Source organism: Melampsora larici-populina (assembly GCF_000204055.1).
Source record: "Melampsora larici-populina 98AG31 unplaced genomic scaffold MELLAscaffold_8, whole genome shotgun sequence".
NCBI lineage: Eukaryota > Fungi > Basidiomycota > Pucciniomycetes > Pucciniales > Melampsoraceae > Melampsora > Melampsora laricis-populina.
The window spans coordinates 41,619-111,989 of record NW_006768772.1 but is presented as its reverse complement, the minus strand read 5'-3'; the positions used below and the strand labels follow the sequence as shown (position 1 = coordinate 111,989).

General features: G+C 41.2%; 14 protein-coding genes across 14 annotated transcripts in view; 4 read left to right on the top strand and 10 right to left on the bottom strand.

Moving 5' to 3' along the window:
- MELLADRAFT_71204 (uncharacterized protein) overlaps window positions 1–514 on the bottom strand; it is a gene marked incomplete at both ends in the record, with an annotated part of 1,409 nt that extends 895 nt beyond the window's left edge. Inside the window, 2 exons of the mRNA XM_007407023.1 lie at window positions 1–25; window positions 421–514. The exon at window positions 1–25 is cut by the window's left edge and continues 62 nt beyond it. Coding sequence (XP_007407085.1) covers window positions 1–25; window positions 421–423 — 28 coding nt within the window. The remainder of the gene's footprint in view (window positions 26–420) is intronic.
- Window positions 515–6,093: 5,579 nt separating this feature from the next.
- On the bottom strand, window positions 6,094–7,118 carry MELLADRAFT_104002 (uncharacterized protein; the record flags this gene model as incomplete). The annotated part of the gene is made up of 7 exons (XM_007407022.1): window positions 6,094–6,182; window positions 6,236–6,365; window positions 6,610–6,690; window positions 6,789–6,802; window positions 6,871–6,888; window positions 6,966–6,995; window positions 7,070–7,118. The coding sequence occupies 7 exons, from the start codon at window positions 7,116–7,118 to the stop codon at window positions 6,094–6,096; spliced, it is 411 nt and encodes a 136-aa protein (XP_007407084.1).
- A 3,624-nt stretch (window positions 7,119–10,742) lies between these two features.
- Window positions 10,743–11,638, top strand: MELLADRAFT_104001 (uncharacterized protein; the record flags this gene model as incomplete). Its single annotated transcript, XM_007407318.1, has 4 exons — window positions 10,743–10,813; window positions 11,069–11,140; window positions 11,211–11,289; window positions 11,435–11,638. 4 exons carry the CDS (start codon window positions 10,743–10,745, stop codon window positions 11,636–11,638), a joined length of 426 nt encoding a protein of 141 aa, XP_007407380.1.
- A 1,285-nt stretch (window positions 11,639–12,923) lies between these two features.
- Window positions 12,924–13,865, bottom strand: MELLADRAFT_104000 (uncharacterized protein; the record flags this gene model as incomplete). Its single annotated transcript, XM_007407021.1, has 5 exons — window positions 12,924–13,049; window positions 13,129–13,249; window positions 13,328–13,374; window positions 13,446–13,509; window positions 13,630–13,865. The coding sequence occupies 5 exons, from the start codon at window positions 13,863–13,865 to the stop codon at window positions 12,924–12,926; spliced, it is 594 nt and encodes a 197-aa protein (XP_007407083.1).
- Window positions 13,866–18,113: 4,248 nt separating this feature from the next.
- On the bottom strand, window positions 18,114–18,815 carry MELLADRAFT_61005 (uncharacterized protein; the record flags this gene model as incomplete). Its single annotated transcript, XM_007407020.1, has 3 exons — window positions 18,114–18,457; window positions 18,519–18,683; window positions 18,743–18,815. The coding sequence occupies 3 exons, from the start codon at window positions 18,813–18,815 to the stop codon at window positions 18,114–18,116; spliced, it is 582 nt and encodes a 193-aa protein (XP_007407082.1).
- An 81-nt stretch (window positions 18,816–18,896) lies between these two features.
- On the bottom strand, window positions 18,897–19,500 carry MELLADRAFT_55321 (uncharacterized protein; the record flags this gene model as incomplete). The annotated part of the gene is made up of 1 exon (XM_007407019.1): window positions 18,897–19,500. A coding segment is annotated over one exon (268 nt), but the record flags the coding sequence as incomplete, so codon positions are not given.
- Window positions 19,501–20,401: 901 nt separating this feature from the next.
- MELLADRAFT_95785 (uncharacterized protein) lies at window positions 20,402–20,807 on the bottom strand (the record flags this gene model as incomplete). The annotated part of the gene is made up of 4 exons (XM_007407018.1): window positions 20,402–20,434; window positions 20,504–20,605; window positions 20,668–20,733; window positions 20,805–20,807. 4 exons carry the CDS (start codon window positions 20,805–20,807, stop codon window positions 20,402–20,404), a joined length of 204 nt encoding a protein of 67 aa, XP_007407080.1.
- Window positions 20,808–32,216: 11,409 nt separating this feature from the next.
- Window positions 32,217–32,749, bottom strand: MELLADRAFT_55319 (uncharacterized protein; the record flags this gene model as incomplete). Its single annotated transcript, XM_007407017.1, has 1 exon — window positions 32,217–32,749. The coding sequence occupies one exon, from the start codon at window positions 32,743–32,745 to the stop codon at window positions 32,308–32,310; it is 438 nt and encodes a 145-aa protein (XP_007407079.1).
- A 2,335-nt stretch (window positions 32,750–35,084) lies between these two features.
- On the bottom strand, window positions 35,085–37,486 carry MELLADRAFT_42536 (uncharacterized protein; the record flags this gene model as incomplete). The annotated part of the gene is made up of 6 exons (XM_007407016.1): window positions 35,085–36,000; window positions 36,075–36,292; window positions 36,390–36,727; window positions 36,807–36,890; window positions 36,967–37,222; window positions 37,317–37,486. The coding sequence occupies 5 exons, from the start codon at window positions 37,349–37,351 to the stop codon at window positions 36,091–36,093; spliced, it is 915 nt and encodes a 304-aa protein (XP_007407078.1).
- A 2,016-nt stretch (window positions 37,487–39,502) lies between these two features.
- On the bottom strand, window positions 39,503–41,406 carry MELLADRAFT_103996 (uncharacterized protein; the record flags this gene model as incomplete). The annotated part of the gene is made up of 6 exons (XM_007407015.1): window positions 39,503–39,575; window positions 39,651–39,762; window positions 39,890–40,001; window positions 40,098–40,233; window positions 40,314–40,391; window positions 40,466–41,406. The coding sequence occupies 6 exons, from the start codon at window positions 41,404–41,406 to the stop codon at window positions 39,503–39,505; spliced, it is 1,452 nt and encodes a 483-aa protein (XP_007407077.1).
- An 8,394-nt stretch (window positions 41,407–49,800) lies between these two features.
- MELLADRAFT_74358 (uncharacterized protein) lies at window positions 49,801–51,473 on the top strand (the record flags this gene model as incomplete). The annotated part of the gene is made up of 5 exons (XM_007407319.1): window positions 49,801–50,012; window positions 50,087–50,323; window positions 50,431–50,523; window positions 50,602–50,841; window positions 50,940–51,473. The coding sequence occupies 5 exons, from the start codon at window positions 49,837–49,839 to the stop codon at window positions 51,349–51,351; spliced, it is 1,158 nt and encodes a 385-aa protein (XP_007407381.1).
- A 3,404-nt stretch (window positions 51,474–54,877) lies between these two features.
- Window positions 54,878–55,748, top strand: MELLADRAFT_29188 (uncharacterized protein; the record flags this gene model as incomplete). The annotated part of the gene is made up of 5 exons (XM_007407320.1): window positions 54,878–54,929; window positions 55,072–55,123; window positions 55,233–55,318; window positions 55,409–55,507; window positions 55,588–55,748. Coding segments are annotated over 5 exons (450 nt in total), but the record flags the coding sequence as incomplete, so codon positions are not given.
- Window positions 55,749–61,966: 6,218 nt separating this feature from the next.
- MELLADRAFT_77095 (uncharacterized protein) lies at window positions 61,967–65,329 on the top strand (the record flags this gene model as incomplete). Its single annotated transcript, XM_007407321.1, has 4 exons — window positions 61,967–62,136; window positions 62,200–62,713; window positions 62,804–64,475; window positions 64,567–65,329. The coding sequence occupies 4 exons, from the start codon at window positions 61,967–61,969 to the stop codon at window positions 64,671–64,673; spliced, it is 2,463 nt and encodes an 820-aa protein (XP_007407383.1).
- Window positions 65,330–69,288: 3,959 nt separating this feature from the next.
- MELLADRAFT_103992 (uncharacterized protein) overlaps window positions 69,289–70,371 on the bottom strand; it is a gene marked incomplete at both ends in the record, with an annotated part of 1,722 nt that continues 639 nt past the window's right edge. Inside the window, 3 exons of the mRNA XM_007407014.1 lie at window positions 69,289–69,321; window positions 69,934–70,000; window positions 70,077–70,371. The exon at window positions 70,077–70,371 is cut by the window's right edge and continues 35 nt beyond it. Of these exons, the coding sequence (XP_007407076.1) occupies window positions 69,289–69,321; window positions 69,934–70,000; window positions 70,077–70,371 (395 nt within the window). The remainder of the gene's footprint in view (window positions 69,322–69,933; window positions 70,001–70,076) is intronic.

Below are 70,371 nucleotides of genomic sequence, written 5' to 3'. Positions count from 1 at the left end.
CATGGTGGTGTGCGATGTCGATACCCTGTGGATTCGTCGAAAAGATAACGGTTAGAATACCATAATGTGATGGCCGACAACACCGTAGCGTGCAAAACAGGGGCCGCAGGCTGATGAGAGCTGAGCGAAGAATAGGCCACCGAGCCGCTTCGTTGATCATGAGTCAGGCATCACGGATTGGTCGCTGAAGAATCCGAGCGCAAGCAGCATGTCCAATGAAGCAGGTTCAAGGTTGAGGCCGACAAGGCAAGCCTTGAGACATAGTAGGCGACTGAGCACTACTAGTGGATGGCTTTGTTGGGTACCCTGAAAGGAATACCAACAACAGCACGCCTATCTCCATCGCAGCTCTCTGGGCAGGCCCCGTTTCTTTGCTACGCAAGAACGTTCGAAAAAGAGAGTTGAGGGGAGAAGACTCGCCATCTCGGAGACTGTGTCGGGGTCGCTTGAGGTGAGTTAGTCGGAAGTTGAGTCTTGAGGTAGTCGTGCAGCACGCGCAGAGCCAGTTCAGTCCGACGTATACTTTGCAATACCCCACCTGGAGCGGTAGTTAGGTTTAAACAACCATCACCAAGCTGAACCTAACATAACTCAAACCTGTCTAACAACATGAAAATGTACCCATACATGCCTCAATTTCAAAGACACGATAACACCACCCACCGACCTGAACTCTGCATCTCGAATCGGAAGCTCATCAAGGTAGAGAGACTTTGTGGTGTCTGTCCTTGTGCCACCCACTTTGTATCTGCGCTCTCATCCTCAAAATCTATCCTCAATCCTGATATTGCCTTACACAATGTACTTAAGGTTAAACGATCGATACCATACCTCTACTGTAAAACATGTCCTTGTGATACGGTATGAAGGGATACACACATGAATGTATACGCACGATTACTCATTTGAAATAAGTGAAGCTAGATACAGTCATTTAAGAAAAGCTTGCCCCAAATTCCCCGCCAATTCGCTCGAGTTTTGCGGGCAATTTAGGGCAAGCTTTTCTTAAATGACTGTATGTAAGATTCAGACATCTCATTCAAATATTCGGCGCAATGACGATGTCAAAGGTCTTGATCCAGAATTGCGACCTTTCTGTTACAAAGGCGTAGCCTGTAGGGTGATCCCTGTGTAAGGCACACAAGCGAGATCCTGAAGCTATCATCCTTGTTCCAAGCCATGTATGTGATTGATGCATTACAAGCAGACAACTGCCTCGAGCTCTTCCCTGTCTGTATAATTTATGTAAGTTGTAAACTTCAACAGAATCTTTGTAGATTGGGTTAAATGTTGCATAGATTACTGATCAGTGGGTTCCACAAAATGCCATGCAGCCGTGGAGACCTGAACCCACTCAACAGCCTTTCTTGGGGTAAGAAGGCGCCAAGAATGCAAGAGAATTGAGTATTAAGCACACATTATTCAGAGGGAAAGATGTTCAAAAAGGTGATCCTTTGGTTCAAATTGACTTTACTTGATGAGGAAAACCAAAGATGATATGTCCAGCAAAGGACTCATGATATCATTTTGGTAATGATTCTCAATTTTCTGCATATCTTTTTTGCTTCATGCAGCATCATTCAGAGCATCAACTTCAAGTCTCACCCCACCAGTGTCATTTGTTCAGCTTTTATTAAAGAGTCTCCCGTATGATTCCAACAATTTGATTACTTTAGATGAGATGACATAAATTAAATTGTAACCCCCCCTTTGAAATTTTGATTCATGACTTACTAAGGGAATTTTCTCTGTGCCAGCCAAAATAGAAGGAATTTGTGCTATTTTGGCTCACTTCCTAAATTAATCTGTACCTTGCTTCTCTCATAAACTCCCACTTGTATGACCAGACTCTGTGCAAACCATCTTCCTTGATGATCAACTTACCCATAACAAACCTCCCCATTTATGCTACATGCCATACTGTAGGGAAACATTGCTGTACATTGTTCAAATTTCATACTGCAATCACTTCCCTAAACAATCCATGCAACCCACCATATGATACAAATTTATGGCATGGCTGTGGATGCTCTTAGCAAGAACTTTCCTAAAAGAACAGAATTGAAACCATATGAGTCACTTGATTCTTGATATTCTCACAAACTCAACAACGGGAAATCTAGTTCATATTTGGCCAATGAGGTGTGAGGCATGCAACAGGATTTTGTGGGGTCACCTGAAACGGCTGAGAATAGTTCACAATGGAGCTTAGGTTATGGTCAGTTCCAAAGTGAGAGGCTCTAGATTGGGGTGTAGCATGCAAATCAATATGATATGTGCAACATTCCTCTTTGGGTCAGCCCCAAGTAGTGTATGGTGGCCCAAGATGAGGTTATCACAATCAGTGTGCATGTAAGTTTTTTTAAATTACTTTCCTTCATTATAATTAGGGGGAATTGTTAAATTTATTGTCCGGTTGTTGCTTCAAAAGTCTAGTATTTCTTTAGGGTGATCAACGTAAAGTGAGTTGCTTCTTAATTTATATTGATATTGTCTCTTTTTGTATTTCTCATCTATCAACATCACATTACGTAGCTCAATAGAGATTGTTATGTCATTGATCATATGACATCATTTTGTGTCAATCCATGTTGTTTTTCTATTTATAACCTGATCTTAAACATCAGTTGAACTGGTTTGTATCTTTACAAAATCTTATTATAAGATTTGTTGCTTTAGTTTCATTTTACCTATACTAAATTGTATGTTTTTTTTTGGATTCAGGTAATGAATAATCTTTGATCTGACTGTATCTGTACAAAATCTTATTACAAGATTTGTTGCTTGATTTTCTTTCACCTATACTAAGATTCACGCTTTTTTGTTTGGATTCAGTCCAACAGGAATCAAAATTTCAGCAATTTGGCAGGGTAAGGAGACATGAAGTATAATATACCAGGACCCCGGAATGCCCCTATAAAGGGTAGTGATCTGAAAAAGTCCCTTTTTGACTTCCGCGGATCCCCACCTCTGCCAAATGGCTAAGTCTGTTCCTGGCTTCACCCATACCTTTAAGAGGGTCTTAAGTTTTCCTTGGACTTCCTTGAGACTGTCAAAGACTGGCATGGATCACAAAAACCAATGATAACAGAAGGCAGAAATGGGCAGAATCCAAGCGAGCTGTGTATAATCCCATAAATTTTAACTCCGCAGAAGTCAAAAAGGGACTTATTTAGATCACTACCCTTTATAGGGGCATTCCGGGGTCCTAACATACCCCACATTCAGGCACCAGTGCATTCAGGTCACCAGAGATCACTGACCTACAGGTGCACCCACATATAAAAGTATGAGCTTTGTAAAGCATGAGAGTACTCAGTACTAGACATGAGGACACAAGTGATGAGCAAAGAAAGTGCCTGATGGTACAAGAAACACCCACAGATAAGAATGGATGAAGAAAAGAAACTCTAGTGAAGAGATAAATTCTTATATAGTGGGGATCTTGTAAAACCATGGTGCACTTAAGGAAATAAATAGATTAAAATAAGTCAAAAGACAACATCACATCATACTGATAATTAACACTTATGTCTAAGAGAAATGAAAGAAATGAAAGAAGATAATTATATCAATACCACAGGGTATGCTGGCAGTTGGGCATTGATACCCCACACATCAATATTCAAAACCCCTCCTTTTATAGACCCAACAAAATCCTTTGCTCCACAGAAGACATTGAGCAAGGGACTTAAAGCTATTTGTTGATTTTTGGTGTGAGTACTCAAAGTCTTTTGTCTCATGAGGTGTTTTTTTGCCATTTATTGCTTTCCTCACTGATCACCACAACCTGGCCACTCTATAATTTCCAGTATGTTCTACACATACCCCCCCTATCTGGGATATTCTGGGTGGTTATTCCTTCCTGCTCATTTGCAGCTTGCTACTACCACAGCCTGTATGGGGAGCTTTGAACAGGCCTGTTTTGGAATTCAAAACCCAAACTCCAAATTTTATCTCTGCCTACCAAAGGTACCTGGTGTGAGATTGATATTTGTATCAAGTACAAGCAACACTGCCACAAATACGATACTGGTATTGTATCGACAATACTCAGTAAAGTAACGGGTCTACGATACTCAGGAATCCAAGCCTCAGTAACGTACATGTACCCACAATACGATACTCAGTAAAGTATTGCAATGGCGATACTGTGCCGCCCATTACCTAGTAGCGTATCTTGTCATGATACCGATCAGATACTGATACTGTATCGTAGTATCGCACTCCCAGACACAAAAACACCAGAGATTGTATACTCAATACTTCCCTGGGCCCATTGCGGTATCGTACTTGGGGTACAATACAATACTCAGTAAAGTAACACCATACACAATACTGCCAGGAGGATCGGGCAGTAACGTATTGTGGCTGCGATACTGATACTGACAATACAATACTAAAAAAAAACTAAGATACCGTTACGATACCGATACTGGTAAAGTAATTGTGGCAGCGTTGGTACAAGCATTTGATAATGTGTTGGACATTGAGAAAAATCAAAATTAACACTCAAAACAACCCTCACACTGGGGTGATTGCTATTACATGCATGCATGCATCCAATAATCTTGGATTTGATCAAAGGGTTTAAGATATCTGTGTCAAATAAGCCTCCATTGAAGTGGCTGTGTCCACAAGAATGTGACTGCTACTCTTCCTCCTCTTCCAGCGCAACCAGCCATATGCAAAAACTCATTTGAAGTGGCTTTGCCTATCAAAATCACATGCCATACTCAAGACCAATCTTGAACCATCCCAAGTGTCAAGTCATGCCAGGAATATGGTCTCTCTGTAAACTTTTTTGCTTGTGTACTTTTTCCTTGAGTTCCAGTGTTGTATTGGTAGTAACGTAAAAAAGTGATCATGCAATTACCACTATCATCCAGATTACCACATGCCTTTTTGATGTCATCTAGAGCCAAGAAAGTTCCGTATTGAGTGTGACAGTAGACCAATATGGGAGATACCTCAGAGTTGGGTACATCCTGGTACATCAGCTTTCCTTGGGAAGAACTTTGAGAGGTCTTTCCCAGAGTTCTTTCTGTGAGAAAAGGTCAATCAAATGAATCATATCTCAGGTCTAGTGATCTCTCCATGATCAATGTCATCTTTGTTTGTCTTGAGGCTGGAGAGAATATGATGAAAAGCTTTTGGTGTGCAAGTTACTGACATGAGAAGAGTGGCAACCGGATCTGTATCAAGGAATTGGTTTATTAAGTTGCCATAGGATGATTGAAATGTAGCTTGGTCCCGAGATTTGGTCAGAGCCCCCTGGTATTTGTGGTTTCCACTCATTGCAAGTCCCCATGTGTAAATCAAATGAGCTTTGTCAACAACTTTGGGGATGAGACAGTCATAAAATTTTCTTGAAAAGTAAATACTTTCAAAGAGATCACTGTTCATGATGATTTCAGGAGACTACGATAGGGTGTTTCAAGTTTGCATTTTTTTGCATATTTTTTATAAGTCCGGGCAAGTTTTTTGTAAGAAAAATCTCTGTGAATCCCACATATTTTTGATTTGGGACACCTTGCAGGTAGAAAGGTGTCCCTCTAGAAAATTTACGCATGTTTACAACAATGGGCAAGTTATTGTAGCATAAAAATATGTGAAAACCTTCAACTGGAAACCCCCTAATGATTTTGAGACCCTTACAACTTCACAGCGGCCATTTTACTATGGCACATTGACATGCACACACAGGGTGGTTTGTTTAAAAAATGAAAAAAATCCAGTTTCTTTGTTAGACTTTGGTGAAATGCCAGCACCCCCTTAGTCTCAGAAAGGGATATCAGACTTCCTATGCCTAACAGTATCACCGCCTGGGGGAGAGACTCAAGAAAGGACTGTCTGTGCGTGGTGCTTTTTGTATTACAGAGATTCACTCGGCACCCATTTGTGGGAACTAGATGATGAACCAGAAACAATCAGAAAAAGTGAAGTACAATCCACAAAGTGGTTACCATTCTTGATCTCTCTCTACGTAACGTTGGTCTCAAGCTCTTGTATCCTTGAAGATTGATCAGAAAGGATTCAATTTCATATCGTATAATTGTAATCCATTGGATCGCAAGAGAAACAAGTGATAGTTTATGCTTTGACGTTGGGCGCATTGGCACCTCGAATGTTTAAGACCAGCGGTTCCCCTTTGTTGTCAAAGCACTTTTCGCTCTTCAGTGCTGATAAGATATACAAGATTGTGTTTCCGGGTGCAACATAGCCTCATCTCGACTAGGTGGTGCATGTCCATCGTAGATGCCTGACAAATCATCGAGACACTTCTTTCTTATCTTATTGTGAGGCTCATGATCACCTCCGATAGGCTTGCGATTTATCGGGCTTTGAAGCGCAGAGTCAAGGCTCTGTAATCGAGTATGTCAACTATCAGATGCTATATTTTGATAATATTCGATTTGACACAAGGTGTCAAGAAACCGAAGTTGAAAACAGTCGTATATATCGTTGTAAAACCTACCGCTAACTATTTTCCAAGATCAGTCCGTCGAATAATTGTATCATTCTCTGCGGCTGCCTTAAATATTTTTCCAACGAGACCGAGCCGTGGTCAACAAGAATCCAGTCAAGCAACACCCAGATTTCACATACCTGAAGTTTTGAGAGTCGTTCTCTATCAACATTCTGTGCTCTTCGTTCATCGACTTTGCGTTTCAAGTCAGGCGCGAGAGCCTATCATAAAACACCACACCACACGTAAAATAGCATAAATGTTGTGAGATGTTGCCTGATTCGCGGGATCGCTTCCAAAAGACTGATAGATTCCTTACATTGTAAAATTCCTCTAGTATGGCAGAAACGATTGCGTCAGTTTGGATCTTCAAAGGCAAGACATCCGATAACGATCCTCACCATCCGAAGGAGTCACGGCTACACCCATAAATCATGGACATCAACAATTGTTCCTTTTCAACCTCCATTGAATCAGTCTTGTTTCAAGAGCTTACCCCTCATCACGCCGTATCCCAGTGCACTAACTTTATTCAATCGTCGCTCATGTCAGGCTCCACAAAAACGTGACAGGATCAGGTTTTTAAGGAGTTAAACCTACAGACAGCGAGGGCAGCCACTGCTCTTCCCACAGGTAAGCGTCCTGACATTCACCAATATAGCCACGTATTAAATCGAGAAAATCCTTAGGAGATAGTTTTGATTGAAGTTGCTGAAGAATGATGTCAGAGAAAGTTTGCGATGGTTTTCAAGAGGATTCGGTGAGACGCGGCGAACAGCCCCGAGTAGATTGAAGCCACAGATAAGATCCGCACGGGAGCGGCGAACGGGTCGGATCTTGCTGAGCCTTTCCTGGAGCACCCCACCACAGAAAAGTCCTTCAAAATTCATCACATTCTTCTATTGCTCTCCAGATAGTGATCCACCTATTAGGTTCTCCCAAAACTCTGATTAAATCTCTATGAATTCTGTATCCTTACCCCTACCCCTCAGTGTCAAATGAAACTTGAGAAAAATCAACAAATGTTTTTTACCAAGCCAGGCCTGATTTGATGAATACCTTAGCACAAAGGTTTTTCAGTTCCTGCCTCATTGAAATTTTTCCTGGATTCATCGACACGTGATACACCAAAAATATAAACTTCATGTGTACCAACTCAAAAGTGAGTGAGTTTAAAAAAGAATGAAAAACACTTTCAATTTCCGGAAGAACTCACTGAGTCATAAGTCCAAGAAATCTCACAACCCAATTGGTCAGCCCTCAGTTTTATTCTTTGGAATATATTTGAACGAGTCCACAGCAGTTGTGAGAAGTTAGAACCCGAGATTCGGTCTTCAGGTCAAATAATATCTGAAAACAATCCAAACCTTAACTGTGTCACTACCTGATGGCCACAAGCTGGAATACTATTCCTGCGTGAAGATACAATTCGATCAAAATCTACCACGTTGCCCAGATGCTGTGATTTGAGCTTACTTCATCACCTTAGAAAAAGAATACCGATTTACCAAGAATGCAGAATCGACAAGGGTTCCCGCATCACAATATAACAGAAATATCACTAAAATTGAATTTAGCTTCATATGAAAATCCAAAATAAAACAAAAAAACAAGTTTACAAAATGCGTTCGGAGAGTATAAGAAACATCTAAAAACAGATGTAACAACTCCTCACATACAAGACCCCATTGAAAATAACTTTCCAATAATCCCAAGATCTCAATCAAACTAATCGTTCAAATCAATACCAAAAAAACGTTTTCAGAACCAAAACACTCAGGAACGAGCAACGTAACTCTGAAATCATTCCCCTAAGGGACTTCATCCTCCTGTCATTTTGTTTTCATCAACATTTATCTAGTATTGATTTTCACTTTCGTCGTCATGATGATCATCAGTTTCTTGTAGTTTTGATTTCCCATAATCAGTTGATGGCTTATGCGCATAACTTCTTTGGTGATCCCAGCGAGTTTTTCGTCATGATGCGTGAATGAGAAAGATGAGAAATATTCCAATGATAGGATCTAAATCCGAATATAAACTTCAAATGATTTATCAAGGAACCTGAAAGAACCAGGGAAAAAGACATTTATTAATCCGGGTTTACATGCGTAAATGTAACAGAATCGCCAGAAAGAAAAAGAACGACCTTACGATTGTAATCATCATATCAGCGAGCCCCAAGACCAACAAACCAAACCGTATCCTCCCTTCGATCGTAGCACCGCACATGCATAGAGACAGAGACACACATCCTTCAAAGAAGAAACGGGTTCTAAATCCACTTTTATGATCTTTATGATCAAGAAAGACAAAAAGTGGACACAAAAAACAAAAAAAAGGCTGGTAGAAAGCCTTCATAGCAGTTTTGCATAGATTCATCCGATTGATTCCCAAACAGGAAGAAGAAGGAAAAAGTATGGGCTAGTGACCTTTATCTCATGCTCTCTTTCACCTTCTTTGACTTAGTCACCTGTCGTAGTAATCCCACAGAGTTTCAATCATATACATATGATCAATGGCATCGACAGCGTCTCCTTAGAAACGGACTCATCATTCCGACTCCGCGCAAGGTTATAAGATAATGACAACTGAGGGTCTGATGTTCGGATCAACCAACATCTCTAACACCTCAAACATGCCACCTGTGAGCACGCGTGTTCCATGTGCTTGAGCCGAGATCATCGATAGTCTCATGAAGTAGATGTGAACCATGAATAAACAGATCAAGCAAAGGATGTAGAAAGAAGACACACAGTCTTATTCCCAGAAAGCGAGCTTATTGGAATCTGTTTCACATCAGCACTTATGTTGCCACTATCTACTCGGGACTCTTGAAATATCGAATGAACACTGATAGATGATGAAAGCACATTGTCGAGCGAGGATATATATCAAGACCAGCCCAGCGTGAAAACAATTTAGCAAGAGTCGGTCCTAGTCTTAAGCTAGCCATAGCGGGATATAGACCCTTTGATCAATCATATGATTCAAAATCACTGGTTTCCCACAGCAAATCACAATCAAAAGAAGGATAATCGAAAGCATAGAGATGTCAGGCATGACCAAGCAATGAACCTTTGTTCGTCTTCCTGTACCAGATGAATCCATGAAAATGCCGATGCAAGAAACCGACAAAGCCTCATTCAAGCTTACAGGTCCAAGAAAAGAGGTGAAGAAAGAACTGAATCATTCAACACGATCGATTTGGCCAACAACTGAAATCAGATTCGGGTCGCAAGAACTTAGGGTTAGATGCAGAATTTTGCAGTCATCGAACCAGTTCGAAGCGTCAGGAGCTGATCAGTTTCAGATTGACCAATTCCGTCATCCACTATACGACATGCAGCCAAATCAGCGAAACTCTGGGAATGGAACCGTTCTTTAGTCCGGATGTGTGCTCGAGCAATGTGTGGGTGTGGCGTGCGTCTCAGTTCGGATAGAGCTCTCGTTCTAGGCTGTCGTTTTCAAGGACCAGGCAGTTGATCGAGTGGAGAGTAGAGGCGTTGAATCAGACAAGTTATAATTGATCAGGATTCAATGGACATTCGAAACGCGTACCTCGAAGCAAAATCGGGGATGGTGCGATGTGCATCGATCACCCTCTCAGGCACCATGATAAGACTGCTTGAAAAAGATAAAAACAATTCAAGACAACATAGATCGAACAAAGGAGAAACAAGGGTCATCATCAAGGGTCGTTGTATCTTTTTGAGGTCGAAACACTCTACTTACCATGTAGCCGAACGGGGATCTCGAGGGATCAAAATGACTTCAGAAGGTGAAGTGAGTAGAGATATGGTCGAAGTGGTTTATAGTCATAGAAGTGATGATGACCGATGTTGATTGGTAAACTGGTAAAGTGGTAAACTGCTCGAATCTAAATTCAGATTTAAATTGGGTCGCGTTGGCTGAGGGATCACGTGATGGCTGATCAGGCTACATACAAATCACAGTAACACAAAGCCATAGCCTAGAAGTAGAGACAGGCTGATACATAGCATGGGATGAGGAAGGTTTGTTCGTTAACATCAAGGTTAACAATGAAAGTCTCTTTTACCTTGAACCACAAATCTGTGGAAACGTGCAAGAATTAATAAATTATTAAAAGGTTAACAATGGACTTGAAAGCCTACCTCGCTTCCGCATATATGTCAGGTCCGAAAGCCGAAGCTAATCATCTGTTCCATCAGAAAGCTCAACACAAAAGAGCCGTGGAAAATCAAGATACGAGTAATTTAACGAGTCAAACTTCATCTGGGCTTATATGAACATGAATGATGTTGTGGAAGAAGAGAATGGACCAGATGAGGATCATCTTCCAAAAGATCATCAAATTATAACGTGAGACCGAACTGACGCATTTTTTTTTTGAAGTTACAACTGGAGTCACAGGAGGGTTACAAACTGTTGATTGAATTAAAGCTCATCTTAAATCACAGCAAATGAAACAAAAAGTAAAAGAAAGTCAAAGAGAAGAAACGGGTTATCGTGGTTCATCAGGTTGAAAGATTGATACAAAACAACTTCGAGCTGAGGAAAAAAGAAGGCAAGCCAAATATCTAGAAACGGCTATGATAAAGATGGAATGGGGAAAAGGTCAGTACAAAGGGACGATAAGAAAGCTGGTGCTGATAAATTGAGCAAAATGGCTGCTCAAACTTTTGCAAGGTAAGAAGTTCATGAGCCCTTCCTTTGGTTCTCGAGTCATACATCAATTATTTTTCGGGATATCCCATAGAACGATCAATGGTCAAGAGATGAATCAAGAGATGGAGGGTGTTCAACGCTGGAATGGTCCTGCAGCTGGTTTCTTAACTGTGAGTGATCTGGAATTTCAGTCATTTCTATGATTCTTGAACTCCGAGGAGATTTTAAACCTCGATGTGAGCATAGAAACCATCCGAATCGACCTCTGAGCAAACCCGACCTAAATAATCTGATCCACCACCACCGCCTTGAAAGAAAACTGGTCAAGGTGGAAAAATAGGTTCATTATTCTTGACTACAGTCGAGGTTACATCGTGGTCAGGCTACGTAGACGCGTATGAAAGACACAACAGCAATCACATGATGGAACTTCAAATTTTCAACCTCCATTTGCGAAGAGATCATGGATACGGGATGCAGAAGAAGTATCCAAAGTGGAAAGGGTTATCATATCTGTAATTTTGAATATGTCTGAAGATTAGTTGAACTTGAGCATTATGATCGAGTTAAATCGGAAATATCACACACACAACCAGTTAGGAAAGTGTAGGGCACCTGCTATAGCCCTGTGTAAACGTGGCTGACAAACGATCTTGATCAGTAATGATCACTTTGGAATAAGAACGCCGAAAACCATCAAGTTTCTAGCTTCACAGAGACTAACTTAAAGCAGTGACTCGTCTTGCCTTCGTGTCTTTGATACTTCATGCTGATATTACAGACCACAGTTTGCTCTTTGGGTATATCAGCCGTAAGATCTGAGTTCTCCGCTGTAGTATGTAAGTGTGTTGCACCTATCTCTTCAACCCCTCTTCTGTTAGGAACATCCGAATGGTGGGCTTTTTCAATCCTTGAGGCCGGGTCGATGAACTGCCATGCGTGTTCCCTCTACCACAGATAAAGAAGAACTGAGATAATATGATGAGTGAGAATATATTATTCATGTCTTGTGAATGGATATATCATATCCAAAGATTTCTAGCGGGGTACATTATCATAGGTAGCAAAGTTCAGACACATTTTGAACGCGGCCAAGATCTAGTTGGCGAAAGCTTCCAAATTATTAGACCTCCCAATACTTTTAACTTTTTGGACGTTTTTTTTTTGAATCTTGCAACTGTGATCTTGAGGATTTCGATGTTCAAGATACGCAATCAACACAAATCTATACATACCGCATGAGCCCTCAAGGTTTTCTAAATCTGGGCAAAATCACGGACATTCAAAAACCTCAAAAAGTATATGCAGATAGTTCAAAATATCAATAAGCCAAGTCCCACTAGTTTTTTACACCCAAACAGGATCCACTTTCATTCTTGAAAATTCCCCACCTAATTCCTTCAAACTTTGTAGTCTTCTGTTATCAATCTCACCTATTTGATGGCAAATATGATCCCAATCCTGTTCATGTTCTTGTCATAACCAGAAATAATTCACCTAGCTCTTCTGGTAATTGTTCCCATGCCAGATAAAACGAAACAGTCAATACAAGATCAAGAGTCAACAAATTCTAAGCTGAATGAATCTCTCTTTGGATTTCAAAAATCATTGCGAGAAAAGAAAATTAACATAATTCGAGTCTTTCTTTCAATGACTCAGCAAATGGTAGCCAGACAAAACTTCGGAGAAAGGAAAAGTTTGACCCTGGTTGCAGGAAACCATTGAGGACGTTTCCGTTGGAGTAAGACTACGCAGCGATAGATGATGAAACATAGCAGTGATCAGAAGATAGAGGCTGAGGTTCTCAACCTCCATTCACACGGACATCCTCAGTGAGATCTGAGCTACAAGCTTTACAGCCGACACCCTGATCGTCATTCATTCCCAGAAGATAGTTTGCAAACATGGGACCGGGGAGGTTTCCAATTGTCTGGTAATAGATGACAATCCAAGATCAGCCAAGGATTAATGTTACACCGTTATCAAATCAAATCTGAATCCTGACATACCACACCGGTTGGAAGTTCGTATTTTGGACATTGCTTCTTTCCTGTTGAAACCAACACGCTATTGCTGAACATATTGTTGTATGCTGCATTCATGTCGTCTTGCGGGTATGTAGGTGGTAGCCTGTGAAGTATATGCATTTGTTAAGAATGCTAAATCGATATAACATCAAGCAAACTGGCTACGGATGCGTGTACATACCCATTGATACCCGCTAAGGGGTCCATTTCGCGAGTGATTGGCATGACCTGTTGAGATAACATTCATTTGAGCAAGTTGAACCCATGATTTTTTCAGATGTCTGTTTCATTCAACTTACCGCACAGGTGTCACAAATGGCACAGGGTGGGGAAGGCTGGATAATATACAGTTGAGCAATAGCCCTGTGTGAACGCGGTTGACAAATGATATCTATCAGTAGCGATCAATACAAAGAAGTCTATCGGTTTGAAAAGAACATGAACGACTAGAAATTTCTTAGCCTGCCAGAAATAATGACTGACTGAAAGCAGTTTCGCGCCTTGCCTGTTTGTTTTGGATACTTGTCGCTGACTCGGCAGGTCATAGCACGATCTTGTTCTGAGAGGTCTTGACCATTACCCTGCCTTTTTTCAATAACGGTAGGGTGGTGAGCTTCCTCAAACACGAAGGATCGCACCGCTGATCTATGATTTGTGTTGACTTGAGCAAAAATGAAGCAGAACTGAGAGAAAGCCAAAAGTGCTAAGATATAGTTCATGTTGGTGATAAAGACTATTCGATGAGGCTAGTAAGGGCTAGTGGGGGTATCTAGACGGGAGGTAATACCAGCTGGTGGTCCATGGAGGGACACTGCTTTATACTTCTGCTGAACTCATCATAGTCCCACGCCGTGTCTCGCAGGACTCGGGGTGAGAAGCACGTACAATAAAGGACCCAATACATATCTATAAAAAGAATTGTTGATTGACACCTAAACTCAACTGAGTGACAAAACAGGACAAAACTTGACCATGCTGAGAGCATCTCCAACGGCACCTTGTAAACGTAACGATACGTAAGCTGTATGTTACGTTTACAGGGTCAGGTCAAAAAACCTAAGAGCATCTCCAACGCGGTCGGTATCTGTAAAACTCATACACATCCGAATTGGGCCTGCTGAAGAAGTACAGCAGGCTGTATTCGTTTTTGAGAATTGACTTCCTCCAACGCGCACCTGAGGTGCCCCCACCCAAGGTCATGCGGCTGCCGTAAATGCCAGATATCTTCCGAATTGATAATAAGTTGACATCAATCACAATCAATGATTGTGATCATCAATTGTGATCGATTGTGATCGAGGTGATACGAGATCACATCACAGCGCAACTGCTGGTACAATAGAGGCGTAGTTAGTGACAAATCCCTTTCCAATATTTCCCGTCCATTTTGATTTACCTGTTTCCTCTGTCTCATATTCTTTTATCTCAACATACTATTATCTTTCAATTTGTTATTATAATTCATTTTCCAGCTGAAATGAACCGCGAAGGAATTATTGCTCCATCTTTCATAGCTCAATTCGTCATATGCGCCGGCCTGCAAAGGCAATTTATCGCCGCTATTGCATCCTATAGCCCAGAAGTCCAGGCCTACCTCAAGGTATCACATATACCTCGGGGACCTGGCGGCTCTCATCCTGGAAGGTCGCCTAATCTGCCTCGAGACTCGGTGATGGGACACCTCGGATTAATGAGGGACTACTTTGACGTCACTCCGGTCTATAGTGAGCTGATGTTTCAAAGGCGATTCCGAATGAGTCGTCGCCTCTTCGTACACATTGCGAAAACGTTGGGCAGTATTGATCCTTACTTCACTCAGAGAACGGATGCTTTAGGTACGTTTTGTTAAATACTTTCATTCTATTCTTAACTTTGATGTTTATATCAGCTCTCTGTGATCATTTGAAGGAAAACCTGGCCTCTCGCCTTTCCAGAAATGTGCGGCTGCTCTCCAACAACTCGCTTACGGCACCTCGGCCGATGCTCAAGATGAATATTTACGTATTGGGGAATCAACCGCTATTGAGTCCCTCAAGAGATTCTGCATGGGTGTCATTGTCGCCTTCAAGTCCCAATTTCAACGAAAACCGAACGCTGAGGATGTTGAAAGAATTCTTGAAGATAATGCGAGTCGTGGGTTCCCTGGAATGCTCGGCTCCCTGGACTGTATGCACTGGGAGTGGAAAAACTGCCCGAAGGCCTTGAAAGGCCACTATAGTGGAAAAGAAGGAGTGCCGACTTTAGTGCTCGAAGTGGTGGCTACACGCAATCTCCACATTTGGCACTCCTTCTTTGGACTACCCGGAAGTCTGAATGACATTAATGTTTTGGAACGGTCTCACTTGTTCCAAGACTTGGCCTTAGGAAATGCTCCGCCCTGTGAGTATACTGTGAATGGAAACGTTTACAAAACTCCTTATTATCTTGCGGATGGAATCTACCCAAACTGGGCAACTCTCATCCAGACCATCAGCAGCCCTCAAGATCCTAGACCTAGTGTAAGATCTCCTTGAATGTTCATATCTATGTATATTCCATTAACTGATCTTGAGTTTGTTACAGCTCTTTTCGCAACTTCAGGAAGCGGTCCGGAAAGACGTTGAACGTACCTTCGGAGTGTCGCAAGCTCGCTTTGAAATTATAAAGGGCCCTTGTAGAATGTGGCAGCCAGCAGTTCTTGAACTAATCATGAACTGTTGTATTATATTACACAACATGATCGTAGCAGATCAGGCTGGCGAACCTCGAGGGGCAGATGATGTCCACATATTCGACCCTCCTCCGCCTCCTCCCCCTGCTCGACTTCCTCGTCCTGAAGGCGCCTTTGCGCGCTTCATGGAAGGTCGTAACTTCCGTGATCCCCAAGCTCAGCGAAAATTACGTGATGATCTTGTGGATCACATATGGGAAATGTTTGGCCCTCACGATTAGTAGATAGATGGTGGACGGTGTGGATTTGTTACGTGTTTGTTAATCGACCTAGTTATACAAACTATTTGTGGTTATTTTAATGTTCCTTACCACTCCCAATCCCTCTCATTCATTTGATTGTTTCTCTCGTTGGTTTCAAGTTTGTCTCAGTTTGTGTCTTGGTTTGTATCCTTTTTCGTATCCGTATCCGTTGTGGTGATCTATTTATGATATTAATCAAAAAAATTAATCATCTTTACTTTACCAGTTTATTAGCAAACTTCAATATAGCAGAGAATTCGAAATTCAGGTTTTCAGATCAATTGAAGCTCTTAGAGGCTTATGTATACTTATTAGCTCATTATTATGTCATCTTATTTCAAAATTATTATTAAGATCAACATAGTTTACTTACAAAGTTATTACAAAAAGACAGAAAAAGAAAAGATAAGAAAAATTCGAAAATATAGGTGTAAAAGTTGGAAAATGGTTTTTAGCTTATTTATAATTAAGTTATGGGTTTTATAAGGTTAGAATATGAAAGAAAAACAGTTTATTATACAGGAACAATTTTAATATTCAAGGTTGATAAGGGGAAACAGAGGTTATTAGCAGAAAGGTACTTTTTCGAAGTTGGTAAACAAGGGTTAGGCGTGTAGTTTACATATGTAATGGTGGTAGTGATGGAATTTAAGGTTTCCAAGAGGATTTTCCGGGATTTTTAAGGTTATAGAAGATGATGTCATATTACATGAGCAAGGAAAAGGGAGTAGCAGCTGTGAAAAGTGAAGAAAATAGGTGAAAATCGTCGAAAATGGAGGTTTTCAGCTAATTACATATGTCAAATGACGTCAGAATAAGTTGGTAGATGGCTCATTCAACGCAGAAGAGTGGATTACATAATGTACAACCTTTGAATCATTAGTAACGGAGGTGTATGTAAAAAATTATAAGGGAAATAAGAAATTGGTGTGAATCTCGAATTTACAGTCACAAGACACATGTAACACCAAAAACCTTAACTTCACAACTCAATATCTTACTCATCACTCATCAGAAGTAGGTCTTATAGGTGTCAGAAATGATTAGTAACACGTGGGCTACAAGATGCACTTTAGTAATCAAAAATTGGAGCACATCTGAAAAAATTCGTAATCTCAAAAATTGGGTTTCAGCTAGTTTACAAGGAAAAAATCACCTGTATTCATCTTAAGAAGTGCTGTACATTACATCATTGCGTCATTGATCAATTTTGGCTGTGAAAATTACATCATACATTAGTAACAAGATCATTACATTGCGTCATTACATGGTTTTTAGGGTTATTTAGGCGGATTTGATTGGTTTTTGAGGCTGTTGACTGTTGTAAAGATTGTTACATGTGGATATAAGTACTCCTTGATGATTTTGGGATTGTAGCGCCCTTTTCTGCATCTTATACCTTTTGTTGTAGTGTTATAAATCATCATTTATTTACTATATTTGTACTAAGATCACTTAAATCCGCCCCTTCAAAAGCAAGGAGAAATTTATTTACGTGTGTTAAAGACTACAAGTCTAATTGGGAATAATACTTACAACAGTATTGCTAGTAATAAACATAGTGTGTGACTTTTTTGCGCTTAAAATCTGGGAATAATACTTAACAACAGTATTGCTTTATTTCTCTGGTGCCTTTTATCCTTTTCTCTGTTATCACAAAGTGGTCAGCAAGTGCCCTTGTGCTGGTTTCTTTGAAGAAGGCAGTCTTTAGGCAACTTCTACTATATTACACGTAGTAGATTATCCCTTCTTAGGTGTTGTAAAGCTCTTGTTGAGCTTTAAATACTACACCGTTTGATGTTTTCTTGGTTCAAATTTTTTGTGCATATTGAAACAGAAATATATTTCTTTGTACAAAGTGACAACTCGCGTGGCAGCCATTCTTTGACTTACTGAGGCATGAAAAAAATGATATGTACACATTGGATGAATATGATCATATGTAGTACATGTGATTAAACACTCGCAGGACAAGAGAAAGAAAGAAAGAATCAACACAAAGTTCGCAATGGCGACTAAATAGCATCTACTCTCATTTGAAGATATTCCCATTTTGCTTGGTCATCAAAAACATTGACAAATTCCGAAGCTAGTCCTCCAGTACGTATCAATCGACCAGCCGCCGCTTTCTCACCGGGTTTCTTGAGGAAGGGTCCGTCGTAATGGTAGATTTGGTAGAGAGCCTGCCGAAGTACGCGAAATTCCTCACGGCGCTTATCTTGAACTGTCTTGATGATACGGCGAAGGGCCTCTCGAGACTTGCGAGTGCGATTGTATTCTTCCTGTCTCTCAATTTCCCTCTGCGCTCGAGGACTTATGTTGACTTCTCGAGCTGGACTGGGGGATCTTTCGCCTATACCTAGTATGGTTGTATGTTAGATAGTTAGATGTAGGTTTAAATGATATTTATGCTTGCTCACCGTGGTTTTCAGGCGTGCCATTGGTTCGGAGTCGTGGATCCACATGATTCACGGCTTCGGGCGTTGGCAAAGCAGGTGGTAGGCCCAGGATGTCGAAAAAAGACTGACGGAGGCGGAAACCATGAGGCGATAAACCAGAACCAAAGGTCGTGCCGAGCCACATGACTGCTTGATTCTGCATTAGTAAGACTCAAGTGACTGGCAAATCAACGCATATCACATACCATCAGGTGAACTACGGTCCGACCCAGAGCCGTCTAAGCCAGTGCTAATATTGGAGGAACCTGAGGAAGTCATGATAGCTCTGTGTAGGTGAGAGTACGAGGTTATGTGAACAACAATATACATAGATTGCAATATACGCAACAAACAACTATGAACAATTGTATTGAAATATGTACTAGGTAACTATAATGAGGAGATAAACGAATGACTATGAATTTAAACACGAGCTATAAAGGAAAACAAGAGATAAACGCAGCACACACAAAAAATGAACACGCTTGCAAAGATCTTCGCAGCAAGATCTTTCATAACAACAACGACCAAAGAAGGATATGGAAATAAAGAAACAAGAGTACACATAACTACTGTGACGGATCTAAATCAAACACCGCGTTGAGCTTCGTTCTTGCTATTGATCATCTCTTTTGCAGCCTCTAGACCTGCTCGGGTTCTTTCATCAACCTTAGAGGTATCTGACATGAGTACAGCCAGCTCAAGCATCTTCTCGAGAGCTGTAGTTTGCCTCTCGCCTTGTTCAGCAATTCTTTCAGTGATACGAATGCCCGCGGTTTGATTAGCAATAAATTGAGGCTCCACGTCATCTGCCTTAGAGTTTCGGTTTCGCTTAGCCTTTTTGTTACCTTCGGGGCGATCCATTGAAGGTAATCTACTAACGTCTGTAGCTGAAGTTGAAGAAGATGAACCCGCAGTCGTATTGCCCAAGGCTGCCATCACGTGAGGTACGGCAAAGTCGTCATCCACTCCCCCTGTTCCACAATGGTCGAGAACGGTCGAATTAGTCTTCCACTTAGGTGAGTTCTTGACTATGTTATAACATGCCATGTCCTTGAACTCGGTTCCGACATCCGAATGGTACATCACTAAAGCATCCTCCACCTGATCCAAAGCGCTTTTCCCGCTTTCCCGTAACATCTTGACTTGTTGAAAGCAGCCAGCGTACTTCGCCATAGCTGCATTGAGACTGGCCCAACGGGAAGTGAGGGATTTGAGGGTGCGCGCGTTCGCAGGAGGCATTCGGCTGTTGAAATCTTCGGTAATTTTGACCCAAAACGTAGTCCCCTTCTGATCCGTCCCGACAACTGCATCTTCAGAGACGTTGATCCAAGATTTACATAGCTGTTCAAGCGAGGCCTTGTTGAAGCTAGGGCCCCGCCCTGCAGATTGGCTTTTGGAACTTTGAGTCGAAGAAATGACAGAAGAAGACTCTCGATCATTATAAGATCGTTTGGACAGGACAGAGCTGAAGTTAGAAGATTGAGAATTGGAATAGGTTGACACCGGATGACTCGAACTCGGAGTTGAAGAAACCACAGAGGACTCTCGATCGTGAAAAGAGCGATTGGAGAGGACAGAGCTTAAGTTAGAAGATTGAGAATTCGAAAAGGTTGACACCGGATTACTGGAATTAATCGACGGGTCACGGTTGAAATGTTGATTGCTGAATTGAAGACCCAACGAATCTCTTCGTAAAGGAGATAAAGAGTCCCCACTGTCATAGTTTTTGACATGGCGATGAGGAGAAGCAGATTGGTCGACACGAAATAAGGTGCTAGAGCCACCACGGTTGTTGTAATTATTACTTTGCTGAGTAAGGGGACCAACAGATGCATCACGAGATTCTGAACCAAAGTGAAGGGCTAATAAACTGCCAGGGAGATCACCTTCCGAGACTACCATTTTGGACAAGAATCAGTTCCTAAGGTCCTCTGTTGACCTTGACAAGGTACAAAGAGACTCACCATTCCCGGCTGAACCGCGCCTGCCTTCATTAACGTTGTGACCGGCGTGATATGCAGGCCATCGGCCACCATGAGCATCCTTATGAGGGCTGCGGTAATCACCTGTGGAAGATGGATTATTTAATATATGTTATATCTTCATACTCGAAACGAAAGAAACTCACCATTCCTAAAGTTGTGGTACGGATGACCGGCGTTTTGATTATCAATTGGAGGGCTACGAGTTGAATCTAGAAAGGCGATTGTAGTAGATTTAGAATATAATTATAGCATTATGTACGTCAGAGTATCAATCACTAACCATATCTAGAAGGACTCGACTGGGTTATGGGATGCTGCATGACCACTAGGACTTAAATGAGAAGGCAAAAGAAATAAAGACGTTTGTAGCAGAAGGGAGTAGCAGATAAGATCAGAACTACAAAAGAAATGATGAAGGGCTTGTAGCGCTGTAGCGCCTAATAAGACAAAGGAAGAAAGGAATACTAGATAACAACTACAATATGGACAAGGTTAACAAAGTTGTATTTGGGTTAAGGATGGTGCGTCAAAGTAAGAAGATTGGGATCTAGGAATAGAATACATTCAGATCAGAAGGCGGCCAGAGGGTTTGTTAAGTAGCCAAACACCTTGCTGAAGAAAGTTATATGTGTTAACTTTGTCTTAATGAGTCGCCATGGTCCTATCAAGATTGCATTGCTCATAGTAATTAATTGTTAGACTCAAAAATATATTTATTTCCTACAATCAACCACCAATTGATCGAGTATTTGATTGATCAGTGGTGGCCTTTGCCCTTCACATGGTGATTGAAGGATGAAGCGTGATTATCAGAGCTTGAATGTGGGGATAAGTTTACCACATGCGTCCTATACGCGGCAACTCTGTCATTTATCTGTCATTCTGCAAACGTCAAATTTTTCCTAACGATTTGGCGAAATTGACACGAGAGAACCGCGAAGCTGAAAACAAGGGATCACACACATGGCAAGTTGTGACAAATCATGTGCGCGCTGGAGGTTGGTTTTTGTGGCAAAACCGCTAAACGTAAATTACAGCTTACGTTTATGTCTAAATGGCTACGTTAAACTTACGTTTACAGAAGCGCGTTGGAGATGCTCTAACTTAACTAAGTCCCTCGATGCTGAGACAGCTGTCAATCAACAAGTTGAATCAGCATGTCTCAGCATGAGGGACTTACATCTAATGTCCGGTTTTTGGCCTGAGAGGTAAGGATTTCCTTACAGAGGAAATCTTTCTTTGTCCTTTTCCGTGAGCTCACCGGGGATCTTTTTACCGCGCTTCATGGGGTTATGCGCCGACCTCCTCTTCAAAATGTACAAGTGAAATCATTGAGATTCCTCGGTTGCTTGCTGAGCTACATAAGTTACTATTTTGTGATTTTCACCTGTAGCTCACATGTAGCTCTGCTAAGTTGAGGACTTATTTCGATGAAACACCAAGCTACAAGTGAGCTACAAGTGAGCTACATACAAAAATGACAAAATCAAAAGATATGTAGCTCGGTGAACAACCGAGGAATTTCAATCAATCAAGTTGTACATTATGCAGCGAGAGCCAGCGCATATGCCCATGAAGCGCGGTAAAATGTTCCTCAGTGAGCTCACGGAAATGAGAAAAACAAGATTTCCTCTGCAAAGGATTTCTTACCCCTCAGGCCAAAAAGCTGAGTTTAGATGTAAGTCCCTCATGCTGAGACATGCTGATTCAACTCGTTGATTGACAGCTGTCTCAGCATCGAGGGACTTAGTTAAGTTAGTCAAAAAACGACCATCCAACGGTGGCCAGCTTTCTCACATCTGGCCATGTGTGTGAATTTTGTTTTGAGGAATACCGGTGTAGTACTTATAGCACAACAAGGGCTATACAGTGCTTTGAAAGAGGATAATCTGAAGATATAATAGATCTAAAGAAGGTGTCTGAGACTGCTCTTTCTGAGAATCTTTAACAAACTGGACTTTGTTGTTAAAGTCTCCTGATAACAGAGAAATATAACCAGGTCTTTGATAATAAGAGAAAAGTATCTTGATAAAAAGCACCAGAGAAATAAGCTCAACACATTTAAAGTGTTATTCCAGTCGAGTCAAAATGTTGAAAAATAAGCTCAATATCTTTTTGATATTATTCCAGAATGACAGTGTCATATAAAGCACATAAAACAAATTTCTCTTCTGATGAAGGGCTGATTTGAGTGACCTAGTACTGCTCTAATAAGTTTATAATGATAAAAATGATTAATGCTATGTAAGAGATGAAGAAGAAAGGAAACATAATTTCGCACAAAAGACACAAGTTTATGAACACATCAATACAAATTGTTAAAGTGGTAAACAGCTCTTAAAAAATCCTCTTTACCATCTAAAAAACCAAAAGATGACTAAAATGCTGGTAAACAGCTTTGATCCAATGATTCAACCACTCTCTACATTCCTAAATTTCGCCATCAGTACCTCATCAACCCATTATGATCATTATTATGATGTAATGTGATCTTCTATTCATCATCTGATAAGATTTATTACTAATTTGACCAGTAAAACATGACTAATCTCTATTCTTATGATCAAATGCTGTGTATATGCTGTGTATATGCTGTGTTCTGAATGTTCTAGAATGAATATTGATTTGATCTTATGATGATTCAGCATTTCAATGATGTAATTGCTTGTTATTAATGATTTGTGATCTTGTTGATGTGTAATCAAATCCTTTGATTCCTTATAACTTTTGTCATACACCTCTGTTACTAATGATTTAAAGATTGTACATTATGAATTTGATGATTCTGCGTCGAATGAGCTATTACTTATCATGTTCTGACGTCATTTGACACATGTAATCAGCTGAAAACCTTCATTTTCGACTATTTTCACCTATTTTCTTCACTTTTCACACCTTTTACTAAGCCTTTCTTGCCTTCTGTAACATTACACAGTAATCTCCAACCGTGAAAATCCCTAAAAACACCCTTGGCAACTTTATTCATTACTAATACTACTGTTACATATGTAAAACTACCTGTAAACCCTTGTTTACCAATTTCGACTTTTTCCCATTTCCTTAATAACTTCTATTTTCTCTTATCAACCACCAAGATTAAAGTTGTTGCTGACTAAAACAATGCTCCTCTTTCGTATTCCAACCCTACTAAACCTATAAACCTAATATTACTACCCTAAAAACCATTTCCAACCTGTATACCTCTATTTTCGAGTTTTTCTTATGTTTTTTTCTTTCTTTCTTTTTGTAATCTGTTTGTTAATAGTTTATACTTATCTTGATAAGTTTGTTTGAATGATAAAATGATGTAAATATTAAACTATATGTAATATAATTGATGTAATTCAAAATTCGATTTTTTTTTATTTTTTGATTGGTCTCATATTTTGATTACCACACCGGGTATCACATGTCAGCACCTTCATATATGAAGGGCTCTCGCAAAAGATGCAGGAAGCAGTATTGGCGACGTTTAGGACATAATAATACCACATGCGTCCAAAGATAGATATGATAATCGAAAGAAATTACATATCAAGTATATAGTCAATGAGATATCAGTCAACTTTTAAAAGGAATATTGTGCGCTTTTGGCGTTTTTGGCAGGAGCACGACCTTGGAAGTCCCTGCATCATGTGCGCGGTGGAGGGAAATCATTTTAAAGAAAAAATACAGCTTACTGTATGTTTTCAGACGAGCCTGTACGCCTTTTGGCGATTCAGGACCGTTGGAGATGCTCTGAACTCAACAAAGTTTCATACCGCGTCTTGCACGCCGAACAAGCTGCTTGCGGGTGACTTGGTTCAGTCACGTACATACAAGTTTCATACAACATAAACTTATGAAATACCTAAACTCATCAGAGTCCCACGCTCGAGTACTCGCGAGACGTCGAGTGTAAGAGCATCAGCACCGGGACCTTGTAAAATGGTAAATACATGCCATTTTACAAACCCGTGAGACTAAACACAAGGCACCGGACCTTGTAAATGACCTGTATGATTTACGCGTCGTGTAAAATCATCCCTCTGCTGTCCATTAATGGACTGCAGCGTATATTCCAAAAGTCGACCAAACGGGACCAAACGTCGAAAATTTATACCAATCTTCTCTATCCGACACCTTACAACCTCACACGAGTCTTCTTGATTAGACCCAAAGCCCCAACCCGGTTATTGGTATGATCTGTACATTCATACATTTACACAGCAACGATTTCTCCAAATTTTTACATTTTGGAGAGAAAGTTGCAATACACCTGCTCTCCTGTCACAAATGTCAGATACAGGGACCTCTTTTACAAGGTCCCGGTGCTGATGCTCTAAGAGCATCTCCAACGCGCCTGAATCTGAATGACTAAACCTTATGTTTATGTCAAAAACGTGACGTGTACAGGAGTTATTCAGAAAATCGTCCTCCAGCGCCGAGGGCGATTTCTCACACCTGGCCCATGGTGCGACTTTGTTTTTTGAGTATTGGAATTTGGCACAATCCCAGGCCCAGGTGAGCAAATTTGCTGACCTGGCTGAATCGCTGAAAAACCAGTATCCCATCGGTATAAAATCAATTACATACTACATACTGAATATAAACTGTATGTAACATGTAATACAATGTACCAAAACCTTTATTACATATACATGAACCTGTAAAACAACATGTAATATGTAATAAATCACCATTTACACCTCATAACTCAGTGTCAAGAGTTAAATGCTTATATTACATATCACACATAACATGTATATGTAACTAAGCATCACTAGTAACAATCATTACTATATGTTAATGACTAACCCTGAACCAATGTAGTGATAATAACAAATATCACTACAGTTAGGTTTAGAGAGGAGAGTATATAAACCCCTCCTCTCTCAGCCTTCAGAAAAAAACCCCCAAGCAATTATTACACTACACTTTTAAAGAACAATATTAAAGTTCTACAGAAGTAAAAATCAAGAGTCTTACAAGATAAGACTAGTGATAAACTTCTTACAAACTTTAATCAGGAAACTGATTAAAAGTAAGTAATACATTTCTTCACATCCCTCTGGATCCTCTACTTCACCCAAGTAGAAATCAAACTAGGTTGGTGACCTCTAACAGCCCCAGGTTAGTGACCTTAACAAGAACTTTCAGGTTGGTGACCATAAGAATAACCCAAGGTTAGTGACCATCAGAACAACTAGTTTGGTGATCTTTATCTCACCCTTTAAATCAGTTAACAAAAGATTAAAGGAGGGTCTTGGATCCAACCCTCATCCCTTATTAATAATACTAATTATTATTATTTATAATCTCCTCTTAAGGAGTCAATCAACTGTAGTCTGTCAGGGTTTATCCTTTCAGACCAGTATATTCCTTTCCTCCTCCCCTTTCCTTGTTTATAATTTCTTGTAATTACATTATATTTGAAATATAATTATAATCGCTAAAATTATCAGACCCACCTTGCCCAATTAGTGAGCCTTGAGTACTCATCAGAGCACCCAACCCTCACACTTAACATATACATATATATACTATCTAACAATTTTATATGAAATTAACTTCTAACTACATTATGTTTAACTACTTTTCGATTTCTAATCTTTTTCAACATATTTGATATACATAACTGATTTGATATACACATCTTTATAACATTCTTATAAACATTTGATTACATATTTGATAATATCTATGTAATATTTGATAAATCATTACATCAAGCGAGGGACTCAGGACAAGTTTGCTAGTTCTGGGCTGTGAGGGTCAAGACTTTTTGGTGGAGAGCCTCGCCTCCCTTATAAAACTTTTGCGCCTGTTTGTGGAATTTCTTGGAGCAAAGAAATCATTTGGGCGCCTTTCTTAGACGCACAAAACTGTCAAAAAAACGCCGAGGAACTCGAGCCCCTCCCTTACATTTCCGCGCCCAAAGTTGGGGACTTTTGAAGAATTTTGAATGTGACTGTGTACTCACATCAATTACAAGTGGGTGTTACATACAAATACAGGAAGAGTAGGGGCCGAAATCTCCAACATCGAGGGCAAAAAAAGATGAGAGGGGATCTACTTCCTTGGGTTTTTTTCGATATAAATGTGCGTCTCACAAAGGCGAACACAAAGTTTCTTTGGCGTAAAAAATTTCACAAATAGCTGAAAAAGTTTTATAAGGACAGCAAATCTCTCCACCAAAAACGCTTGACCCTCACAGGCCAGAACAAGCAAACTTGTCCTGAGTCCCTTGCTCGACCTCTCGCGAGTACTCGAGCGTGGGACTCTGATGAGTTTAGAAATACCCTTGCAAGTGCCCTCTTACCAGCTTGTGTACCTCCCAGCCAAATATCACCCCTTCCAAGTCTATGCTCAATTATCCATTCTTTATCACAAAGCATAAATAATTTCTTAGTACTCATAGTTCTTTCCCAGTTCTTCATCTCTGGTCAAGCAAACACAGATGGCCGAGTATCAGTGTGATCCTTTGTATCTGAGGAGGCCGGCCAACCTACTATTCTTGAAAAAGGACAGACGGGGAATATGACCTGCCATATCAGCAAGACATATACAGCAGAAGTAGGCAAAGCTTCAGATTGCTTTGCGTCAGTTTTCCTTTCTCTACTTTGTTCATTGTCTCTAGAAATAGACCTTAAATTAGCGTAGCAAAGCTTCCTCCTTTTTTAAGGAGTCTAAAGTAGCCTTCAGGATCTTTGGTTTACCAAAGTGTAAAGCCTGCCCCTTGCAGTCTCACAAGGCTAGAGCACACTAGCTCTTGGTTGCCCTTAGTCTTCTCTTCTCTTTTCTTCTTAGAGGTCAACTAGCTGTAGACTTCACTTGGGTGTACCACATGGAGACCACACTTTCCCTTCCCTACTCCATAATCAGGGTAGAGTAAGCCCAACAGATGCGCACTCCTCACATACATCTCAAAAAAAGGAATGTAAGTGTAAATTTTCAGCAGCTACATGTATATTGAGGTGTTGGATGACACCTACACGTGTGCAGGTGCAAGTTTGTTCAAACTTCTCAACTATTTTGATTGATAGAGAGGACACTTGGGATGTAAAAAGTGGTTTGGAGTCAAAAGGGGGGTATTGGAGGACGTAACAAGGGTTTTGAGTCAGAATGAGGGTATTGGAGGATGTAAAAAGGGTTTTGAGTCAAAATGAGGGTATTGGAGAATGTAACTGTCAATCTGTCAGAGCAGGGATGGTTACGATTCAGAACGTGAACCTTGAATCTAAGAACACCAATCCCACGAGTGATAACTCACCTGTCAGAGCAGGGATGGTTACGATTCAGAACGTGAACCTTGAATCTAAGAACACCAATCCCACGAGTGATAACTCACCTTCATCCAAGAATAATTGAGAATAACTTGGATCAGTTTTGATTTCTTTAACAACAACAATTGATAAAACTCTAAATAGAAAGTTATGAAAAACAACAACATTGATTGAATGACTTACCTGTCAGAGCAGGGATGGTTACGATTCAGAACGTGAACCTTGAATCTAAGAACACCAATCCCACGAGTGATAACTCACCTTCATCCAAGAATAATTGAGAATAACTTGGATGAGGAGAGAATCTTACTCGCTGCTCTTCCAGGTATTAAATGAAATACAGTTTGAACTAGTTAGGTTTGAAATGAGTACACACCGTATGAATAAAACACATGACATGAACGTGAAACATGAAAACATAAATGTAATGAAATAATCTTAAGTAAAGTTTCATATCTGTGACATCTATAACGTAAGCTTTACTTCAACAGTAATGGACGTTCAAAGTACATTGATCTTTACAAGGCAAGTGTCATTTGGCAGAGTACCTGAGCTGATGTACACTTTGATTATGCCAACTGAAATCAAAGAGGTCATTGTCATATGAAGTCCTCATCACATTGATCCTCTTGGGAGTTTTTTATTGTGATATTGTGAATGTTGAGAATCTTGTGAAAGAAAGGATACAATTTGGAACAGCTATGTATATGATGTTTGAAGCTTGAGATTAATATCAAGACTTACATCTTGATTTTAAGATTTGATAATCCCAGACCTTTTTCTGTCAGATTACAGATTGTTTTTTGTTTTCTCAAGCAAAGAACATATCCTCATTTACATTGATTACTGTACAATCTTGAATTGGTCATTATACAATCAATTCTTTATAAACCTGGTCCACAAAAATCAACTACATCTCTCAAGTAACTTCTTGGCAAAAAAAAGAAGACACCCCTAGGAACATTCTTTATCACCCTATTTAATATTTGTAACCCATCCTTTAGCATCACCATTTATACCCAGATAACACTTGTAATACTTCAAACATCCAGCACATGTGATTTTCCCCACAGAGCTTTGTACCAGAGTGGAGCACACATAGTCACAGTGCCTGATAGCCTTTGGCTCAAGCGCCACTTTAAGAAATGCATTGAAAATATATATAGACTTGCATGGCCTCAAGGTTGGCCCCACATGCTTATTTTCTCACAGGTTTAGAACCACTTGGACCTTTGAGGTATGCATAGTGGTGGAGTATGGATGGCCTGCACATCTTTCTGTTATCAACTCATCACAAGTTGATATGCAGGTATTGCAAGTAAGGGGAATGAGAGTTTGTGGGAAAATTTTTGGGCCAGTCTCATGCCTGAATTTTAAGATATTGTGTGAGTATCTTACTGGCACAAGGAGGCAAGAGGTACCTGTATGTCCAGGACCTCACAAGTACAACTTAGATGAATTTGTACAATGATATACCATGTAAAATCACCTCCAAGTAGTTTACCTAATCACTCAGTTCCTGAAGCAGCACCTGGGAAAATCCTATAGGCCAGAATTTTTCACATTACTGTGAGCTATTCTGATGCAACCTATCAACTCATGAGGACATGGACAGCCAAAAATAAATAATCTTACTCAAAAGAAAAAAAGTTGATCAGGGCAATTTAAAGATATTTGTTAGGATTAGCTTGACATGAAGTCTATGGCAAAAGGAGTGTGGAACCAAGTCTTGGTACCAATTTAACCCTGTGACTATGCATCCTAGAAAGGTGCAGGGACGTGCATAGATGAAATTCTGATCATCAAAATCCAGGAATCAACCATTGAAATTTCTCTAACACACCAAACACCCACATTAGCTAAAGGCTACTGTGTGCCACCTCTCACCACCAGGTTTGGGGCTGTTCCTAATTGTTGAGACTTTTTTCAACAAACAAACAACTACCAGATGGATTAGTAACACCATAGACTAGGTACCTGAGTCATCTGGCTGAGTACCTAAGGCCCTAAGTTAGATTATCTAGCATCACTGCCAACATAGATGCCTCGGGTTGCGGAATCCGAGGCATCATCGGAGGTAAAACCTTGGACAAGGTCTGTCCGAGGTTTTTGTCCGAGGTAATCTTCTGCGCTGGGAGTTGCCTCGGATCAAAACCTCGGACAGCTTCTGTCGGAGGTTGGTAATCCGATAATACCTCGGATTTTCCAATCCAAGGTAAATATGTTGGCGGTGCATCCTAGATACTCAAAACAGAAGTCACTGAGGTGCCTCAGTAGCAGTTTTAGGTACCTAGCCTATGTTGGGTCTCAAATGTGAACCATCAAGAGAGCAATGGTTAGGGGTCAGAGAAAAAATACAAATAACCTCGAGAAGATATAGAAAGATAAATCTCCCTCATCTGCTTCTACACATCAGCTAGTTACCTCTTTGAAAGATTGGTATTGAAGTTTCTATTCTTCAGCTGGAAAACAAAATTTTGTTTGGAAGGGAGGGTGTAGTACATAGTAGCCTTTATAAGCTATTACTGTATTCCTCTTTTCTATTCATTCCTATTTCTTTTTCTATGTATGTATAACCAATTAGAAATATTTTAAATGTTCAATTGCATAATAAAACCTAAACCATGCATGATCATTATCAAAAGGAGAGACTTTCTATCTTCACCAATTGTGCTGTAAAAGATAAGAAGAGAATCAGTGGTCATCTAATTGAGTACAATCTAAAGTTCAATTTCTTGAATCCTCAAAAACTTGAATTCTACACAAGAAATTTTCAATGTATTTTTGACTCTTTAATGGTATAAACATTATAGATAGAGGTAAAAGACACTTTGGGCAAGAATGGTCTTTGATCAAAGAGTACACCTGATCACACACCTGAAGCTTTCTTCTCTTACTATACCTTTGTTTATTTCTCAGCCAATATCTAGAGTGTCCATCTTTGAAATCTTGATTTCTCTTGGCAATCAGATTGTTCCAGCAAGTCATTTACACTTCAGGTACATAGCATCAGGGATGCAGCACTGAGTCTACTCTGACTCAGTCCCCAGTGTTCCAAAGTCGGTACTCCTTTTGAGTACCAAAACCTGTGAGTTACAGACAGAGTGCCAGACTCCAATTTTGATCGATTAAGAGTCTTGCATGAGTTTCATACTCAGCATGGCCCCGTATGTAAGTACTAGGCATGGTACAGGACTCACCAATGAGTAGACTCACTGTACAGTCTACTCATCATGAGTACACTCATTCTTCCACAGACCAAGTGCACTCATGAGTAATGAGTACCCTCGGTCGGAACGGTGTAGTGGAAACAGCTGATTAGCGGTGTAATGGGTGAACGGGCAGGTGATGGACAAAGAAGCATGTATTTCAGTACTTCAGTTGTATAAGAGTGGGGATATAGATATGTATTCAGATAGATAACAACCTTTCATAGCAAGCAAAATCAAATGAAAACAGGTGGGGACACGTTCTGGGTACACAACAGCTCAGATCAAATGAACATAATGATGTTGATTAAGCAACATCCTCCACGTTCAAAGTAGCGTCCCAATTGGTAAGCCAGTGTCGGACAAGAACCAGGTGGCAAATGGTTTCAGGGTCAAGTCGACCTCGGGACGGAACGGCAATGTTCCCAGAGATAAAGAACACTCTCTCGACCAAGGCCCCAGCTGCCGCAATCGTGAGATGTTGAAGAGCTATCTGGGCTAAGACTGGTAATCCACTTGGTTGGGACATGCGCTGGTGAACAGGGATTTGGTCAGCTTCTATTGGCCACATCAATTCTGGAATCAACTTACTACCCAAAACTCCCCAATACTTTCATTGGGGAGTACAGGATCCAATCGTTGCAGGTACCAAGTGACTTTGTCGTTTTCTTGAATGGAATTGCTCGAATGATGAATCGATGAGGTACCCAAGAGAGAATAAATTTCTTCCAGTTTCTTGTGGGTTTTTCGTTTGGGACCCACAGGAAATGGAGGAGGTGAATTGCTGTCGCTTTTGGTGGGGCTGGGCTTCCAAAGCTCGTATTCATCTTGGAGGGAGCGTTTTGCATGCACTTCCATGTCGACATGATTTCGAAATATGGTGTCTCTCTGGACAGGGTCAAGAATGGTGCAAACAAGGGTCTGGTGGTTGGCCTCCTCACGGTCGAGATATTTGATGAGCTTGTCCTCAGCGCGTTTGCAAGCTCGACCCCAGGCCCCAGGCACCTGCTGGTGTTTCTTCAATACTGTTTGAAGGGTCCATAGCACAGGCAAGACTAAATGCTTAGTCGCGTTGTTTGATTGAAATATCTGGGTCTCCGTCTCAAACATTTCGAGGACGGGCTGCATATATTCAATAGTTGCCCAGTCCAACTTGGAGATGGCAAGGTGAGCACGTTTGGAATCAGCGGTGTACAGTTCAAGGGAGTTCCTGAGGTTGAGAGTTCGTTGCACCTGGTGCAACCAAAATGCAATTCAAAAAATAAGTCAGCATGATTGAAAAATAATCAAATGGATTTATTTTCCTTGATTAATGGAAGCTCGCCTCGAGTTCTTGAGGGCTTTTTCGGATGTGGGTGTCCAATGCGCGGATACGAGTCACAATTGTTGACTTCTTCTTGCGTGCGGTAAGAGCGGTCGTCTTGCTGTTGGCGAGTTGAGTTTCATCTGGGCCAAGAATGTCTTCATAAGTGATTTGAGACAAGTCCACGTTGTCGTCTTGAGTTTGAGTCGGCCTGTGGACTTCAAGTGAGGCCTGAGATGTTGAATTGCATTGTTGAGGAGTATGTTGAGGCAATGAATCAGGGACCGGTACACTGTAATCACCTGTGCAAGGGAGTTCATCTGGCTCAAATGATGCAAGGGTTTTGGCCATTCCTGAAGTTTCAAATGTGGCGATGTCTTCGTCGGTGAGCTGGCCCATGCCGTCCAAAAAGTCTTTGGCCACCAAGTTGATGACGTGGCACATGCAGCCGTGGAACCTCGACTCAAATGGTCAGTGGATGCCGAGGGTCGCGTAACAATCACCCAAAACCTTCGCCATCGAACAATTGGATGATGCATTGTCCCCGGTGATTGAGTAATGACTGCGAAGGGCCCCTACGTGTTCCAGCGCTTTCCAGTAAACCTTGGCAAGGTTTTCACCAGTGTGCTTTCCTTCAAGTTTCTGGTGAAATGAAAATAATCACAAAGGTTAGATAATGTTGGACCTTGAGAATATGAACAAAAGAGACTTGCCTTGAATGCTAACAATTGCCGACAGAACTTGCCTTCGGAATTGAAAAAAAAAACCGTTTATGGCCATGTACGTATGGCTGAAGTCGGCGCTCGTCCAACAGTCCGTCGCGGTTGAGATTGAACCAGAGACCGACACGACCTTGTCAAGAAGCTTGCGTTCCAAGTCGATGAAGAGCGCTTCGGAGTCTGACTTCACCGCCATCCTCGCAGGCCAATAAAAAGATGGTGCTATTGCCCGCAGAGCTTTCTGCATGAGAACCCCTTCGAATATCAAGAAGGGCAAGTTCTTGCTGATAACCGCTCCGACAAGAAGCGTGCGCAGCTCTTTCTTGCGGTCCGCGGCCACGATGGGGTCGCTTTTGGGTTTGATGCTTCCTGGGTCATGGTTGTACCATGCCAGAGCAAGACCCGGGCACTTTTGTCAATGCTTGTGCAAGTTGGAGTTGGGACGCCCGGTGATCGAAAGGACCACACTGTGAATTGGTTCGTTTCATGAGCTTGGTAATATGCTAGACAGTTGAACACAATCAACTTACGGGCAATGAAGACATGGGTACGCTCGGGGACCTTTGTCTTTGGTCTCGTCGTTCGAGGCCAGCGGGTCCTAAATTGACACGAAATCTGAGATCAGCTTGGGCCGAGGAGAACACTGTAGATATTGTAACTGTAGGGCTTGGAAACTCACGTCAAAATAAAGGTACACGTCGGATTGGTGTTGATGGGATCGAATTGTGTTGTCCTCTCCGTCGTGTTCGGTAGTGTCTTGCACCACGACAGACCAAGGACGAGATGGAGGGGTGGCATCCGCACGAGTGGAGGAAGCCGTGGAAATCCGAGGAGCTAAGCTAACACAGGATGACACCGGAGTAATACGAGACGCTGAAATCAATCGTGATTGAGAAGAAGCTGGGGTCCCACGTCTGGCGTAGGGTGAGCCTTTCGAAGGGGGAGGGGACTTGTGGAGATTTTGAGGCATGCTGGCGAGGTATTCGGCTGGTCTATTGGGATCAAAGTGCGATGGATTATAGACGCGATCAAATGAAGGAGAAATCGAAGGGAGCAAACAAAAAGGTCTCAGAACGAGGGCAGCAAGAAGGAAAAGGGGAGGTCATGTAGGTAAGAGACGAGAAAGACAAATGATTAAAAGAAGGCAGCCGGAAGGACTGACCTTTGGTCTTCAAACCAATTCAACAATCCAAGGGCCCCAACATGACCATTAACCCAAGCCAACGCCGGCCACAATATCTTGATCTGCCCACCGGGTTCTAATGAAATCTCTGCCACAATGATTCCGTATACAATGGAAAGATAAATGAATTGTTGATAATCGAAGTCTACAAGGCCAAGCCACTCATCTAGAGTGAGTACATGTGGGAACAAGTTGAAACAGGTTATGGCGTGAACGATGAGATGGGCCTGGTAGCTGAATTGGGAAGGAGGATGGTAGGAATTGGGGTGGACGAGGGGGAGGGTGGTAGGAAGCAGGGTGGACTAGGATGGGTTGTTTGTGAAATTCGACCAGGTGGCGGTATCTTCAGAGGCGGTGTGGGTGGGAAACTTGTTGCCCTGGGTCGATATCAATCGTGGATAAGCAAGATATTGATGTTTGTGGATCCGGTGGAGGCTTTGATTAAGATATTGATATTTGAGGTTTGTGATTCCGATTCCGATGGAGGCCTTGTTTGGATGAGTATATGGTGAGTATATACTCATCCAAACAAGGATCGCGGTGAAAGAGGGTTAGTGAGTGTTTGGGCCGGATACGCCACAAACATTGAGTATGTGTAATCAACTTACACATACAAGTGAGCTCTCCAGAATGGAGTGTAACTAATACAGGCCGGCAGAGGAGTACATGTACTCCTCTGCGGGGCCCATACCCGTGCTTCGTGAGTATGAGTTGGGTATACTCATACTCAGTGCTGCATCCCTGCATAGCATGGCTGGCTAAACTGTTCATTGAGGTTTATTTCAACTTCAACTTCAACTTTCTTAACTTTCTTTTTTCTTCCCATCCAAGGATATCTCCTTCTTTGTATACCTAAGCAAATTCTCAAGTGTATCAAAGATACTGAGGTATGTCATCAAGTTAAGAATCACATTATGAGACCTTCACTTTCTAGTACTTTTTTCAATCAAAACAAGGTAAGCAAACAACAATTCCAAAGATTCAGCATTTCACATGAACCCATCTAAGTCATAGGAGAAGAGCCTCAATTAATAATAATTAATGGAATATGAATAAATAAGGAGTGATAGGGAAAAAAATGTAACAAAAAATGAAAAAAGAGAGGGGAAAAATCAACCTAAATCAACTTGACTCGAACGTTAGACTTCTAGAGAGTTTCGCTTGTTCTTTCATCTTCACCTTTTCATTGTAGGGGGGTTGAACCTAGTTGAATGCAAGAGGCAGTTATTGGGGACTTTCATTCTCATCGAAAATAAAGAGATTCATTCATTCATTCATTCATTCTTTTTTTTGTGGAAAACTTGCGTTTATCTTCATTTCTTCATATGTTCAGGCATTTCCTAGTGTGAGATTGAGATTTTCTCTGTTCTTTTTTTGCTCGAATGACCTTCTCTCTTGAAAGAAAGTGGGAAGTAGGACAGCCCGATTGTAACAAAAAAAGCCCCAAGAAAAAAAGAATGATAAAAACTCAAAATAAGACTGTCTCTTATGGGTCAAGTAGCCGAATCACCGGAGCCTAAGGGTAACAGTTACGAAAGAACGTAAATGAAAATAATTGGGAAGACTAAACTAAGGTTTTTCGTACTATGGGAGATTGGATGGATGTTTTGATCTTGGTGCGGATGAAGTTGTATGTTGCAGACGGGACGTGTTGCTTCCCCATTGCTTTCTCGCTTTTGACTTGTGAAAAAAGCAAGATGTCCACCAACAAAGCAAGAGACACAGTCAACACTACCTAGAAGAGGTACAATGGGGATGATATTACCTTTCCAAACAGAGCTGAATCATCTCATCGACCTGTTAAATGAGAGGCATAGAACTCATTACGCCGTGAAGCAATGTTGGTGAGAACGAGCAGACGAGTTACCTACGTCTGATGAGCATGATTTACCACCGGGCAGTTTCAGCCGGTGGAGGGGGAGGGGGAGGCGCAGAGGCGCTCAACCCATTTCCATTCGTGATGGCAGCTTCACCATTCACGTCATCATAATCGCGAGGCAGAGATGCACGCCTGGCTGACCCGCGGGGAGCCGGGGAGCGCGATCGACTGACGGATCGGCGACGTCTGCGCGGCGGAGATTCATCGTGTCTATATTTCAGGCAGAAAGTGAGGATAGGAACACGAGATCTCAGTGACTTGTGATAGGGGGCCACAATGTTGACCAGAACCGCGCGATTCGACGTACCTTGAACGACGGGGAGAGCCTCGTCTATCACTCTCGCGGTAGCGAGAATAACCAGGATCATCTCGGCTGCGTCCGTATCCGTAGCCTTCATCACCGCGACTGCGCCAATCATCCCGACGAAAGCCACCACCATAACCATAGCTACTGTGGTAGCCACCACCACCATATCCACGACTCTGGTAGCCTCCATGACCGTAGCCTCCGCCACTGCTACCGAATCGATCATAGGCTGCACGCTCTTCCTCTTCTCGCTTGGTACCCATATATTGACCAGGAGTAGGCTGATGAGGTTTGGTGGTAACTGAGTAATCAACTCGAATTGGGCGGCCGTGCAAATCCTTGCGAATCAAAAGTGGTATGAGTTGAGCAAAGCGAGGCGAATCAATCAATCAAGTGTTGCTATGCGCAAAAACTCACCAGCCCATTCAGCTCGGATATACACGTTGAGGCATCTTGAACATCACGCATGGTAACAAAGCCAAAACCACGCGATCGATCACTCTGTTGAAACTCAAAGAAATTGTCAGAAAAGAAGTACCGTGAACGATGAGCAAATGAAAAGAAAAATGAACTCAACTCGTTGATCATAGACAATCACGACTTTTTCCACTTTGCCGTATCGACTGAATTCTGCCTCCAGATCCGATTCTCGTGTACGAATGCTAAGACCGAAGACTCCAAGAACGTTGGTGGGTTGAACGTCTTGAGGGGCATGACGAGGACGGACAGGTGGGCCAGATACGATAGGCCTATCGCGATGATTGACTGACTCCTCGCCAGGACGGGAGGGAGAGACTGAGCGACGAGAACTACCACCGTATGCACCTGGCGAGCTGAGTAGAGAAGATGATACAAACAAGAATAAAGGTGACAAAGTGGACAAAGGGTAACCAGAAGAAAAGAAGTCAGGAAGAAAGGAAAACCTACCGACTTGGTTGACGATCAGAATCAGGACCAGGCATGATGATATTGGATTGATAGAGATTGAGATGGAATAGACGAAGGTAATTAGGAAAAAGGTGGTAAGATTGAACAACCAAAGGATAAACCAGGAAGTTGATCAAGTTCAAAGGGCAAGGTCGATCAAAAAAATTAAACACTGAAGCCTCAAACGGTCAAGAAGCGGTTCGGGATAAGAGATCAGGGTAGCTTAAACTGGTCAATTTAAACACTTAACCTGAAACTTAACTGTTAAATTCGCAGCTTAACTACACCAAAGACAGTCATCAAAACACTTTGTAAACAGCAGTCTTGACAAACTTTGATCTCACCAATCTTTAACTTGTCTCATTCAGTTGCCCAATCCTGATCGGCTGCGATCAAAATGACATCAGATCGGGCTGAGCTCTTCATCATCAAACATCATCGCCTCCAAACACTTCGCAGTCGATCATTCAAACATGCGGTTCAACATCGATCAACTTAACGCTTGATCACTTCAACTGCTTCTCTTATGATCTCATTTCGGCCTCTACGTATAGATCTAAAACCTTGAGGACCTTACTACGCCCCACTTGCGCCTCAGTCTATCATTCAGATCTGACACGAAACAGTCAACCGGGGAATTTGGTCTTCCGGACTACGTAACTTGAGCCTTCGAAAAGGTTGGCTTGTCGACCTCTTCAGTATACCTCATGAGGGCTCGACCTACGTTGCCATACTTCAGTATCAGGTGTTTATACATTTTGCAATGAGAATGTATCATAATCCATGAAATGGTGGGGTGTGATCATACCTTGGGAGTCCACCGAAACATTGCCTTGGCAATCCTTACACTTTACGTTTGGATACCCTTGAAGACGTATCCCTATCCAGATTCAAAAGAAGCTTGCTTTGAAGTTAATCTGAAGTGCATGATCGATATCTGACATAGAGCCTGTCACGCTTACCAGAAAGTTGCTCAAATTATGCGGAAGAGCGATTAGTATGATGGAGTCATGATTTTGAAAGAGATACGCAGATAAGTTAGATGTTGAAAAATAGTGGTGTTAGCTTTAGCAATTATTGACGGTTTCGAATTCCTTTTGTAGGCCATTGAGGGATATTCTTAATTGATTCCAATGGTTTTGTGACATATTGTTTTTTGGGGTGTTTCAATTCAACATTCCAATTTATACACCAAGATAAACTTAAAGTGGAGATTACCTGTAATCATCAGGTAATCAGCTTAATGAAAGCTGATCACTTGATCGAACTGAGATGAGAACAGTCTGAGGTAAAGAAGATTGTACGAAGAAAATTGTTAGAGTTTGATAAGAGAAAAAGTGGTAAACAGCACACAAGAGCTGTATATAACAAAGTCACACGTTGACGTCATATCATTGTACAGTCACAAGTGTATGAATGTCAAATGATGTAACAAAGAAACCACTAGACGCATTCATAAGCCAACTGATTGTTAATATCACAATTGGTATTTCGTAGCCATGATGAATTCTGAGGCAAATGCTGATCGCGATCCAGGATTGGGACATTTCTTAGTATGTTATGTACCTTTTTTAATTCTTATTTCATGTTCATAAGATGAGAAGTCAAGGATGTTCGGTATCAACACCTGAGATGTAAGAATGAAGTTCCAAGAGGAGGAAAAGATCTGCATGGCTCTCTTTTCCTTTTCATACATTCATATCCACAACAAGATCTTATCAGCGCAATGGAAACATTTTTCAAAATGTTCTTTGACTTCAGCAGTGGATCTACCAGCATGAACAACGATTTTTTTTCAAGACCCCAAAAACCAATTCAAACATATTCCAAATAAATAAGTACAACTACCCAAAAAAACACAACATAAACCATTCTTAATGTCATACCAATTTCACATATAGCATAAACCAGTTTTCAACCTGTTCTGCCCATCAAGGATAAAGAATCAATAAAACAAAATTACGAAAAGAAAGAAGGAGAAAGACATAATAAAGACGTAATGTATGAGATCAATAGAGAAACCCGAAAAAGGGAGACTTTAAAATAGATAATTGAACCAAAAAATCAAACTAGAATCGTTAAAGCAGTTCATAGCCTTGATGTGAATATATATATTTTACTCGCACTCTTAGGAAATGATCACCAAAACACCGCGAAAGGTAAATCGACAGACGACCATCTAGCGATCAAGTTGTCAATGGACTTCCTCCTTTTACAGCGTTAACATTCGCAATAAATTCACCAGCATAATTTCCAGGTCTAAAATTCCAATTTCCATTTTTATTAATGAAGTTCAACCCAAACTCTTTAGAACCATCATCAATCAAGACTTACGGATTATATTCACAAACCCAAAACTTGCTATTACCCGTCCAAGGAACATCTTTAATTGTTTCACAATCAGTATAAGCGCATCCGATATGAGTAGTACGTTTCCAAACGATTTCTAGAATAAAAAAACAAATCAAAAATTACATTATCAGATCTATTGGCAATGATATGTTTGCCGGGCTTCCACACAATGACAGCTGTAAGGACTAGAGATACGATCAAGGGAAATGATCAAAACTGACGAGTAAAGTGCGAGTACATTGGGTTTTGAGGATCGTAAACCGAACTCTCGTCATTCCCATATGCCCAATCATGCACGACTTGTCCAAGATCCATTTCACCTGCCGCAATATTCTATATATCATCAACATTTCTCATGTGGATCAGTCATCTTTGTTAATTTCTTCTTGGTGAATTTAAGTTGGATGTGAAAAGATACAAAAAACTAACCTCGCCAGTATCACCATGAGAGTGTTGAAAAACACAAGTTTCGCTAACTTTTTTTGCCATAGCAGAAAGGTCTTCGCTCCATTGAACAGGAGGAGTGAAATACTTATTTCGAATCGAATTATGAAAGGCTACCCATCTATTTTACATATATGTCTTTAGTTAGATGAAGAGTAGAATCAAATTTGAATGTAAAGGTATTGATTAGTAAATACTGACCTGACTGATTCAGATTCACCTTCGTGCGAACCATGTTTATACTTTTCGAATGAAGAGAATTGCGAAGAATCGGCAGTGCTGAGATAAATACATAGATGTGATCTCCTTATCAGATATCATCCTCGAAAACGATGACGGATGATTCACTCAACTGTTTTTGCTCAGTACCACTCAATGCTGAAGTTGTTGATCCAGTTTGAACAACAGGCTGGGAGTTCGGTTTAGGTGTTGCTTCAATGACGGTGGACAGTTGATGACTAGGAACAGGGTTTTTCACCGATTCTCCTTTTTTGACTTCCTCTAACTTTTGTGAAGGTTGTGCTTGATCTTTCTTTTCTTGCTCGTTCTTTTCTTGATCTTTCTTTTCTTGATTTTTCTTTTCTTGATCTTTCTTTTCTTGATCTTTCTTTTCCTTTTCTGCCTTTTCCTTCAGCTTTGCTTGGTCTTCAGCATCTTTGGCTTTTTTGAGATCCTCTTGCTTTTGTTTTTCGATTGCTTCCTGCTTCGTCTTTTGCTCCGCAGCGAGATCCTTTTGTTTCTGGGCTTCAGCTGCCTCCTGCTCTTGCTGCTCCTCTTCAGCTTCCTGCTGCTCTTCCTGCTGCTCTTCAGCGTCCTCCTTTTCATCTTGCTCCTCCTCTTGTTGTTCATCAGTACACTCCTTGTCATCTTCAAGGTCCCGTGATAAATTCATAGAATCATTTTCTTGTTGTAAGATTGCCTTGGTCCACTTAGCTGCTTGAATCAAAGTTCTGCCTTCATCCATCTGTCCCTTGAAGGCCTCTAATCGTTTTTCAATGTGATCAACATCCTGCTTTGAATTCATAGCATATTTCTCTTTTTGTAAGATTGCCTTGGTCCATCTGGCTTCTTGAATTGGAGTTCTTCCTCCTTCCATTTGTGTCTTGAAGGCCTGTAATCGTTGCTCAATGTGATTAACATCCTGTGGTGATTGGGCACAATGATTTCCTTGTCTTAAGATTTCCTTAGTCCACTTGGCGGCTTGGACCAAAGTTCGTCCTTCATTCATTTGTGTCTTGAAGGCCTCTAGTCTTTTTTCGATGTGATCAACATTCTGTTGAGCGTTCGTCTTCATGTTTTGATTTGTCAGTGGCGCTTTGAATCTGCAACTTCTTTTTGAGTGTTTATTGACCCTAGCAATATGCCTTATTGAATCACTACATGTTTTATATCGTAATCGCAAACAAAACAACACGATGAGTTACTATGAGATCCTCATTATAGATGACGGAGAATGTAGGAAAATGTCAGCCACTTACACTTGAGGTTGTGAACGTTTCGGATGACAGCCTCTTCCCTACCATAAATAACACATTCAAAAGGTGAAAAATTCGAACCAATATATTCGACAGACAATCAGTTTCCATTTCTCGACTTTGAGACAAAAAATATATGAAAAGTTACTCGGCAAGTTGATCGTCCTAGTCGAGTTGAACGTGATGGCTTGCTACTGCCATCGAGGGCCCCGGTTTGGGATGAGAGATTCAAAGAAGAAAATACGAGAAGTAGTATTGTGAGCGAGAGCAAATTTGACCACTTGATCATCCTAGGTCTCTTGAACATCTCAATATAGTGAATGAGATATGAATTGACTCGAGCGCACAAGTAGGTAAGTGTATAAAAATTGACGCCGTTAAATTTTTTTGAAAGCGATAAAAGGAGTGTGTGGATCAGTAATTACAGTGAACTATGATAGAATATTCCAAAAGCAAAAGAAGGACAAAGGTCAAAAAGGAAGGGGTGCAAGTGGGAAAATATATATTTTGGGAGTTCGGTATGTTATGTACATGAGCCTGAAGGGCGATAGCAACGTTACCGTGAAAGATGTCCATATTTTCAGAAGGTGAAAGAATCAACTCGGCATGAAGAATCTTACAGGAGCGATCACAATTGGTCCCATTTGGGTGAAGTATAGAAGTTGATCATAAGCTCATGACCAAAAAAAATTAACACCTATGGTAAAGTATCCCGATAAAGTTGATTGGAAACTTTTTTAAACCTTCCGCGAGATCTTCCGCGAGATCGTGCTGAGCTCGTGACTACTAGGGGTACTAAATTCCTTTGAGCCATTCAGAAAATTTTCTTACAGTGCCAAGTATCTGGATATTGCAAGTACCACTTCCTCCTTGAATTATCAGGGTTCAATGGCGTTCCCGGGTATCCAACCAGGTAAAAATGTGTGATACATCTCCTGGATTTCGGTCTACATCAAGCAAAGCGAGTTTGTTTTGACTGGGTCTGATCAGCTGTGGTGTTTTTTACTGTTCCTTTTTCAGCTTACAACCATCCTTGACGCAAAAATCTAAGCTACCGCTTTTGTTTTGCTTGGGTTACCTTGAAGCCAGCAAAGAGGACTCATGGAGTCAATGCGACAGAAACATCTTGCCGCATGGCACAGTGCATTCTCACAATCACACCCATCAGATGAGATAATGCGAACACATAGCTTTGCGTAAAGATAGGCTATATAGCCCGCACCTCAGGCCTGTTGAGCCTACCACTCACCTGGAAAGCAGGACTGGGGAGATTTGGGGAAAGGTTTTTGAAATTGCAGGGTGCACCCAAGTGTGCGGCCTACCCCAGCTTACGCACGCAGCACGCCGTTTGAAAGCCGAAGTCCTTCAAGTCCATAAATATGGAATTTGTAAGCTTAACTAAGCCCCTCTTCCGCGGCCACGTCCGCGACCTCGAAGAGGGGCTTACCGCGGACTCGCGAGTTTTCGCGGAGGACTTCCAAGAATTAAGTACTGTTATGTACTTCTTTCAACTTTCCCTCAACACCTCTGGCCAGAAAGTGCCAGCCTTCTGATATGTTGTTCTCAAAGCTTTTGTACATATTTTGATACCCCACACTTGTGCTTTACTCGGCGGAACGGTTTCCATGTTGGGTGGTAAGCATCATTGGATGTGCTTGTGTATGTTCCAGTCAAATACCCTGGAAAATACCCCGGAATGATTTTTTGGAACAAAACCCCAAATTTGTGGGCAAAGCCTCCTTGCGTTTTGTCCTTGGTTTTAGCTCGGTTTTGTATGGGATGGCTGAGCACGGTGAGGTTAAGTACGCGTTCTTGTGGTTACGCGCTTTTGTGGTACACAAAAATTTTGAACCACAAAATGGACACAAAAATTTTGTTCAAAATTTGGGAAGGGATTCTGGCGCGCGGCCATTCCCAAAACTACAGAGTGACCGCTATCAAAAATTGCAGCCTCAAGAAATCACAAAGAGCCAGCGACCTCCCATGGAGCAAGAAACCAAAATCCGCCAGCGTCCCTTCATCGAGTCCATTGCTGTGCAGTTATGTTCTACTGCAAAAAGTCAGCAGACCTTTGCTAAAGAGGTATTTTACTCTTTTTTATGTGCGGATAACCCCGTTTTAAAAGAAAGTCGACGTTATTGGGGTATCGAAAGAGGTTTGAACTCCACTTTCCAAATTGTGCGTGCGATCAAGGACCTGACTCAAAATAGTGAGGAAGGCCGGGCTGCATGGTGCAAGTTTATTTTGAGCGAGGTGAGTGTTCTTCTTTCTTAACAGTGGTATACAAGTTAATGATAATGGTTCTCATAGGCGCAAGAAGAAATTCAACAAGAAATTATGTCCAAACCTCGATGTTTTTATAGTTCACAAAAAATCACAAACGAGTTCTTTGAGCTAGGTCAATTACACGCGCGTGAAGATAAATTAAAGGCCTCAATGCCATTTTTGTGGAATCTGATGTATCATCAGCTATCGCTTAGATCAAATAATCGTGCGGCTCTTATGACGCCTGCTCACCGCAGCAACGTTTGGGACACGTTGGAAGACGAACATTCAGAACATGATCCAGATGCTGAAACCGGCCTGGCGACTGAAACTGTTGGTGAGAGGGAAGCCCGACATGACGAGGAAATGCTTTATCTTCCAGAAGACCAAACTAAGGCAGAAAGAGACCGAGCAAATCTGGCAAGTACCACACTTACTTGCTTTACAAAGATTGCGGTTACTCAACTGACTTGATATAACTGTTTTAGGTTGCAACCACCATATGTGGCATGGTCTCGTACATGTCTAATTATAGAGATAATGCGCTTCAGTTGCACAACACGTTGACTTTCATTGCAACTGGAGTGTCTGATAGAGTTTTTCAATATTTGAATACTTTAGGCCTGTCAAGTTCTCGAGATACAGCTTTACGAACTTTAAATCATCTCAAAAGCGAGCGAGAAGCCTCACTGCGAGCACTTATGGCCCAGCCTTATAGTATATGCCCAATAATCTGCATCGATAACTTTGATATCTTACAAAGAGTTCACAATACCCGAGTAGAGACTGTGTCGCATCTCTTTCATGGCACATGGGGTTATATTCAGTTTTTACCTAAATACCTAGATAAAGATATCTCGAAAGAAAGTCCGAGCACTCACCTTCGAAACTACCATCAATCCTTGGCTGAAGCTCGGAATTCCCCGGTCCGGTTGGACACTTTCAGGGAAAAGGCAAGTGATATGAACCAGTGGGAGGCGACTTTAAAAAGTCAGCTAGCCACGGTCATGTACAAATACATTCTCAAAGCTGGAACAACTCCCTCACCCAAAATTGCTACAAGGCCACCTCCGGTAGACCAGATTCCTGTAGATGATCGCCATTTGTTTCTGATGAGCCTAATGGACGCGGCCGACAACTCAGCAGATGGGGTTGCACAAGTTTTTGACGAAATCGCTTCTCAATGCGGGCTGACGCTCGAAGAAATGTCAAAATGGATCAGGATCGTTCAAGGTGACCTTGGCACTTGTCAGAATATCGAAAGTCTTCGAAAGAAGCGTACTCCCGCCGGAACTGACGTAGGAGGCCTTACCAGTGTGCTTACTATCCCTGGGGTTTCCCATATTATGTGGAACCTGGCACAAGGGATCCTATTGCATCATTGGGGTGATACACGTGACTCTAAGGACACTGGCGCGTGGAAGGCATGGCAGTCTTTGGGCGGATTACAAGGAGCTAATGCTAAACTGCCGTCGAGCATGGATTTTGGAACTGTTATGAAAGCGCGCCACTCGGTTCACTGCGCAACTTTGGTGTCGTGTTTAAGGTGAGTCCACCTTGATTGCATCCCGATCCCAAGTTAGAACCTGATCTTACGACATGTTTTTAAACATGATCTAGGCACACTATGTCAAAATACGAGACTCCTCCGGACCTAGGCAAGGAGGGTGCGGCCCAAGACCTAATAGATAGATGTTACAAAGAATTTTGCACCTCGGATTCTTTGAGAGCGTGTCATAAGATAGGGGACAATGTCGGCTATAATTTAAGGCTTCGGATACGTGATTTTGCGACTGTGGTGGAAGCTGATGATGCGACACACGCAGGTGATATTGGCAGGCTAATGCTGATGTGGAAACGATGGTCAATAATGGCTCATGGGTTAAAGGGCTTGCCTCGATATGCATTGCATCTGACTCGCTTTCTTGTGCTTGTGGAGCAGGACCTACCTCCTAATTTGGCCAAACTAATACTGCATAGTTTGCTTATTCCATCAGGTCAACGCCCAGGTCATTTTGTAGGAAATGATCTCTGGCTTGAACACCAAAACTTTTGGCTCAAACACCATTTCAATCAAACGGTTAGTCTTTTTTTTTCGGGGTTTTGATTAACACATCGATTAATCATGTGATTATGTAGAGTAACGGAACGGATATTGAAAAGCTGATCGCTATTTCAATTAACATCACATTTGTGTGTGCAAGAGATTTTTAATAAACATCTTGATTCAAATCGATTAATGAAACATTGAAACTTGTTCCTAGCTACGACAACTGATTCAACAATTAAAAATCCGGAGCGGACTGAAACCTGTGTTTCAAAACCACTACCATAACCTTTCAGAACAAACCCTCGCTAACTTTATCCGCTCTTGGAATTATCAATATGTCACTTCCAAAAACTCGACTGTCAAAAGTCAATTTACCGATACGGTCTTGACCGGAACAAATGTATTACAAGACAACTTTTTGAAAGACCGGAAAAAGAATGAAGTATCTCGATATCAATGGGGTTGTTTGGGTGACACGGTGGTTGATGCCGAAGGCAATCGTGAAGACATCCACCCCAAAAGTCAGGTTGAGCTAAACTGTGGTGTTCCTTTGTTTGGCTGATTTGCCCTTCTTACCGACATATGGGGGTGGTTTTCTCTTGGTCGACTTAGGACCAGTGATTCCTGAAGTCGTAGGGTCTACCTGCAATAAAGTAGTTAATTTCATGACAGGGTTAGATCGCATGAACCAAAGTGTTACAAAAGACATATATGATAATTAGAAGATAAAGTAATGAAACCATACCACTTTGTCCTTTTCGCTCACATCTTTTGCCTTAGTGAAATTGGAGGCACTTTTTTGCTTCGCTTTGGTCTTTGCTTTGTTGTACATGATCATCTCTTCTTCCGAAGGGTGCAACACTGCAATCGAATCCGTGCTTGCCTTCCATTTGCGAATGTCTTGATGTATTGATGTGTATGTATTTGGAAGAGGTTCACTACCAAACACATCATCCAAATGCATTCCGTCTAAAACAAGGTCGTAGTTGATGCACAGGCTCCAAATTTTGTTGGGTGAGAACAGGTCATCAAGAGTGTAGAATGAACCCTTAGGATATTCTAAATTAAAAATTGACATCAGATTTGCTTGAATTCGCAGGAATAATCAAATCCAGCGTATATCTTGACGTAGAGGATGGTCATCGTCTATGGGTCTCAATGTGGTTTGAATCCCACTGTCCTGACAAACGAGATCTTCTGAGTCAACTTTGAAGTCGGGTTGTCCAGGTGGCACGTCCTGCTGGAGGACCAACTTGGTGAAATTTGATTGAGTCAAGATTTTCTGTTGAGCCAGGAAAAAATTTGCAGCATTTGAATCACAGTTCAAGCAGCGGCACGGTGCCATATTGGCCTCGGCCTGCCGTTGAGTTTCACTCGTCACGGCTTGGTCATTTTTCGATACCGGTATGTAGTTACACCTACAACTCATCAAGTTATTTGACGAAAGGAGTCAGCATCAGCACGGACCTGATAAACCGAATGTGAAAAGCATATCACTCACCGTAGTAGGACCTCAAAAGCCACCCGTAAGCATACCTCAGTGGTAGACATAGCAAGCATATGATGATCGTGGTCTTGCAGACTCTGATGTGGCAAAACCAAAAGCGAATCCTTGTCAGTCTGCGACAATTGATTGACTATCAAAAAAGCCACAGCTGGTCGCCCGTCTCGACCGCCTCGACCGGCCATTTGCAGCACCTCGAGCGGATCCAGCTGGCCCATAATAATCACCCTTCTCACACGTGTCCAGTTTTGGCCAAGGCCAAGAGCGTTAGTACAGGTCATTACTGAGAAAACCCCCTTTCCAAAATCCTGCGCTTGGCGAATCTTATCAATGGGACAGGTTGAGGCGTGATAACGGCGAACTGAGGTACTCAAGCCATTGCTCGAATCGATTTGGTTTTGGCGGGCTGAATTAATTGCCTTAAGGGCTAAGTAGGTGTCGTTTTGTGTATGACAGTACACAAGAGTGGGTACAAGCTCGGAATCAGTCACGTTGGTTTTAGGTGCAAAGAATTTCTTGAGCAAGTCCATTGACACTGCACAGATGTAGTATTTTTCGGCTATGCAAAATGATTAGAATTAATGTCAAAAATGATTAAAAATGCTATGTTAATGCATAAAAATGCACCATTAATGCACCATTAATGAAAAAAAATGCAGCATCAATGCAGAAAAATGCAGTGTTAATGCACATGAAGAATGAATGCAGAATTCCACCTTTTTCAATTTTGTTTGTCCTTCAGGTCAATCATTTTTCACTTGGGAAAAATACTACATTTGCCCAGTGTGAAGAACATCCGTGTCTGAGGGTGACCAGGATGAAACGGATCTCTGGTCGTACTAGTTCGCTTCGATGAATGTCAATGCTATCTCTGGTGATTTTGAGACTTGCAACAATTTGGTCGAAGTTGCGAGGAGGACAAGTTGCTGACATAAGTAGAGTTGGTACTGCTTCTGTGGCTAGAAACCGCTCCACTAGGTTCCCGTATGAAGGCCGAAAAGCAGTGCGATCTTGCGGGATCTGAAAACATCGGTAATTTTTGATTCTGCCCGACAAGGCAAGGCCCCAACAGTAGATGAGGTGAGCCTCATCTACGACCTTGAGCACCAAACGGTTACGGAATCCCTTGGAAAAATAGAGACGTTCGAATTGAGAGTTATTCAAGAAAATTTCTGGCGACTATGTTAAGCACATGTCCGGTCAGCTCAGGAATGATTCAAAAACAATCAAGATCAATTTCAGGGCTTACCACATAAATAAATTGGTATTTTCCTGCAAGAATCTCTTTATACACAGCTTTCGTGAAAGACGCCCGTGTCAGGTTGATAGCACTCAGACCATTTCTAGCCTTTTCTTCAACCTGTCCAAATGCCCGATAAATAGTGAGTGAAAATGATTATAGAACATCAAACAGAGACACATTTGAGAAACTTACTTGATTATCTCCAAGCGCGTCTAAAGGATTCAAAGTCAAGATGATAGGCGCACATGCTTTGGTGAACATTAGATAGAATAATTCCGGTATTCGAGACTTGCCATACCCGGTACTCGCGATGAGAAAAACATCCTTTTTTCGAACGAGACTCATAGTCGAGTCGACTTGCAAGGCTCGAGCAATCATTTTGAATATGTTGTAAAATAAGTCTCGTATCACTTTTCGTTGTTCTTCATCGTCATCCTTGAGCAATGACTTTGAGATTGTTGGCCGGAACTCTTGAGGGTCAGTTTTGGTGGCTGCTGGTGCTGCGGCTGGGGTTCTTGGGGTTCTGCAAACATCAGGCAAAGGCGGAATAATAGCACTCCGAGAGCGAGTAAGCATGACGTAGTTAGTTGGAGTGCAAGTGAATGCGCATCGATGATCACGGTGGCATCTTATAAGTTATGTACGGCAGACGCGTCACCCCCCTAACCCTTACTGCTAAGGATTACTGCCATTAGGTCATAATACTTTTATGTCTTATGACAGTTTCCACCCAGGATAAGGATTTGTCCGGATTCGCCCGAGGTCAAATCGGTCAAATCAGATTGATGGCCTGTACACCCGTTCTTAGGCTGTTACAGGAAGACATAGGGACCATATTTAGTCATGCCTCCCAAATATGCAAAACAAGTGTGTTTCTGATGAAAGTAGTACCAACTTATGTAGACAAATGTAGAGAACAAGACACGAGAAACATGGAAATTTTTGTGGAGAGGTTTTGAGGTGAAGTTGAAGAAAGTACATAACGGTACTTAATTCTTGGAAGTCCTCCGCCAAAAATCGCGAGTCCGCGATAAGCCCCTCTTCGAGGTCGCGGACGTGGCCGCGGAAGAGGGGCTTAGTTAAGCTTATGGAATTTGAAAGGTATCATTCCATGCCCGCAGCCCAAGTCTCTCAAATTTCAATGTTGATCAAGCTGTTCAAGCACTACCACTTTCCACCACACTTCAATGTCATCCCCTCCTGTTCAACAAGATCTCGATCCAGTCCCTACGTCTTCATCAAGTCTGTTTTTCAAAAAGAAACGCAAGACTCCTAGCAACCTCAAGTCACATACACCGATACCCGCAGATCACACATCAGCTGCAGACGACCCAGACACTCAACCCGATTCAGCCGACGAACAGTTGAGTGCCTTTCAATCCTACCTCACTTCCTCACCTACTTATTGTCAAAAGCAACATTTTTTACTTTACATAGTTTATCAGAATCTGGATCTACCCCGACTATCGAAGAGATCATCGCGCTCCGGAAGCTCAAAAAGTCTCGTGGTGGAATTGATCTTGAAAGATTGAACGCAGGTCAACCTAAGAAGAAGAAAAAGAAACGTACCACTAAAGGTGCAACAGAAGCAGAAGAGCAGATTGATCAACCGGATATCGAAGAATATGGAGTACAGGATGGTTCTGCACAAAAGGACGATAGGATGGAAGAAGAGTTGCGTCCCAGCGGTTTCACACATCATGTTTCACAAATGAGTCTACATGTTGGGAACGAATACTGAACTTTTATCATCTTTACCACTCTTGATTCATTCATCGTAGAGAACCTGAAGACGAAGATGCTAGAGCTCGCAAGATCATCAAATCCAACAACTTCACACAACAAACGAACACCTTGGACGTCGACAAGCACATGTAAAGCACTCTTTTGACTATCATTGCCTCTAGTACAAATAAGACTGCATTCTTATCTCATTTTTGTCTGCTGTACAGGATGCACTACATCGAAGAAGAGTTGAAACAACGACGAAAAGCTGCCATTGCGGCAGGTGCAGATGAGTCATCAGAGCCAATTCTCACAGGCGCAGAAGCTGTCGCCTCACTGGATCCACGTGATGAACTTTACAAAATTGCTGAAAAGTATCGCATTGATAGAAAGCCAGTAGTGGAAGGCAATGTGACGCTGAGTGCTACAATGTTGACTTCAATCCCTGAAGTGGACCTCGGAATCGAGTTTGTAACCCATCCTGCTCCTCTACTGTTTCTTCCTGGAATGGTAGTGCTCGTCATTTTCTTCATGTGTGCTGATCTTCAGGTTTGATTTGAAACAGTACCCGGATTAAAAACATCGAGGCCACTGAAAAGGCAAAACGCAAACTAGCCGATGAACGCCTCTCCAATGCACAATCTTCTAGACCTTCCCATTCTTCTTCCTCTGTAAATGCTGATCCCAACAAGGAACATTTTGCTGCCGATCGATTCTTATTACCCAATCACCTCAAGCAGCAAAATTGGGCTTCAGATGTTGACTCACTTCAAATTGCTAGATTAGAGAATGAAGGTTTAAGCGCAGAGGCAGAAGCGATGAGGAAGGATATGAAGAAACGTGCTTATCAGTTGAAGTATGGTAATAACAATCATGGTGGTTCAGGTCAACGAAATCATGGGGCAAAGGGTACACAGGTTGCAACAGATGATAGGGCAGTTGAAAACTTTCGGAAACGGATGGGTGGACGTCGGTAGCGTGTGGATGACATTCTTTTTTTGGTTTTCTTGACAAAACAGAATGTTGGCTCTCACGTCAGATCATTGTAACGTTATAGTGTTTCTATTGTGTAATGAATTTCCAATCTCTGTTGCAAGTTTAGTGACCTTCTGTTAGCTTACAGACAGAGTGATATCATTGAGCAATTTATTTCGGGGGTATGGTGAGTGAACTGATTTAGTGATTTTGGAGTTCACAGATCTGGTTATCCGACGTTACCGGCCTAGTATCAAGATGTCATCTGAGTGAATGTGTTTCACGTCACCAGCGCAAGCGGGGTTATTCGAGGTCATCAGCCTACCACAGGATGAACTCAATTAATTCCAAAGCTGTAGGATTTTGATTTTTCTGGGACGTCATCACTATTCCTCACGGGTGAATGATGATATAATCATTGTGAAATTGGTGTGGATTCTTCTTCAGCCATATCATCCAAGCCATCGGTTACTCAAGCAACACGGTATGCTTCTACCATTGATAGTGAACACCAAGCTTTGTCTTATGTACTATCCTTTGCCGAATGTATGAACATCACGTGATAAGCTTCTGCCTGTTAGTCACGAAATGAGAAGGTGATGAGATAGAAAAGCACAAGCTCTTAGCATTGCTACTTTTTTGAGAGACCCCCAATCTTGTTATATACACCTTCATCCGCTGTGCAATGAAGGTCAAGGAACTGACGCTATAGTCAATGGTGTGGTCTTCAAGGGTAGAGGAGTTTTTATAATCTTCACACACTGTGCAATTCCATCATAATTTTGAAGTTTCTGGCAGTTCAGACACAAAGCATGACCTTTGGAAAAACGCCTATCACTGCATGATACTTGAAATATGAGACCAGCCGCCAAAGTTCAAACAAGTGCATGCATGGCTATGCAGGATATGTCGTAGCGTTTTTTTTTTTTTTTTTTTTTTTTACTTTAAAGTGCTATTGATTTCACATATCGCACTACTAATCTGTATGTCTACACCAGGGGGTAATGGTCCTCGGCCTCGGCCGGTTCCTGTGACGATTTCAAAGGTTTCGTCACAAGAACCGCCCAGGAAGGTGTGGAACCGGTTTTGCCGAAACCGTTTTGGACACCGTTCCACCACCGCTTCTGGAACGAGCTGCATGTCAGCAACCGTTTGAGAACGGCTGCTGAGGCGGTGGTGGAGCGGTTTGTTTGACACCGATTGCAATCGGTGTCGAGCTGTCAATGTATGAACAGTGACCTTATGAAAACGGTCACGGATGAAAGTTATGTTTCAAGAAAACAACTCACACTGATTGATTGTGCCACCGATAAGGTCACAATCGATCTGAATCACCATGTGTTGAACAAAGCACTACCTGCAAAAAGGCATTGTCCTTCACAAGCAGCACATGCAAAAACATCTACATAAACCATCAAATCTCAATCCTCGATCTTCAACTTTTACTCAAGATTCCTTAAAACGTGGAATGAACTCAAAAGCTTTAGCTGAAGATGAAACAGAACTTGCTAGGATTCAAAAAGTTATGGATGATGAAATTTGGGGTAAGACTTCTTTCGTCTCACCAAACTATATCTTTATCAACATCTTACTTTGACATTGATGATTGAATTCTTCTGTGTATTTGGGTGTTAAATAGAGAAATGGAGTTATGCTCATATGATCCATGGTTCAGGTTCTTGAGCTGCTGAAGTCTTGAGTATCTCGACAGTTGCTTAAACAATCAATTTGAAACCAACATCATTTCCTCAACTCCATAGTCAATCGTTTCATCAAATTTGTAAACTCAAAGCTTTCAATCTCATTCTTTGCAACTCATATCAAACTCATAATGAACAAATCCGAATGGCTAAAAATGAAAATCAAATCAAATCAAAATGTCAGTAAAGTTCTAGTTTTTTTTTGGTTCTTTGGGATGTGAAGATTTTAGAAAAATTATATACTTTTTCAACAAAATCAGATGACATTCCAAAAACATAATGAAGGTATTGAGGAATTTTAGTTTTATGAATTGGTTGACAATTTGAATACAAATTGATTTGACACAAGGAGATATATGTGCGTGACCCCTATGGTGTAGAGGTGAATGGCTCTGGGATGACTTGAGCTGGTTGCGCTGATCGGTTTTGAGCCTTTGTTCAAGTCTCCCTTTTTGCAAATTCTACGCCGTACCCTCAGAACGTTCCAGGAACGTTCCAGGTCTCGTTCCAGGGACTGTGTTCAGTGGTCACCAAGGCGGTTTGCTTGCACCGCCAAAAACAGTGATGGGAACCGCGTTTGTGCGGTCCCATCTGAAATCGTCTCAGAAACGACGCAAATAGTTCAAAACTGTGACGGCAGGAAAACGGTTTCGAAAACCGTTTTCTTGCCGTAGGTTTACCCCCTGGTGTACTGTAAAACATAAGTGGCTCTCAAACCTGCCCCGGTTTTCAAAAAACCCAGTTGACCCAGTTGTTTTTTGGCAGTAACTTTGTGTATCAAGTTGACATTTGTCGACAGCTCCCAGCCAAAAATTCAACTGGGGCAACCGGGTTTTTTGTAACTGGGTCAGGTTTGAGAGCCACTATACTACTGTTTACAACTTCTTTTATTTTTCCGATTGTTCCGGACTAACACCGTGGGAAGTAACAAGTTTGAAACCCGATTGAGCAGAATTTCGGTGTCCAGGTTTGAAATTTTCTCGAATCTTGAAATTTGTTCACAACTTGTTCGCATTAGGTTTGCCAATTCTCCTCAAGTTGTCCTCCGCTGGCCCCGTGTGTGTACAACACATCATAAACAACAACACCTTTCAACATCACTCACCTTCACCCTCACTTGTATTAGTAAGCCTGAGGATCTGTGACAAGGGGAGAGATAGTCTGATGGTTAGAATCAAAGGTTTTGAAGGCAATGTGTATGTGTGTATGTATGTGTATGTATGTGTATGTATGCAATGGTGTACTCGAGGGAAATTGGCAAACATAATGCTAACAAGTTGTGAACGAGATTGACAATTCGAGGAAATTTTGAACCCGGTCACCAAAATTCTGCTCAATCGGGGTTCAAACTAATAGATCCCCGCAGTGTAATATGTCGTAGCGTCGAAGCCGCTTCGGGCTTGAGCGGTACTTATTTTACCTTACATGTGAAGCTTACATACACAAGTCAATTAGATTGATGCTGACTGGTCGGGATTTCTCGAATCATTCGATCTATTCGATTACTTTTGAAGTGGCTTAGAATCAAGATCCCAGCCTTGAATCCTATTTACCAATGTGGACCTTTTCGCCAGCTAAACTTGGTCTTCAAGTTGCCACACTTTCTCTCAGATCGACTTCAACTCGAATTTCTCCAAGCTCTCTAGCCACATTCGCAACCTCTTCTCGCACAGCTTATGCTCAACATACCAAACCACCACACGATGGTTTACCAGCTTCCGAATTCACTCCGAATTTACCACCCTTTCGTTTCGGACCAAAGGCTCATTTAAGACCTTCTCATCCTGAAGAACCTATTACTACACCCTCGGATTACTCTACTGGACCAAGTGCACTTGACAAAGCTGCTAAATTGTTCTTTTTGACTGAGATTGCTCGAGGTTGGTTCTCACTTGATTTAGAGGTTTCGTCTTCGATCTAATCCAGAAGAGAATTGGATTGAAGGCGTCCTAAATCCATTTCTAAACAGAATCGCAGTATTGCTGACATTGAAAATTGCTCCGCGATGAACCTCCGAAATAGGGATGTGGGTGGTCTTGGAACAAATGTTCCGACCTCCTTTCACAATCATGTAGTTGCGTTTTTTGGAATTCTCTCTTTGTATCTTGACACTTTGACCATTATCCAAAGATGTCCTATATTGACATTATATTCTTTGTTTAAAATCGCTTCGATACGGATAGTCCTTTCGAAAAAGGCCCAGTATCACCACGTTTTAGAGGAGAACACGCTTTGCGTCGATACGCTAGTGGCGAAGAAAGATGTATTGGTAAGGATACTTGAATATCTTCTTCTCTTTCTTTATCAAGTGTCGACAATGGCAAGTGGAATTGACATATTCGATCGTTGGGTTTTCTAGCCTGCAAACTTTGCGAAGCAATCTGTCCAGCACAAGCTATTACGATCGAGAGCGAGACGCGATTGGATGGAGCACGTCGAACTACTCGATATGACCTTGGTCGGTTGCCAAACCTTTACCCATTTGTGGCTTCGTGAATCTGATGTCACCTTATCTTTCTTGTGGCTTTTGAATATCAGATATGACCAAGTGTATCTACTGCGGTTTTTGTCAAGAAGCGTGCCCAGTCGATGCTATCGTTGAGTCCCAAAACACTGAATACTCAACTGAAACCCGAGAAGAGTTGTTATACAACAAGGAGAAGCTTTTAGCAAATGGCGATCGTATGGAAGCTGAAATGTTGAGTGTCTCTTTTCCAGTGTTTCTATGTTGATGAATAGCTTGTTGACTCTTGGTTGCCCTGCTTCTTTCCTTTTAGTGCTGCGAATTTACATGCCGATCATGTATATAGATAGATATTTTTGGAGTCCGCTTTCTTTTCTTCTGCAATGAAGCAGTTTGTTCTTTTTTTACCTCATTTAGATATCGCAGCTTTCAACCTCATCCTTCATATGCAACTCTGGCAAGTATCTCTCGTGCGAGTTGTATACGCAAGTGGACCACAGGGTGTACATTGCTCGATCGGCTCACTCAATACATACTGTGGGATGTAACATGGGTTGTTCTTCGTGAATATATCACAGAGTTTGAGGGCTATACTAGACTTTGGTATCCTGACCACAGATCGTGTTAGGCCAAGCAGAGTAAAGTTTTATGATTTTCTCAATCTTGACCACATTTTTTCATCCAGAAGAATGAGTTACAAACTCTGGCCTTGTGCTATGGTTGATACCATCAAAACCTAAGAAGTGTCCTATTCTCCTGACTCACTACTCTTCCCTCAAGTCTTCACCCTGGTACATCAAGGGATTTCCTCATAATTTCTTTGCAACCCGTGGGAAATGTGTTCTCTTCTTGAATAAATGATTCACAGGCCCTAGCCATGCATTGGCAAAAAAGAGACTTTATCTTTGGAGACAAACGGCAAACAAACCAGATTGTTTTCACAATAAATACAGTGGTCCAGCAATCTGGGAATGTTGATGCCACCCCTGCATCTTCAGAAAGATAGACACTGAGTTGTCTTGGATCTTTATGGTATCTTTGTCAGTCTTTGTTGATGGCAACAACCATTGAATCTTTCATATAGGCTTATACTCTAATGTTGTAGTCTTTCTATCACTCTATTGTTGTGAATGTAACCTGCATCCACTACAGTCAACCCTCCACAAAGGAATACCTTTTGGGTGCATAATCCATCTAGATGCATTAGATTTTATGGAGTTTTTGCCACCAAGATCAGATATACAAAGGCATATTGCTCCAAATGTGTAAGACAATCAAAGCGTCAAAGCGTATCCGATTAGAGGGAGTTGACTGTAATCTACTGAACTTTACTCTCCAGTGTGCATAAAGTGCTGATTTTGATGGAGATTAAGTCCAATAAATTTTGGCCCCTGACACATTCTGCTATTCACACTATGGGTTTATAGCCCAACAAATTGCACAGCTGTGTATATTGTGTTTGTAATTGTCTGATAATACTCTAGCTATTGATTTGCCCAAGAACTTTTCACTGAGATTTCAACGTGGCCTACCACAAAGCTTGGATATGATCAAAATTTGTGGGATTGGTGATTGATGATGAAGTGGACCTGGTACTCGAAACATGTATTTGACTTTAAGTTAAGTTTACCCATTTTCATTCCATTTTTAAACTTGATTTGAAAATGCAACATATAATCAACTGTGTAGATGTAATCAGTGCTTCCAAGGCTGCCTTTACGTGGATAGAAAACTCTTTTAGGCAGACAGTATTTTTGGTGGACAGGGTGCTAAATTGTTTGTTTTCAAAAATGAATTGCTGGCCATGTCAATGCAAGAATCAGGTGAAAATGAGATGATTAGTGTGATTGATAGTAAACATACCTTGATGTAAGGAGTCTTTCAATGATATATCACTTGATATTCAGATCTTGCACCCCAGACCTTTCCACTGGTAATTTTTTAATTTCTTCTTGCTTTGAAAGTGCAACCAACCACAGAAGGATAAAAGGTTTTGTGTTAAACATCATTCTAAGCGACTCCACTAGATGACTATGATTGATTAGTAAAAGGTAAGTTTTTCCCATATAGTGTAATGGTTGGTTTGAAAGCATTTGAGCTCATGATTGGCATATATAATCCAGAAACCTCTTCTGAATCTTTTTAGTGGCACTGTTTTCTAGACACCATTTTTGCAAAGGTCTACCAAAAAATGTAATTCTTTACAAGGTTTGCTTTTCAGATTGTTTTCTTCAATGTAGAGAACATTGAAACATGGCTAGGCTTAAGGAGTAGATTTGTGATCTTGTGACCAAGTTACTGCACATTCATCTTTGACAGGATCAAGATCCAAGATCCAAGATCAACAGTTGTATTGTATCTAACAGTCTTGGATTATTTTGAGCCACATGGCGCTTGATCCCAGTGGGTGTTTTATCCCATGGTGCTCCTTCACCTGATACTTTGTAAAAGATATGGCCATCAGATTCATCAGCTCAACCACCTCAATTGTCATCAAGAAATTTTGATCTTTATCAATGCAAAACATCAATCCCCCTGGTCTACCAACAACTCCAACCCCAATGCCATATACAAGATTTGACTCACAACCTGCATCACAGCTGTCTAATGTCTCTACACTTAAACCCTTTCTATTGTTTTTTGCAGTTGTATTTCTTGGATCAAACAGGACTTAGTTTGTTTCAGAAATGTCTAGGCTACATACCAATTATCTATTGGGTAAAATAGGAAATTTTCAACCTTCACCCCATACCCATTGTCACAAATAGATTGGGATTAAGGTCAAAAGTTCAATATGAGTTTTGTTCTTCTTGACCCAATCCGTTGGTTTATCTTTCTTCAGCTCATTTTTTTTGGAGTATTTGTAGATTAATATTAATTTTATATGCACTCTGGTTTACTCTTCCTCCATATATTAGATTTAAAATCATAAAGTCGTCTGATTGAAGGCATGTTTAGTTCAATTGTACTCCCTGGAATAAACTACATGAATGTTCATCAAAAGCTTGGTGCTGATTACCTTTGTAAAGAGAAACATGCCAGCCAAGAATCATAGGGCCAACTCAGGCAATCAGAGATAAAAGGAATAGTTCTAGTATGCAAGATCACTTTGGTGTTTGTTATTGACAAAGCGTAGGTTGGTTGATGGTAATGAAGGTAGTGAATCAAGAGTGGGCAGCAAACATGATGTGAAAGTACACCACAAACCTCCTCTTTTGAAACTTCACCCATGGTACTTACAAAAACATGAAATAACTAAGCCCAAAAGTGCTGGGCCAAATTCCCCAAAGGAATAAAATACATCATGTCCAAAACAAATCACCCTCCTAGGGGTGGCTAGTGGTCTACAACAAAAAGTGTAACTAGAATATATTAAGAATGTAAAAATGCAAAATGACTGCTTTATAAAGACAACTATAACATCCACTATAAAAGTCAACTTGAAACAACAACTATGATGCTGAATGAGCTTGATGAACAAGTGAAATAAACTGAACAAATTTTTTTGGTGTTTCAAAGGACTTTTCAGAAAGAACAGAAAACACCCAATACTAGCAACACAGAACCAACCCTGTGCCAGCAATGCAATGTGCCACAGCACACCCGTTTTTTGATGTGTTGCTCCGCAACACGCAACACCAACAAGCAGCAGACGTTGCATTGCGGGAAGTACCGCAACGACAAAAGTCAAGGCTAGGCTGCGCGGCGCCTCAACAGTTGCGCAACGCAACAGGCGCAACAGCGCCAAAAAAACATCAATTTGTAAGTTTTTGGGGGCAGCAACGCAACAAACATTGTTGCGGCCCCAAAAAAACACTAATCTGAGCGATCTTGTTGCACTGCGGGTCAGGCCGCAACCTGAAAATTGATTCTGCGGTGCGGTGCGGTCAGAAAAACCGCAACGCAACCGCAGTGCAGCATGCAACACCTGCGTTGCTGGCCCAGGGTTGACAGAACATCATGAAAAAACTTCAACCAAAAGGGAATGAGGAAAGGCTTTGAAAAATCAGAACACCAAGATTGGATCTTTCAAAGAAATTACAAATAATAGGATGGTAAAGAAAATGGTGATTGTGGTAAACAGCAATGTCATCAATTAACTTTGATAGTTAATATGACAAAATCAAAACCTGGTCCAAACAATTACAGAAATTTCTACACAAGCACCTATCTCATGACATTCCAATCACAGCCATTCCAAGAAAGGTTTTTTATGAAAAATTCTCCCCTGTGCAAAACAGATACTTGAGGTTCTGCTTGGTTCTTTCTTTTCACAAAGTTAAGCAAGAGAAGGAAAGGGATCCTCCAATGACAATCATGTTTCCTTGTGACCATTCTTTTCACATCTTTTGAGATACATCTGCTAAATCCTTGATGATCTTCATTTGGTTTTCATGGCTAGCAGCAAGAACATTCTTTTCTCATTGGTTAGTAAGATTTGACTGTTATGGTTACACGGGTCGTGAAAGAATCTCAATAGACAACCAGAAGTGCCTGATATCCGTCATCTCGTTAGATAACTCGTGAGACTGGTCATTACATTGACATAGTCTGGCCATGGCAAGGTGTACATCAGATGCAGGCAAGTCAATTCTAGAGAAGGCTGGCAAAAGTAGTCACAGTCATTTTATCTGCTGCACTGATGAACTTTTTACAAATCAATCAACCATTCTTGGAAAGGCTGTAGTAATAAATAACAAGTTACCTGCAGCCATTTTGACAATGATTGTTTTTTTTTGTGAAAATTTGCATTGCCGCAGTGGCCAAAACCAATCAAAAATCCTTTCACAGGGTTTTGTAAGGAATACACGTGTAGGATTTGGAGTATGGGGCTAGACTATGGGGTTATGTAGTTGGAGTTATATATCTCTCTTCCACGCCGACTCTAGATATTTAAATTCCTCACTTCTTGGAGAACCACTCCTGGAACTGTCTGGAGTTAGGTGAGCTATTTCATTTTAGTGTTGTGCTTTTGGGTTTCCGTCCTTTCTATTTACTTTGATTTCCCGGAGAACCATTCCTGCCACTGGACATATCTGGAGTTAGGCCCTAACTCGAAATAAATGCACAGAAGTTCTATGTTAGCGCTGTCGAGCAGGTCTTGATAGTGAAGATCTCTGTCCCTTAGTGAAGGTCTAAAGCAACAGCTTACAGGTTTGTATACCCTCTGTATTCTTAAAATTAGCAGAGATCCAAATTTGGTCAAAAAGAAGGCCAGATTTTCCACCATCGTGCAGTTTTCAAAAAAATCATTCTTTCTCCAATTGGCTCTACGACTATAATTTTCCTCACTCTGATCCCCAGACCTTGGAAGCCATGAGCTTACCTAAGCTATACTTGAGCCCTTACACAAAGCATCAGCAAATGTTCAAGTAGAACAAGACCAAGGCTGATGGCCCTCAAATACTGTGATTTTTTCTACTTTTCTACTGATAATCCTCTGACTAGCTGTCTAGGTTCTTTGTGTTATACTAGCTTCACTCACTTAAAAGTCGGGAAATTTCATTGAGCTCTCAAATGTCACTCGTGATGTTTTTTTTTCGCTACTTGCCTTTTCTTCATGTTTAGCCTTTTTGTGATCATGTCATCCCACACCCTTTTTATCGTCGAGCCCTCAACTCCATCTGTTGACCCCCCAGTCTGGAGCCGGGTGTTCCGCCGGTTGCTGAAAGGAGGGTAGTGAGGAAAAGGGTCGGAATGCGACTTTTTCGCAAGCATTTTCCACGAAAGGGTCAGAGTTTACATCACTACCCTGAAATTTTGACTCCTCCGTGTATATTTTTGCTTCTTTAGCTCCACTTTGATCTTTGATCCTTCTGACACCTCTGACTTCAACTTGTCTTATTGCGCTGTGGACTTTACACAGCTTGCCGAGATTTCCAAGCCAAATTGCTCAACTTTTGCAGGAAAACTTGAACAAGCTTTGTGAAAATGACAGTGCTGTCTTTTATGTTATTTGCGTTATTTTTCATATACTAACCAAAGTTCTGTTTAATTTTCTATCTCTATTCTTTTTTTCGTCTTCTTTTCAGTTAGTGTTTCGAATTCTAATGTGCTGTGAGTCCTCCACTTTGTCCCTGCTTCATTATTTTTTTTATTTACCAACTGAGGTTACTGTTCTTTTTAGTTTTCTATTTCTATTCTTTTTATTCTGTCTTCATTTACGTTTTTGTTTGATTTTTGAATCAGTTGCAATTTAGCTCAGCAACTATTCTATTATGGTTTTATCCGTTACTTGGCAAATAGCTGGGCTCTAACCCTCGATTCCAGCTGATAGCTCGAATTACCCAGGATCCCATATTTATTGGTGATGAGTGATGAGTGATATGAGTGCTGTGATGATGTGGATGGATGGTGATTTATGTAAACTGAATTGGTTGAATTGGTTTCATCTTTCTATAAAACTTCAGCTCGACTCATGTTTCTATCTCTCCTGAGTTCTACTTCTTCATCATGTCTCATTCACTACTTTCTGACTTACCACGTCTCCTTATCCTCGATGCTGATGACTCTTACACCAATAACATTCTACCTCTCATATTGAGTGACTTTCCGATTGACTCTCCTCAAAGAGCTTTACTGGAGAACCGAGTGGTAGTCATTCGAGTTGGCAACATTGACTGGTCAGTCCATGATCACTTTGTTGTTATCTCATTATATCTCTGATGCTGACCGTTTTTTTACAGGCAAACCCTCACCAATCAAATTCTTCCACAATTTGATGGCCTGATCCTAGGACCCGGCCCCGGCCGACCTGCTTCATCCTCTGGTGTGTCTTCCAGTGGAGATTCTCAACAGGCATCAGGGGAACATCCTTCGACAATCTTTACTCGGCTATTTTCTTCGCAACCTTTACCGGCTCTCGAAGGACGTATATTACCTACTCTAGGAATCTGCCTTGGTCATCAATCACTAGGTTGTGCCTTTGGTGGAAAAATTGGTTCAGCTCCACGCGTTATCCATGGCCAATTATGCGAACTCGAACTTGAAATCGATCCAGTCACAGGTTCAGGAAAAGCTATCTTTGAACAACTTCAATCTTCAACTCAAGTTGTACGATACAATAGTCTTGTTGTGGATCCTTCTGGACTAGATCCTGAGTTGGAGGTCACAGCTTGGGCGAGTGATGGAGCAAGTCGATCTGTGATGGGGCTCAGTCATCGTTCACTTCCGTTTCATGGGGTTCAATTTCATCCCGAAGTAGGTCTCTTCTCGCTGTCCAATTTGGATCAATCTTTGGTTGAGACGATTACGTACTGAGTAAGCTGATGGATCACGTTTCGGTATCAGTCGGTCTGCTCGTCTGGTGGCACTCAAATTTTGCGGAACTTTTTGGATTTGGTTGTTGCTTCAGGTCATCAGACCTCACCTCATACCTATACCGATCTTCCGCCTTCTATCCTTCGACTTTCGAGTTTGCCCAATCAATATAACGTCCCGAGCCCTTTGCTCCCTATTCAGGAATCTACAGTCCCGTTTACCTTTCAGCTTCGTGCTCATCAGCTCGGCCCTGCTTCGCCTTCTCCCCAGGAAGCCTTTCAGCGCATTTTTCTAGGGAAAGGCTCATTGGGCGAGATTTGGCTGGACTCGGCCGATAGTCTGACTGCAAGAGAGGATCGATTTTCCCACTTGACCAATCCTGATGTGTTACTGTCATACTTTGCTTCAACTCAGACGCTTTGTATAACTTCCTCAGACCTACAGCAGCGACGTCAAGTCCTTGAAGCACCAGGATTGTGGCATTGGCTTCGAAATGCTCAACAAATCTTGGAGGCGGTGACCCAGGTTGTTACGACTCCAGTATGCCCTCCAGTCGGTTTCTTGGGGTACTTTGGCTATGAACTTTTATCCGAGTCCCTGGTCGGTCATCGATTGCCATGTCGTGGGCTGAAGGAAGACGAAGGTGTACCAGACGCCGAGTTAGGCTTTTCCAACTCTGTCCTGACGTATGATCATCAATCCCAAACCTGGTGGGCCGCGGCACTGGTGAGGATGACTCCCAAAGAGTCTGACGCCTGCCAAGTATCTCAACAACTTGAGCAACTCTTCGGTCTTCCTCTTGGGCTCAGTCATTCGGAATACGCGACCTGGAAATCCGGTCTCGATAAGACATTTTCAGTCTGGACAACTGAACCAAGTCAACATGTCCAGCCTTCACTCCCACTACCCTTCCCACGTTGTCTTGTAAGCGAGGGAGACTATTTGGATGCTATTGAAAATGCTCAGCAGCAAATTATCGCAGGGGAGTCATATGAACTATGTTTAACGACGAAATTCATCACCGAACTTCCATCACTCCCAGCACCTGTAGCGCCCAATGGAGATCCCCCGACATCAAACCGGCCGGACAACGGATCTTCCGCCCTTCGTGGCCACTACGATATGTATCTTACTCTTCGTGAAAAGAATCCAGCTCCATACGCAGCCTATGTCCATTTCCCAACTTACGATACCACTCTGCTCTCCTCTTCTCCTGAACGATTCTTGCGCGTGAAAGAGGGATGGGTGGATATGAAGCCCATCAAAGGGACAGCTAGAAGAGTGTTAAATGATCTGGAGGCCGATGCAAAAGTGGCAGAGAGCCTGCGAACAAATATAAAAGAACGTGCCGAGAACTTGATGATCACTGATCTTATCCGACATGATCTAATTCAAGCTTGTGATCCTGAGACAGTCCAAGTCACCAAGTTAATTGCAATTGAAACAGCTGCAACGGTTCATAGTCTAGTAAGCACTATAGTAGGTAAATTAAGGAAAAACTTAAATGCAGTAGATGCACTTTCAACTACTTTTCCACCAGGGTCAATGACAGGTGCTCCAAAGTTAAACTCAGTTGATATCTTAGATCGACTTGAAAGTAGTCAACCACGTGGGATTTATTCTGGTATACTTGGTTTTTTTGCTTTAGACGGATCTTGTCATTTCAATGTTGTGATCAGAACGGCTGTGATTCGTAATAGACGTAAGTGTTACCATTACTCAGTTTGGATATTTATCAATCGATCAATATTTTAAAATATTGATTTCATTTTACCTTTTGCTTTCGTCCTCAGATCTCACTATTGGGGGCGGTGGTGCGATTACAGCCCTTTCGAAGAAAGAAGACGAATGGGCAGAAGTCTGTACAAAGGTTGAATCGGTGATGAAGAACTTTTCATGAAATTTAACCTCGACACAGAAGAACAAACTTGGATTCGCTCAAGACTTGTGTCAGATTTGTGATAGTTTGTAATTAGCCTCCACAGTGAATTTCTATTTAGCATAGTTGATATAGATATCGGGAAGTGTGTTATTTTCATAACTAAGCTCAATTCATTACGCATAGACCTCAGCGACTCGCACATCGAGTAACTTTAACATGAAGAAGCATCCGGCTGATTCCTTTTGTTCATGCATCGTTATTTTATTATATTTTCTGTCTCGTTCTTGGGGTTGTCCCTGTCTCCCACTTTGTCCTTTCACGAGTGTGCTCGCTGCTCAACCTGAGTGGTTCTCACAGGTCAAACTTTCCCAAGATGATCTACGATCGATCTGTTTGTTCTATCTCTGCAGATGGTTTTTGTCGTTTTATTTTTGTCGTTTTTACCTGTTATCTTGTCTGAGATTAAGACCTCCTGATCATGTTGTCTACACGGAGGATCCTTTTTCTTATCTTTTCTCATTTTCTTCTTATGGTTGTACGCGCCTTGTCGTGGAGGGTGTTGTACTCTCACGCCTGCATGGTACGACCGTGGCGCATTCCAATCAGACTCATATAGAGGCGGATGCTCAGCTGAACATCTGTTTTCTATAGATATGCAATATATTTTACTCCTGTGAAACTCGGAGCTGGTGTCTTACAGCTGAGCATCTGTCTACTATAGGTATGCAATATATCTTACTCTTGTGGAACTCGGAGCTGGTGCCTTAAAGTTACAGGTGAGCATCTGTGTACTATACCTTACCCAATCTTGAACTCACACAAGGAATTCTTGTATGAAGATTGTAAAGTCAAACTGAGGCATTCAGAGCGTCAAGATGTGACATGTGGTGAAGCAAAAAAACTGGTCTCACAGGGCTCAAGACAGGCCAGTTTTGGACCAAAGTTGTGTTTCTGACATCATATGCATTGTGGTTGTAAAAATTCAAAAAAATATGCACGATGCTGACAGTGTTGGACACGGTTCATCATACAGCCTGAGGTTATACATATAATTATGATAATAAGGAAAAGCTAGAAAACAAGAACAAATCCAATCAATGTTGTTAAAATAAAAACATTGTTTCAATCCTTGATCAATGTTTTTAGAAATGTTTGTTTTGATTGTTGATGCCCATGATGCAAATATCACGTCTTCACTCACTGCTTAAGAAAGGGTGAATTTCCGCTGTGTTTCCGCCAATGTTGTGGTGGTCTGTCCAGAGAACTTGCTCTAAGACTTGATGTTACTTGATAGCCATCACAAAACATACATCATTTGGCTGACATTACATAGTGCACTTTCTACACTACAGGGGGTGCAAAACAAGAGCTTCATGTGAGCAAATGGTGCTGGGTCTCCCACTGACATGGTCTCTATCTAGATTTTGCACCACAGCATACAAAATTAGCCCAATATCAGCGGGAATGTTGTGTCAACCAATGGCAAAAGGGAGCATGATTGCTTTCAAGAGTCCTACAGAAGTGGGAAAGGTTTGCCAATGTCATGCAAAGACAATTTCACCTGATGGACATTTTAGCACTCCAAAAGCAAGCAGAGACTTGTTAAAGCATCCACTATGGGTGCGTTAACAACGTAATTCAGCATTTCAATAACACTAAAATCCAGACAGGTCCACTATGGACCTGTTTTAGACATGCGGTCCGCACGAGCGCGTCAAGTCTTGCAGTCCGCTTGTTCAAATCCTCAAAAGCCAATTTGATTTATTGTAAACTTTTGGCACATCAAAACGGTCAACAGCCATCCATCCAGCTCCACATCCAAGACTTCCACTTGACCACTACCCTCTGATTTCAAGATACCAACATATCAATAGTTGATCTACCCTCTGAACCCTCCAAATCATGTTGAGCTCGTTTTTTCAAAAAAGCGAGCTCACACAATTGATTTTACTCAAATTAAGCAAGGCAGTCTTGTTGCCCATACTCAACATATGATACCTGCAGTTGACAGGCATCAATCTGCCTGGTCACGAGAGCAGTCATTGGTGAGGAATGAGTGGCTGAGGTGGGTAAAATACAATATTTTGATTGGTGATTTTGCCACTGTGGAGTTGATTAAATTACCATGACTTATCATTGGTAAATCAGATGGTAAAACAGCTCATAGAACAGCTCATAGTAGATTTCATGTGTTTACTATTTTAGTTGTTACATGCATGATTAAATTTTGCGCTCAGGAACGCAAAACTTACAATAAAACACTGTCATGATAGTGGATGCTCTTAGAGCACCCACTATGGTTGCGTTAACTCGGTGATTTAGCGTTACCCTAACGCTAAAATACCAACATGTCCACTATGGACCTGTTTTAGACCTGCGGTCCGTACGGCTGCGTCAAGTCTTGCACTTCGTGTGCTCAGATTTACGCAAGCCTACGACTTGATTTATCGTAGGAACTAGGGAAAGCAGACGATAAATCATCCCATAGTGGATTTCACGCGGTTACCAACTTTGGTAAAACACGCATGATCAAACTTCGCACTCAGGAACGCAAACTTTACGATAAAACACTCCCACCATAGTGGGTGCTCTTAGTACTGTGTTTCATAGAGTCTGAGACTCTACATACTACATACACTGCAGACATTATTCGGGTTCCCCAAGTGGGCAGGGAAAAATGATTGGGAGTATGATTTGTCATAAAATGGTCTATCACTCCACACCTGAGCCATAACACCCACACTACATATGTGTAGCAGGCTCAGTGAATATGTGGTTATCATGTACATACAGTTCTGCTCAGTTATCTGCTCATCAGGACAAGTTATTCATATGTAATACATGCTGTAACTTCTTTCAGATTGAAAAAAGCTTCCAAAAGATTGACTACATACACTGACTCAATGTTTTGGTGTGATCTCATCAACTCAACTGCATGTAACACACTTTCTGTTACTAAGACATAGCTTCAACAATATTGCCTGAGCAGCTACAGAATTATATGTAGTGAATTTTTGGGAAAAAAATTTCAAAGTCGAAAAAGTTACATGTGGTATAACATGTGATTTATTTATTCTGATGGGCAAAAAACTGAGCAGACCTGTATGTACATGATAGACAACTATTGACTTAGCTTGCTGCACATATGTAGTGTGGGTGAAATGGCCCAGGTGTGCAGTATTAGATTCTTTTATGAAAAACTGTACTATTAATCATTTTCCTCTGCCAAATTGGGGAAGTTGAATGATGTTTACAGTGATAGGTGACTCTGTCATAGAGTGATGCAGATGCAATTGTATGCATTCCACTCACAAACAGACTATCACAAGCAAAAGATAAAGAGATGTGATTTTTCAAATGAGTCTATCTGTGATGTAAGTTTTTGCTAGAGTTGAGATATCAATTTGTGCAGACATATCTAAAGACTGGCTATGGCCAGTAATTGTTGGCTATGATCTGAGCAGCTGGTAATTTGTGCTGGAAGGCTGTTCTTCTTTTTGAGAAGTGCATGTTGTTAGTTTTTGCTTCATGATATGTACTGATGTTGCAAACATCTGCATTGGTCATAGCTTCAAAAAACCTTTTTGCTTTTGGACGTTGAAACAAATGTGCTCACTACAGAGGGTATATGTACCCTGTGGTTTCTGTGGTTTCTGTGGTTTCTGCATTTTCCACATTTTCTACATTTTCTACCTTGCCTTGGGGAGGCTCTGATGTTCTCATAGCCTAGGTCATGTTCCCACCAAGGAACCCATTTAATGCTTGCAGTGTCAGGAAATGTGTTTTTTATGACTAAGCTCAATTCATTACACATAAACCACATGGTTGGGTCTTTGATTTTTAAATGTGGTCATTGATGAGATGGCAATGCATAGCTTACAAGAAAAATAAGTTTGAAATGTATGAGGGTCTTTCTTTCTTTCTGCAAAACCAAGTTGTTCATCAAAGAAAAATAAGATGAGTTAGATGAAAATGAAACTCAAATTAATGAATGAAAGTTTTCATGTTTTATCTCAATTCTTCCTAGCATGTGCCCAAAGTATCTCCTTTGAACTCACAACAAGTGCCAAGTCAAATGGCTTCAAGGCAAAACTCAACTTTTCTGATCAATGTAAAACTTTAATCTTCAAAACCTCTACACTATGTACATAGATCTCCTTGATCACATTCAAAAAACATAGATCAAGGCAAACTTGAGACAAAAATTAGTTGATAAGATTCAAATCATATGAACAATTTGCTCAAATTTCAAGACCTAAATTAATCTCTAGTATTTTTCTTTGTTACCTGGGTAACTGCACCACCTCCAGTAACAGAAGTAGTAATTTTACCATTTGCACCATCCTCAACATACACTCTCGAGAAAAAGACTCCTTCATGAATATTCTTCTCTTGAATCCCTTTATGAGGTACATCTTTTCTTTTTTCAAGAGGATCCTTAGGGTCAGGGAGGGGACTAGCAAAAAGATTATAAGATGACTGAATGTAAGCTTTCCTGAAAATGGTACAGAGTTTTAGTGAAACAGGACTCAACAATTTAATTAGTTGTACATGGTATTCCCCAGTTTTTTGTATGTCTGCCACAACAGCCTTGGGAGAATTCTTAACAGGTCCAGCTACTTTTTTTAATTCTTTATCCCCTTCTGAAGCATAAACTGTAAGCGTACTATAAAGAATTAAACCCACAAAAGCATAATGTCAGTAGAGTTGTTAAGGCATAAATGTGAAATACGACAAATGTAATGAAAAATATTCAAGTAAATCCATTAGGCTTACTTTGCCTTCCAATCTACAGCAATTGCAGTGTTATAAAGTATACCATCTTTAAGAGGAATAGAATGAAGTACTTTTGTAGTTAAATCTCTAATTCTAATTGTTTTGGCATTTTGTTTACTTGGTTTTTGAGGATCAGCACTGAAATCAGATCCAGTAAAGATATCAAAAACATGATCACCTAGAATAGAAACAACGACTATCAGTTTCAAAATGTCTTCTTCAATAAACTTCAAACGTATAAACTAATTTACCAGTCTTAATTATTTCAGTTTTCCAGGATCAAGGAGTTATAAATCAAATCAATAATTCTCATCAATGGAGGATGGCTAAAGAAAATAGAATTAAACTCACTGGAATCTCAATACTAGATAGCAAATATCCATGTTTGGTGTTCAAAGGAAGCTTTGAGTCCATACGAAAGCTCTGAAATACATTAAAATAAAATGCCAGACAGTCTCATTAATCGAGTATGATGAAAAACTCTTTTTTCTTAGTGACCTACCTGATGAAAGACAGTTGTTCCAACAAACGTCTTACTACCATCAACAGCGGGTAAAACATCAGTTCGTCTATAAAAAATATACCAAAGGAACTTCATCAGATTAAGACTAGACTCATCAACCACAGAGACGGAGAGAATCAAACCTAAATCCGTTTTGACAATTATCAGCTTTGTCACCAGGACAAAAGATAGAAGAATCTTTGATTTGAATTCCAAGTTCAACTTCTTTACCTTTGGATTCAATCGATAGATATTCTCCACTTTTATCTTTTCCTTTTACAACAAATTTAATCAATTTCGATAAAGCTGATGTTTTAACATCTGCATCTGATCCTTTCATATCCTTTGTTAACTGTAAATCAAATAAGCGACCTGATCCTTTTGATTCTGCTGCTGTGATTGTTCCACAATAGGCAAGCACTAACGATATGTGAAGGA